This window comes from Rhyacophila brunnea, unplaced genomic scaffold, assembly GCF_057557595.1.
Source record: "Rhyacophila brunnea isolate RB1 unplaced genomic scaffold, BYU_Rbru_1.0 scaffold_13, whole genome shotgun sequence".
NCBI classification, from domain to species: domain Eukaryota; kingdom Metazoa; phylum Arthropoda; class Insecta; order Trichoptera; family Rhyacophilidae; genus Rhyacophila; species Rhyacophila brunnea.
The window spans coordinates 11,779,106-11,845,965 of NW_028232785.1; the positions used below are offsets into that span (position 1 = coordinate 11,779,106).

General features: G+C 34.6%; 2 protein-coding genes and 3 long non-coding RNA genes across 5 annotated transcripts; 3 read left to right on the forward strand and 2 right to left on the reverse strand.

Annotated features, from left to right (window-relative positions):
* Positions 1 to 261: 261 nt before the first annotated feature.
* LOC147076487 (uncharacterized) lies at positions 262 to 2,309 on the reverse strand. Its single transcript, XM_085941154.1, has 2 exons — positions 2,211 to 2,309; positions 262 to 699 (listed from the first exon to the last, which is right to left on the reverse strand). Exons 1-2 carry the CDS (start codon positions 2,247 to 2,249, stop codon positions 442 to 444), a joined length of 297 nt encoding a protein of 98 aa, XP_085797280.1. The 5' UTR covers positions 2,250 to 2,309; the 3' UTR covers positions 262 to 441.
* An 8,936-nt stretch (positions 2,310 to 11,245) lies between these two features.
* LOC147076488 (uncharacterized) lies at positions 11,246 to 13,616 on the forward strand. The gene is made up of 2 exons (XR_015069509.1): positions 11,246 to 11,464; positions 12,379 to 13,616. It is a non-coding gene; the product is annotated as an uncharacterized LOC147076488 (long non-coding RNA).
* A 349-nt stretch (positions 13,617 to 13,965) lies between these two features.
* Positions 13,966 to 17,115, forward strand: LOC147076489 (uncharacterized). The gene is made up of 2 exons (XR_015069510.1): positions 13,966 to 14,038; positions 16,313 to 17,115. It is a non-coding gene; the product is annotated as an uncharacterized LOC147076489 (long non-coding RNA).
* Positions 17,116 to 20,819: 3,704 nt separating this feature from the next.
* rept (RuvB-like helicase 2 rept) lies at positions 20,820 to 33,224 on the reverse strand. The gene is made up of 12 exons (XM_085941155.1): positions 33,180 to 33,224; positions 31,921 to 32,107; positions 30,278 to 30,394; positions 29,927 to 30,008; positions 29,561 to 29,723; positions 28,742 to 28,970; positions 27,826 to 27,938; positions 25,933 to 26,065; positions 24,978 to 25,065; positions 23,495 to 23,633; positions 22,807 to 22,912; positions 20,820 to 22,311 (listed from the first exon to the last, which is right to left on the reverse strand). Exons 1-12 carry the CDS (start codon positions 33,222 to 33,224, stop codon positions 22,271 to 22,273), a joined length of 1,443 nt encoding a protein of 480 aa, XP_085797281.1. The 3' UTR covers positions 20,820 to 22,270.
* A 21,409-nt stretch (positions 33,225 to 54,633) lies between these two features.
* On the forward strand, positions 54,634 to 64,650 carry LOC147076491 (uncharacterized). The gene is made up of 3 exons (XR_015069305.1): positions 54,634 to 54,898; positions 57,596 to 57,733; positions 58,670 to 64,650. It is a non-coding gene; the product is annotated as an uncharacterized LOC147076491 (long non-coding RNA).
* Positions 64,651 to 66,860: the final 2,210 nt, after the last annotated feature.

Consider the following 66,860-nt stretch of genomic DNA (forward strand, 5'->3'; position numbering starts at 1 on the left):
GTGGACAAGGCCTTAAGCGTAAAGTGTTCAACCAATGTGTGCTACTATTGCTCACGTATGCATGTGAAACGTGGAATGGAAAGGTGCATGTTGGGAATGCGGCAGAAAGACCACAAAATAAACCATTGGATAAGAACATGACAATACGGAAATGGGCAAGACAAATTCAGTCATACAGCGGTACCCTAAATGCGTCTAAAATCAGGTGGCACTTCTAGTATTTTTATACAATTTCACAAAAAAAAAAAAAAAACATAAAAATATTTTTGGTTTCCAGTTTCCAAAGTTCTTTATAAAAAAAAATATTTAATTAAAACATTCCCACTTAATTATTAATTATTTTACGAATTACATAAAAAATGTGTATATAGATAAGATTTTCTTAAAATATATAGTATACAGCCGGCGTTATTAGTGATTCAGGGTTTCTACAACAAAGATCTACCACCTCCATGGGCACCTCTTGCCAATGCACGCGCAGAGGTCGTTCTTGACGGTCGCCGTGTGGCATTGTTTGTACCACGCCATGAAACAGCGACATCTGGAGCACTTCGGGCGGTTGACGCAATACTCTACGATTTGCGCGTAGGGATCTTGTTGGCATGGTGGTTTGGGTGTAGGCTTGGTGCATGGTGGTTTAGGTGTGGGCTTGGTGCATGGTGGTTTTGTGGGCTTGGTGTGGCAGGCGGACATGGTCCCCTGAAACAAACAACAAAAAATGTGATACTCGAAAATGTCGAAAAAAATATGATTATATTCCACGTCCACATAACATAACTATTTTGTCGATCTAACAGACTCTATATCTACCCTTCAGATGTTTTCCACCTCTTAGAATAAGTTTTGATTGGAATCTCTCATCAAAGCAGTGCTCTGACATGTATCTATAGTCTATGGCTCTGACCAATTTAAATGATTTTATTCAGGACTCGAAATGGACCGGAATGCACCGGAGCGCCGTTCCGGTTCGTAAAATCACCACAATTATCGCTCCATCTCGTGGACATATTAATTTGACAGTGAGCTAGATTTGCCATTGAAAGTAAAAATCTAAAAGTTTGTCCACACTGTTAACCTCATTAAATTACACGATAATTATCAAAATTTGTTTGACCAAAATTATTTTAATCGAAATTTAATGAGGTTGCTAGCAACTTGTTGCCAATGTGGACACGGCATAACATACTTATTTTTATAAAATACACAAGCAATTAGATAACTATGTTAACATTTTCATAAAAAAATGTGCGCTCCGGTTCGTAAAATATTCCATTTCGAGCACTGATTTTATTAATTCATAGTTTTAGTGTATTTTTCTTTCAGTGCCTCACGATATTACCATGACAGTATCTGACGCAGATGTTTAACGACACACGTTGAATTTTAAAAAAAGCTCTTACTAAAATCGTTGTAATGCCGATAATTTGTGGTTAAGTATTTCATAATTGTTCAAACAGATGTCACTGTGTGTTTAATTTTTTAGATTATGCAAATCAATCGACAGTGGCTAGTAATTTTTCGAAATGGCGAAAGGCGAAATTTGTTGATCACGGTCTCATTGAGAAAATAAAAATATGTAAGTAGGTAAAGCTTTGATTCGAGCTTTGGTATTGTGAACACACAAAAGCTTGATTCGTTTTAAATTAAAAGCATTTCAAGTTTTGTTTTTTTTATTTATTTAAAAAAATACATTAAAACTATGAATGATTTAAAACTCTATATTCGAAAGAACTTATTTAGCTAAATTTTAATGATTATAGCCATAAAATAATAATATATGACATAAGGATAAAATTTGTTCAATAAACGCACACTTCTTGTATTTAACAAGTTTTAAATTGTTTTAAAAGTTATTTTTTTATTTAAAAAGAAATATTTTACTTTCCAGATGTACATTTCAAAGATTAAACAAGAGTCGCGTAAAGATAAAATGCGAAAGAATTGGATGAGAAAATATACAGTTTAAAAACCTTAAATGGAAATAGGCAAGGCACGTGGCTCGAAGAAGGTAAAATCGTCGGTAAAAACTAGTCATCTAGGTATCCAAAATTAATAGACAATGTTGGAAGCTAGAGGCCTCCGGATCGACGAGATATTGGCAACGCGACGCACAATACCAAGAGGAAAGCAATCAGTTTGGAGAGGGCTTCATCTAACAGTGGATTGATCCAGGATGAAGATGATGATGAAGTAATAATAATCAGTCTTACCACCATGAAGAACAACGTGATCAAAAACAGGAATTTCATTTTTGTAATGTTGCCGCCTTGCTTCTATGTAGTTATGTCAACGAACAAATTTAATTTGTTGGCGTTGATCGTTCGATAATTTCTTTTTATATGAAAAATAATCAATTATCTAACAGATGTAACAAGTATGTAAACATAATTTGTTTTTTATTTAATACTTACATTCTACGCAATGCAGTGATGTTTAACCGTTTTGAGATTCTGGCCTCACCAGTGGTTCTTAATCTGGGGTGCGACAGAGAGGAAACAATTTCGCTTACCAGCGCTGTGAGAGTAGCCACGAAACCGAAATGAAGAAATGAATGAATAAAACTAGACGAAAAATCTAAAAGTACCTTACTTCTATATGAAAAGATAATTACATTTTGTTGCATATATTATCATTTCAATGTTTTAAGCCCTGATATTTTAAGTAGGTAAATGTATCTAATGGGTCGATGACATTGAGCTACTTTACAAGCTCCTTGTTGGCGAATTTACAGTGTCATCATCGAACAAGCTAACAAGCAGATTGTAAACAATCTACCGAGAAAAATTGAAAGCCGGTCTACTTTACACGCTACACGCTAGCGTGTAGTACCGATATGCGTCTGCGCAGTAAAGCGATAGTGGCGACCTCCCGATAAAAAAAAACGAACTACGTCCTGTTAAAATAGTCGCTAGCTTGTGGCTTCTGAGCGAGTGGAAAGTTTCGTGTGTCCTCATCATAATCGCAGTAGCTGACTCACCCGCTTTTAAATTCGTCAACAAGTAGCTTGTAAAGTAGCTCAATGTCATCGACGCTTAAGTGGTAGTAATTTTTTTATTTAATTCAAATGAACTTAACAATGCACAACGAAATTTTACAGTTTAACAAATAATCAACCTAGACATTCCCGTTTATAACTGAATTAATGATTAATCCCAGCACATCTATTCTATACGCAAGACTGCTATCAGCCGCTATCGGGAGCTATCTAGGGTAGGTTTGTATCGAAGTATTATACAATAAATTAGTTGTAATTGTTACAATAAGTGCTATGTTTTAACAGCACCACTTTTGGCTCTAGTAAATTTTAGATAGTTGCCGTAGCGGCCGAAAGCAGTCTTGTGTATAGAATAGATGCGCAGTAGGGTCTATTATTATTTGTAATTGCGACAATGTCTCTTGTAATATATTGACTGCATTAATTGTATAAATAGGAAGGACAATCCATAAATCCTCACTATTGTCATGAGTCGTCATTAGTACGTCATCCGTCGAGTAGTCAACCATCATTCCACTCGAGTCCAGTCTCTCGGTTCATCAATATAATCAATATTTCTCGATCACATCGATCTCATCAGTAAATCAGTTTCTTACCTCACGCTGTCATCTTTATTATCGTATTTATTTATTCTTGTAATCAAGGGCGGATCTACCTCAAGGGTTCGTAGGGACCATCCCCACATCCATATCATGTCAAAAATATACTTCAGATATTTTTATTATTCATAATATACGTAATTCATAACATGTATAAAAGAACTACATATTCTTATGTTATCCATTTGAACCTGTCGATATTTTATAGAGTTATTTACTACTATCGTACACATAAATAAAGCAATGGTTGTAAATTATGTAACTCGTAGCATTATGATTATGAAGTATTAAATAATTAATTTAATTAAATACCCACAATTCCGCGGTGGCACCAGCTATGTACAAATTAAAAAAGCTATGGCGTATATTTTACGCTGACTGTGATGACTTAGTTCCATCCCGTCGTCGCGGTACAAATCTCGTTTTACAAAGAATTGCGAAAGCATTAGCGTTAGTATACATAACCGGGGAGCTATTCAAATAACCCCCCCAGTGAGTAAAAAATCATGCTATATGTCGTTGTTCAAAACTGATAATGGTCTATAATCATCATCATCATCATCAGCCTGAATATATCCACTGCTGGATGAAGGCCTCTTCAAGCTGCTTCCACTTATCTCGGTCCTGTGCGTTGCCACTTACTTCCGCAGAACTTTATAATTTCATCGATCCAGCGGCCTCTAGGTCTACCTTGCGGACGTTTTGTACCTCTTAGATACCACTGGATGACTAAATTCGTCCAACGATTGTCTCTTCTTCTAGCTATGTGTCCAGCCCATCTCCATCTTATCCACTCATTCCTCTTTTTGTCCTTTTGCGTTATGCCCAGCATGCACCTCTCCATACCGCGTTGTCCTACTCTACGTTTCTGGATCTCTCTTTTATTTAAGGTCCATTTTTCACACGGTCTATAATAATAATTGGATATTATTAATTTATTCAGTTAATATTTTTAAGCACGCTTATTAGATGTGATTAAGTAAGCACATAATATTAATTAATAATTAATAAAAATTACTCATTTCCCATTAATAAAATATATAATAATATAAATAGCTTGCTTGGTACATAATGACGTATAATACAGAATGTATTTAGGTATGTATATTTGAAGGCGTCTCCGGAAAAGAGGTCTATATGCAAAAACAAAATTGTTCAGAAGAAGAAACTATTTTATTCGATCATACGGACTTTTGGAGTATATCTGTGATAGTAATTAGGTATATTATGTTTATGAAAACACTCTTTATTATTTAACAAAAAAAAAAATATTTTGGATAATAAAATAATCATTATAGACCCCTCTTCTACGGTAAGCACTTCAGTGTTGCTAATATCTCAAAAAGTGTGGCAGTTAAAATAATAAAACTTTCCAATAACGTGAGCAATGCTACATAGACTCGTTTTAGACAATAAAATCACTTTTTGACATGATGTATTATATAGACCCCTTTTCCGGGGACGCCTTCACTTAACCCCACCACCTAAAAAGTCGTCGAGCCGCCACTGCTTGTAATGATAAAAATAAACAGCTCCCTTCACAACATCCAAGCAACAACGACTTCATCCTCCTTCATCAGTCATCTACCGTCAAAAAACCAACACATGAATGGTAATTCCACAGAGAGTAAGGTCATTAAATTAAATAATTACAAGATAAAAAAAACTTTTGAAATACAAAGTATTTAAATTTTCTGTTGAATCATATTATAAACTTGGCTTGACTAGCTTAAACGATCAAAAAAATTTGTACTTGATAGAAATAATACCGAAATGTCATTTTGACATGTCATATTGATTTCCATAGTAACGCACGTATATATTAATAATTTAGTTGCTAGGACCCCAGACTCCTAGCAACCAATAATGGTATCTTTATTTCATCTTTATATCATTTATTTATTTCAAATGTCTAGCTAGTAGGGAAGTTAGTTAAAAATCGATTGCAAGATTTGTACCGGACAAATAATAATACGAGCTAAGAAAAACGTTGTAAAATAAAATAAAATACTCGACCTTGAAAATATTAATATTTTAAACATCTCACAATTTACGAATAATTTAATTATTATCGAAGAATTCTTTGTTCGTCTGAAAATAACAAAAACAAATTTGAAGAGTATATTAGACCAACATTGAGAAAAATAATCGATTTATTATATTTAAACAGTTGGCAAGACGATTTTATTCAACAATCTTTGTTGGCAAGCCTGCTGGAATATTTACTACTCTCCTGCGATCATATTCTCAGCCCTAGTGGAGGATTTAGCCATCACGTGGTGCCTCCAAGAATCTATGTCACTCAGGGGAGAGAGGCTGTTAAGATCCGACATAAATAGTGCACACTAAACTTTGTCAGTCATACTTATTTGTTTTCATAGAACTAAGAATACAATTTGCAGATGGTTTTGGTTAGTTTTAAAATTCAAATAAACCCTGCCTAAATCAAACCATAAGAGTTTAGGGTCTAGGACGATTTAGCGCCGGGACAACTGGACGCCACGCAATTCGAAAATAAATAGAGGTTAGGTACTTATAGGTACTTTAAAATATATTATATATATTAAATATATAAGAATATAAATTATAGATAAATGAATATTTTTGATTATTATGCAATAAAGCTTGAATTAGGTAGAGCCTAGTTGAATTTTAAAAACTAACAAACACTATCTACACATTGTAACTCAGTTCAATGAAAACAAATATTTTGACTGACAAAGTTTAGTGTGCACTATCTATTTCGGATCTTAACAGTCTACACCCACCCCTCGCTACTGATGTCAATACACAGAATCCCTTCGGACTCGCCATACTTTTATTATCAACCTGGATTGATCCAGGATAGAACTAAACGGGGGTGCTGAGTGTGCATAACCCGGGCGGCAGAATTCAACAGGCGTCAAAACACTCGGAAAAAACATCTTTTAAATAATATTTATTATTAAAAATATAAAAGTATGTAATTAAATTAAAATTGATTCTTGTCTTGAAATAGGTAAAGTACCTAGGTACCTATTTTGTTGCATGCCTACAGGGCAAAAAATCGAAGAACATGAACGCAATAATTTAAACATTGGCACTATTAACCCTGTTACGGCTTGGGGTGAATCTAATATCCAACAACTCTGGTGAATAAAATTTTTTTTTTAACAATTTACAATAATTATTCTATAAATTCGGAAAGGGCTTGACTCCCGATTTACCTCATCTGTAATAATTCTCAGGTAATAGCAAGTAACGATACCATTTAATCGTCGACCCGATTGTGGTTTGGTAGGGCCGTTAATTCCAAGGTTTAAAGCGCCGGTGTAACCTTTTGGGAAATGGCTCACTGGCAGAGCATTCATGTACAATATTATGGTTAGTTTTAGATATTTCTAAAGCCATATAAATAAAAATAATATTAATTGTTCTTCAAATCGTAGCCAACTAACTCTTCGTAATAAGACCGGCTGAAGCCGTTTTTGGCCTAATCCCCTAAGAGGGGTCTATTTACTAGATGGTTAGCAGTGTTACTACACAACAATAATCTTAGGAAAAATCAACGGAAAACATAATAAGGAAGATGTTGCAATTTGTGTATTAAAAACCACAACTTTATTATTGACTCGAGTAGGTACATCTAGAGTTGGGTATTTCCCGAGAAAATCTCAATCTCGAGATTCGGGATTTCCAGAAAAGAGTTCTCGAGAATTCTCGAGATATCGGGAAATTTAAAAAATACCCTGTAAAAAATCCTAAGATCAGTGTAAAACAGATAAATTCCAAAAAAATATGTTTTTTTTTTCATTTATGTAAGCAAGAAGACAACCAAATTAATAGAAAAATTTGAAAACAAAAATAATTCAAAACATTACTTATTAAAATAGAATTTCAAAAAACAAACTTTCCACAAAATTCCCTGTTGAAAAAAAGCGTTCACTTTGAGTCGACATTGACTTAATATTGTGTTAAATACCCCGATCAGTCTTTGAACGTTTTGTATTTCCTGTCCACTTTTTTAATATGGAAAAACCGTTTTTTCAATTATATTTCTCGAGATCCGGGATTTCCCGAAATGTTAAAAATTTCCCGAGAATTCCCGAAACTCAACTCTAGGTACATCTTTACTGAACTGTTATAGAGTAGCAAACGATAGAGCAAAAATTGCCATGTCGTGGCCGATTTTCGACAGGGGATGGTTAATAAAAGAGGAGAAGATCGCTAGATGACTGGCTGATTCGATCTGTTTGAATTTATAGTAATTCTTGTTACATGCATTGGTTCAATTCTTATTGCTTACTTCGTGTCGCTTCGGAAGTCAGCAAATGAAACACCATTCTAATCATTGAAAGAGAGATATAATATAATAAAGAAGCTTTGTAATAGAGTCATATTCCTTCTTATTAGTGACGACCAAGTAACAATGAATGTTGGAGTATAAAAAAGATATAAATTCTAAAAAATACTGTAGTGTTTAAATATTAACTAATCTTTACACAGCTTTTTAAAGATTAGCAAGAGCGAATAATCTTGTAAATATGAAGAATCTCCATTATTTTTTTCTTATTATTTGTTTCATAGTGGTGAGTACTTACACCAGTGACGGCAAACCTATGGCACGCGATTGTTTTATGTTGAAGAGAAAAAATAGATACCTACTTAATAATTTAAAAAATATAATAAGTATATATATTTACAAAAAAGTTTTACAAATAAATATATATTTAGGTATTAATTATATAATATTAAAACATAATAATGACAACATCGCTCTGCGTACTTTCTTCGATTTTTAATAATAGTTTTACCCAATCATATTTACCAATCTATGCACAAACGGAAACGACGATATTCATGCTTAAACGACAGATTGCATTGTATAAAAAATAGCAGGCTGATATTATTCAAGAATAAGCATTACGCTTAATTTAAATTGCATAGATCGGTCCTTGGGTTTTATGCGACACACATAATATTATCGCACTGACCTCATCAGGTGGCGGGGGAAGTCGCACCGCGAACCTCTGATTTTGATCGATTTACAATCATTTTACGATCCTTAAGACCAATGTAGTGAGAGAAAGCCTTATCTGATCGGAACAATCCTGGCGTCAATTTGTGGTTAAAGAACCAAACTAATACAGTAATATTAATCCCTATTAAAAACTGTTCGGCATGCCAGACAGTCTGGTGAAATACCGCCATCTGGACAAGGCCTTAACTTGATCTGATTCAAATTCTTAACCTTACACAGTAATAATATTATTATTTTATTTTTCAGATAAAATGTACTGAACACAAGATATGCCTATAGCCCCAGAACGGGTCCCAGATGGAGGTGGCCCAGGCCCAGTTGGTACAGATGGGGCTCCGATTACTCTGAAAGTTCCCGTGCCAACTGAATCTACCACTGCCAATAATTATTGCAACAATAATAATAGAGTAATAAGTTTGCCAGTAACAAAGAAAAATATACCGCGGATGAAGGGGGCGGGGCTGCCATTACGAAAAAGAAATGCTGTAGAATTTAATGTAGGTAGGGAATAGGTAATTTCTATACCTACGCTAACACAGGGTATGTTATGAGAAAAACTGCATTTTTAATGGAAATATTTGCCAAAATTATTTGGTAATTGCTCTGGTTCTAACAATCATTAAAAAACAAAATGTATTTTTTTAATCGGATCGCATGGCTTTGAAAACATGTGGACTACCAAATACTCCACCGTGGGGCACAAATATAATTATGATGATAATATTATTCGAATAATACAGATATTTTTTAAAAATCTGGATCTTGAAAATGGAATAACAATTGTCTAAATAATATTAGGTGTCAATTCTAAATATTTGTTTTACATTATTTCTAAATAAACAATATAGCAATAAATTCACACTTAAGATGCATAATAAAATCGTACGAAATAATATAATGTTGGTTTTATTTATTTTTATATTATAGGCAGTGCTGGACTATGATTAAGGCGATCCGGACGACTTTTTTAGGCGCCGAAATTTAGGTGACGCTAAAATTTTATTTGACATTTCAATTTATTTATTTTTAACATATTGTGGACATTACAAATTATAAGTTTAAGACGTTCACAACATGGCATTAAGAAACACAGAAATATAAAACAGTATTACATAAAAAAATAGATAAATCAGTATTAAGTTATTAAACAGTAGATATGTGTAAATACAAAAAATATAAATTATAATATAGGTACAAGAAAGTACACCGGATAGGTTAAGCAGACACTATTTTAATAATTTATAAAACAACGTCCACCTTATACTCATCCTCACGTAGGTGGAATATATAAACACCCGAAGCAATTTCGTTGAACATAGTTATCGCCTTCCCAATTGGCATTACCAGTGGCAGGTTGGTTCTGCACCTTGGGAGCATAAACAACCGATGCTCTCTATTTATTTTCTAATATAGTTATCAGGGATACACAGGTAAACACTGCCCAGATTGGCAGAGTTCTCATTTATGCCTCGTATAACTCGAAAAAAATACGTAGCTAAATAAAGATTTCTTCTAAATTGCAGACTACAGTAATTATGTAAGCATGCCTAAGAGAAAGTCAGTTGGATAAAGCCACGGATAGTACCCATACAACCTCAAGTAAAGGAGTCTCAAGAATTTCTTCTGAACCCTCTCCACCATAAGGCCATACTTCAACCGATGCGGTGCCCAAACAATAGACCCACTCTCAAATCTGCTTCGAACTAAACATTTAAATAAAAGTTTTAATACCGTAACATCCGAAAAGACCCGGAAAGTACGCATGACGAAGCCCAACATTTTAAGCGCCTTGTTACAAAATGGTAACTATATGGCTAATAAATGTCAGTTAGTTTACTCTCAAACGTAATGCCAACATTAATCTTTCTTAGTTAATAACTGTACAATGCATGGTAATTGAAGACTTGGATAATTATTATCTTCTTCTTCTTAAACCATGTCCGCCTCTTAGTTGGAGCATAATATGGATATCACACGGCGCCTCCAAGAATCCTTGTCACTTTCCAATCTTCTTGCATCTTTTCAGAAAATACCAACATCCCGTAGCTCTGGCATATACACTGTGTATACTATTAATTTATCGGCCTTATACTTTAAAACAAACTAAATCGGATGATTTTAGCAGTGGCGGAAATCGAGTTTTGAGATACCTAATCATAAAAAACCACCAGAGCACTGTTTTTTTGTAATTACATGAAAAGTATTGAACTCCCTTGAATATTAATGAGTGAGTCGATTTACATTATTTTTTAAAATATATATAGCAGACACAGCATATAGAAATATAGCTACCTGATTGGTTAGAATGGCCTTGGTGACGAAGCTCACATTATTATAGTTTTGACACCAACAGTCAACAATTTTCACATGGTTTAAAGTGACTTTTGATACCCAATTAGTTTTCTTTATGTTATATATTATAATACCTTTAGACAAAATTGCAAAAAGTGAGTTATAACTCTATGCGACTCAATTGGTGGTACGCGTAGAGTCCATGACTGCCTGAGTACGCTCCTGATCCACGCTCGGGGATTACCAAAATATCTTTTACCCGGGGCGCCGAAAATTCTAAGCTCGGCTCTGATTAGAAGAGGATATGTCTATATATTAGACGTTACTATAAGAAATTTCATCATTTTGCTGTAATCATAAAATAAAAAAAGGAATAATACATACCAGTTAATAACTGCGTGCTTAAAATCTGTTTGTAGAACTTTTATAGCATAATTTATTCTTGTATAACAGAATTATTAGTCCGTTTCTAATTAATTCTTATACGAAAATTAATAAATTATATTATTCAAGATGAAGTTCCTTGTTACAGTGGTTTTATTTTGTTGTATTTTTTATGTGAGTATTTTCACTTGTAGAATCTTAGTTTAATTACATACTTAGTTAATTCCTCACTCTTCTTCATTATCATTAATCCATTAGTTTAGATGTGTTATGTTCATCATATGTCTGTGAAAGACTGAAAGGAATTCCCAATGAAATCGAACACAAAGACAATGAAGATAACATGCCTGCTATTAGGTTAAACGCTTTAAAACGTCGGATTTAACCGGTGTTATGCCTTCAACGAATTAGGCCGCACATATAAATTTCGCGAGTTATCTCGCCGGACTTTAAACTCAAATTACTAGCCACTGTCGATTGGTTTGGTTTGCATGAGTCCCAGACACTCCGCATCGAGTTGAATGTTGCTCCAGCCATTCCCATTCGGAAAGCGAGCTCTCTCTGCAAAATGCCATCTCCCGAGATGTGTACCCCTAGATATTTGATGCTGTCAACGCTCTCGATGCTTTACCCGTTGCTAATCAGAGGGAAATCTGGATCAGGACAGGTGCTATTACACAAAATGGTGGTTTTCTTCGCGTTTTTTTTCCGCCAAAATAAAATATCGCGCCAAATTGACGCCGATTGTCCTGGATTATTTCGTCAGCTGAATGCAGAACTATTCTAACTTACATTTGAAATTGTTGAGGAGAGAGTTTTTTTAAACAACTTACTGAAATTATGTATTATCTTTATGGATAAGTGGATGCATCAAATTTTAGTAGGATTATTGATGAAAAAAATGGTGCATACACTTATCCATATAAATAATAAATAACTGAAGTAGGCTGTTTCAAAAAACTCTTCTACAAAATATTTCAAATGTGAGTTAGAATAGTTTTGCATTCAGCTGACGATTTGATCAACAGTAGCATCAAATGGCACCCATTGTTTCCAATGGGTTAATTTTACCTACCTTTAATCCTCAGGTAAGACCGTCATCGTCGGCAAGGATTATCGATAGGGAGCCCAGGGAGGATGGCGGAGGCGGTGTCGTCGGTCCGGGGGGCCCAAGGACCACGCAGCCCCCCTTAACCTGGGTGCAACCCCCTACACCACCGACTACACCAAGCACTATCATCACCACCCCTAGTACGGTGACCAGACCACCAATTTCGGATTACTACTATGATTATGATTGGGGGTATATGAAATACTGCAGGCGCAATCCGCGATCGTACTTGTGCAAAGGTGTTGTTAGGCGTTAGAAGATAATCATTAGTCATTTGCTCCAAGGTCGACTACATTCAGGCCGGACACGAAGCTGTGAATTGTAATCATAGTGCTAATTGTTTCTTATTATTCTAATGCAATATGATCAGTGACGTCATGTAAGGTTGGACAGGCCATGCGTTGCATAAGCGGTACATATTGTAAATATTACAAAGCAGTGGCGTTTTTCCATGAAGCAGACGATGCAGTCGCTTTATTAGAAACTATCAACATCCCAGTTTCTCAAACCATAAAAGATCCTGACAACACAACTTTACTATTAATTATCGTATTGTAATGGCCGTTTATCGCACGGGTAACATTTTCAGAAGGGTGCCTCGAAACCAGTCCACACCATAGGACTCCACATACCTAAAGACACTACTGTTGGAGAGTAGGTTTCGTGGAAATTATCTAATTCTCAGTTGAAGTTAAGTATGACAATTTAAAAAATAAATCAGGCAAGTAGTTACCTAACCTAACTTAACCTAACGAATTTACAGATAATTTGAAACTATTAATGAAAAGGGGCGGAATTCTAAGTTTGTTCAAGGGCAGCATTTTCCCTGGATACGTCACTGAATATGGTAAATTATGATTGTTGTAAAATAGTAGATAATATAATAATTCATTTTAACGAACATCTAACTTTACTACGAACATATTACTGCATTGCACTCGAAGATAATTATTAATAGCTAACACTACCATTGTAACTCGTAAGTCAGTGCCCCGGCCTGACTACAGTCGATCTTGTCAATGATCTTGTAATTAATGTAATTGGTGTTGTACGCTTGTCTCCGATCACCATGTGACATTTCTCCTCCATTCCTTCACGTTTCGAGATCATTGCAGAGACCAGGAGCATGCAGAAGGATCCGGAAAAATGAACGATTCGAAAATTCAACAAAAATATTTTCGTTGAAAAATAAAATTGTTTTAATCCCAAAAAAAATGTGTTTTACTCAATGACATGTCATTGGTTTTACTTACTTTTTTACCAATGTTTTCAGACAATATTTCCATCTTTAAAATGTTCCAACTATGTCACAAAACATTCCACTTCAAGAAGTTTTTTTAAGTTGAGGAAAAAACTTGACTAAATAATTATTCAGGGGCAATTAATTATGACTTTAGTTATCTTATTGGTGAATAAACAAATTCACAATTATTAATCTTCACGTAAATGTCAATATGGCTTAATTGCAAATCTTTGTTTAGATTACAACTGTTTTATTATTTTACTTTATGTGGGTAAATTTATTTTTGATTTCTATATAAGAGATAGAAATCTGTGTTTAAAAGAGATTTAAATAATTTACCCATTCAAAAATGACATTTATAAGTTCGTTCGTTTTTATTTGCTGCATTTTGTGTGTAAGTCATTTTAATTTATTTTAACCCACGTAACAACTAAACAGGTAGATACAGATTTTGACAAAAATTACTTTAAAGCTGTGGGTTACATGTAAATTGTACGTAAAACATTTCACCGTGGCACTGTTCGCCATGAGCTTTCTTATCGGAAAGAGATGACCGTATACTATACGGAGATCGGTTGCGTGTTCTGTGTTTCCTGGAGTCAAGTGATTCATCGAGATCCTGTGTATGCAATTGTTATATATATCTACTTTTTTTGGCCTGACATATGCCCTTTCCACCTGTGTGATATATCACTATTTTTTTAATAGATTCTATTAAAAAATTTACATAACATCTACACAATATAAACCTAGGGGCGGCAGGTTATATGAAAGTATGGTGAAGCTGGCAAGTATGGTGAGGCAGGCTGGTAATCATGTGGTGGCAAATTTTCCATGTTAACAATATGTTATATGGGTACGTTATAATGACCAAAGTAAATCCTCCGTGATGCCCTGCATTTTTTTTTATCGCGTCGCTATTTCTCGTAAGATGTCGGCTTTTGTTGGCCTGCTTCATTCAGTTGTATGAGAAAGCCGATTTCTTCCCCCTCTTTTTATTTAATACCTCTATGATATAAGCATACCATAATATAAGCATGAAGTTCGATAGTTTTGACAAAAAATGTGACATAATTAGAGCCGTGTCCGGAAACTTGTACGTATGCAGTACGCCGTATCACACTTTACCGTGAAATGTTGTATCGGAGATATATGGCCATAGATATATTAAAGACCGTCCAACCTCTTTGGGTCGTATAGTGCTGACATAAAATTCATGTCTAAATTTAATAAAACATGGTTCTTGTCGGTTTACACTTTACAGGAAGCCAGCATCAAACAGATATTGAAAATAGCCGCTATTCTGGAATATTTGTTAGGTTAGGTTTTCATTCTTAAATACATGAATTTTGTCAAAATTAGCTATGTAAATTGAATTAATGTTCATATTGAATCTAATTTAATAGAATTGGAGACTGTATAGTATACGGTCAACTCTTTCCGATAAGAAATCTCACGGCAAACTGTACCACGGTAAAATGTTTTACGTACAATTTACTTACATGTAGGTAACTGGTTAGCGTTATGATACACCCCTGTTACAGGCGGGCTTCTCCCGGTGTAAAATAATCATTTAGTAGTCATAAGTCGAAACGTAACCCTGACCTCTAGAAACGGCTTCATAAAACATCTAATCTGATTCCTTGCTCAACTACGTAATTTTTTTTATTCATAAGTAAAGGCCTTCGTCCGGTATGTGAAAATCATAATATACTGGGCGGAGGTGTAATTAAGATAAATTTAATTTGATTTAAAAAGTATAAATGATGATGGATGAAAGAGATAATCTTAAGACTAAATATAATGTATAAAATATAAGTATTTAAATCTAATAAATTTTGCCGGCAACGTTAAAATCTCCGCGCGCCTGCGCCGAGGTGGACCTCGTGATTCCTCAAATCAAAAGGATCACGCGATAAAATTTGGCCAATCACGAGAGTCCTTTTTGCTGGTCGGCGTGGGTACGGGGAATTTAAAAAGAGAAAAAAAAGTCAGTAAGCGTCCCTTTTCCAATATGTACCGACCTGCAACTATAATTGTAAAAAACCCAGATATAAATTTTTGAAACTAAAAATCAAAAAAATATAAGACAAGACCACGTTACGAACACGAAAGACCTTGTTTCATTTCCACTCCAATCGTTTTACTTTTTTTTGTGAATCCGGGGTTCGATCAACGATTGAGCTAGCCGCTGGAACCCTGGATATCTCAGTTAGAGCAACACTAGCCGAGAGAAAACGATGCAATAGACTTTGTGTAAGAGCAGTCGGAAATAATAACAATAACAATAATTAAATTTATCCTGTGTAATTCATGCGCAGTAGACAAAATCACAATCTGTACGATTTCAAGGGTTGTGTTGTTATAAAAAGAAATATAATGAAATTATCATAATTTATTTTACCATGAATTGTTATAAATGTCTTTTTGTGGTAACAATTTCATCTGTATATATTTGTGATTTATTGGGAAGTATGGTCAAGTTGTTGAATGTTACCAACTCCAGTGTGTCCACGACTTTACTCTGTAATATCAATCCGTTCAATTCCATTGCAAAAAGTAAGCGACTTATTCAGGTTGCTTTAAACCATTCATAATTATTTTCTAGACTGTTGTAGTCAACACACTGTGGAAACGATGATTCACCTATGTCAATTACTATTTGCAGGCTTCTACCCTCCCTGCTGGTAAGTCGTTGAGGCCCACGACTCGAAATCCAATGGACTACGGCCGTCTCTTCAAAATCACACCACCACCGACCGGGTGGCCCATCATCCCCATATGGAATCCCAATCCGACACCGGGGACGATCGATTTTGAATACGGCAGCAAAGAGTACATAATCTTCTGCAAGCGTTACCCACACATCTGCGCTCCATACCCTAACGTCTACTTCCCGTAGAGAGATAAAAGCAAGTATATATCTGTGGGGGCATTGCATATGGGCGATATTACAACTTTTGAGAGCAGTATCGATTTTCAACGACAACTTTCATACATTCAGGCTCAGTACATAATATATCAGTAAAATCTATTATGTTATGAAACCAGCGCATTTATTCTAAATACAAGACTGCTATCGGCTGCTATCGAGGGTAGTTTTATATCGAACTATTAGCACTTATTGTAACAATTACAATAAATTAGTTTTAATTGTTACAATAAGTACTATGTTTAGACAGCACCTCTCTTGGGTATGCTAAATTTTAGAGCTTTTTCTTTTATATAAGTTTGACTAGCGTGAGTATAATATACGACGTCAGTCCAAATATAAACAAAATTTTAATTATCAAAGTGTGTCAAATAAATAATTATTGGCAAGTTGCGATTATTATTTGTGTATCGGCCAAGTAATGAAGGAGTGAGTTATAACAACGAACTAAATTATAAATAAAACCATTCAAAAACTGTGAATAATTATTAATTTATTGTAAAAAAAATATATTTAATAAAAACTATATAAATAAGCACTGTCCAGTATTTATAATTAATGGCATTTAAGCCATTTTAAAGGTACAATTGCCATTTTAGTAACTGTCTGCAAACTATTCTTAAATGACAATTGGCCTAAATCTGTTTAAATTACACCTTTGTCTAACTTCTCTGACATCAATTGTTTTTCGCTGCATTGTTCATATTTCTTCTGTCATTGATAACCTGTAGCTATCAATCATCTGTCCACAATAATTATCAGATACATTCACACATAATGGCCGGTAAACATAAACATTATTACCAAACTTTTAAGTATGGAATTATTGTCATCGTCAACCTGCCACCATATGAGTGCACATTATTCTCGTTATTCTGTCCATGATGGATTCACCGTATATTTACACAACAGATAATACTAAATAATATGCTTGGATGTATATATAATTGCACCAATATTTTGTCGTAAACTTATTTCTCTGATTTATTTTTTATTCTCTTTCTTCAGTCATCGATAACCTGCCGCCATACGAGTACAATTATTCATTTACCTGTCCGTAATAAATTCATGGCATATTTACAGATCAGGTAAAAATAATATTTCCGAATGTGTATAGAATTACACCTCAATTTTATCCTAAACCTCTTCTGCCGCTATAGATACAATTATTATTACTCAATCGTCTGTCCACAGAAGATTCCTGGCACATTTACACATAGGATGGTCACTCACTGGATAGCAAAAGTAGAACCAAACGTATATAGAATTGCACCTGTCCTTTGTCGTATATAATAAACACCTTTCTCTGATTTCTTCCATTTCCTTTTCAGTTCTCTTCACTTTATCTACGCAGTCTATTTTTTTATCTTGTATTTTTGTTACGTTTACTACTGTTCGGGTCTTATTTAAGACTGGTACGTGGATTTTATGTGCGTGCTCAAAATTTTCATGATCCTGTTGCAGCCATTCGTTTATTACTGCGTTCTTCGTCTCTCGGATCCCTTCGCTTAGTTTGTGAGATGATGGTATTGCGCGCGTGTCAATTTTGGTTATCTGTAAATGTTTTTTAAAAAAAATATTAACTATTTGATATAATATTTGGTTTTGAAAGATATGGAAAGATGGAACAGAGCTTCTACAAAATTAAAACATGCTTTCAGTGGCATAACACGCACGAGAAGCAGCCTTCCATGCCAAGCACTTGGTCAGATATATAAAAATATGGAAAAGCATTCTCTCAAAGCCTCAATAGAACGTGTCAGTATGCTTACAAACAGGCATAAAACATTTATGAATAAATGCAATTCTTTGTTCGACAAAGGGCACTACTGAACCATAAAGCTATAGGCGAACGGTTAACAACCATTTCTCGTAAAAATGGACCGTTAATAATAACTACTATATGCTAATAATTTAGTAGTGAATTTAATGTAGCTATGAGATTCTCCATCTACCAATACCTCGTCAGCCCTCTACCTTTCCCTTACGTTAAATGGATGTTAGCCACTTGCTCAACCATTACGTCCATGCAGGCGAGCACACAGAAAAATGTTATTAGAGGGGGTCAGTATTTACCCTGCCTACTACGCATTTTTCCGGGTACATTCCCCATACTAGACACTCCGAACTTTGAATCTATAAATGAACACGTGACCTGCTGCCTACAACGAATGGTTATCAAATGCGCGTGGCCTAATGTTCATGATTATAGGATGGTTAGTGTCCGTTTGTATTGTACACGAACATTGAACATTTCACCGATTCACGAGTTCCACTAATACCATTTAGTGTGTCGTAGAATCACGAAATGAGGGAGACCAATCCGTTGAGAAGGATAAATCCATTCACCTAAATTATTTGTATATTTTAGGTTTGCGAGGTTCGCATGCGAAAACCTTCCCCTTGTGTGCACCCCTGCGTCCATGCTCCAGGATTCGAACCTGATACGCACAACTTAATCAGCCGACTGATAATACTATTATTATTAATTTTTTCCAAACTTACCATAATTAAAATCCCAAACAGTTTGCAAAATACACCATTTCGAGAAGTCATCTTGAAAGTTGTTTTTTATATTAGAAGTAATAGTTTATTTATATTCACTTTTAAGATCAGATAATCAATATTATACTTGAATTAAATCAATTGGGTTGATACTATATAATTATTTTTATTTCAATAATCTTAGCAAACTTTTACAGGTTATGTTATCTGTTTATATATTGCGGAAATCCATATAAGTACTGTGGAAATTGAGGAAATATTTTCCATTTTATCCGGAATACAAGAAATGTCAATATTGGTGTTTGATTGTTTGACAAATAATGGTCTATTATTTTTTTTTATGTAGTAATAATTAAAAAAATCAATAAAACTTAATACAGAATCGTTGCTTACAATAATATTATTTTTAATTCAATTGTTAGCTGTAAAAAAAACAACGCAATTTGTAATGAATTTTATTATAACAATATCTACTAACTGTCAAGTATTAAAATTTTATCGAACAAAGCTAAAAACTATATAATTTATTTAAAAAAATATTGAAAACTAAGTAAAACTATGTTACTTTACGAGCAGAATTTATTATTGTATACATTGAATATAATACATTTTTATTTTTTTATCTTTTTTAATATAAAAAACATAGTTTTTGACCAATCTAAAAAAAAATTAACATCATACACATACGAGGTATTTCAATGTTGATTATACAACGATTTACCATCTGTTACATAGAATGAAATCAATAGTTTATAATGTCAAAGAATACGTATTGATTTTTTTATTATGAAGAAAGAACAGGTTATTTTTTTTAACTTTCAAACAATATAACAAAGGAACAAAAAAATGGCAGTAGGGTTATAATTGAGTATTTTAAAATGACAATCGTTTATTGATCTATGTATTTAGAAACAAATTATTTAAAGAACTGTGTACAGAAAAAATAACTGGACATAATTAGGGGGCCGTCAATAAAAAGAGTTAGGTACTCAATTTCGTTTATTGTTCGACCCCTCACCCCAATCATTATAAAAATTTTCGCCCCCATAAGCCGGCTCGCACATCACAACTCACCTTGTGTGCCTGACGGCCATAAATCAAAACTTCCTAGACCCGCCGGTCAGTGTTGCATGATATAACCTCGCACAGCTCTAGCGACATCGACATTCGCGCGTAATCTCCCGAAACGTCACAATATACTCTAGCTAGATGACACCATTGCGCAAATATGTCATCAGACGTGGAAACAGCAATTATTATGTATTGGTACCGGAGACATTTAAGGAGAAGTCTCTCGTCTGCCATTTTTATTGTGTTGATTGTATGAACAAACGTCAAACGCGGTGACCACCGATGAGCGAGCAATGACAGTTTAGACAGAGACAGAAATGGCCGATTGTGCAGCTGTGCGCATGCGTCGTAAGACGCATGCGGCGAGTTCTGATGTGCGAGCCCTCTAATAGCCTGTTTAGTTAGGTAGGCCACCAATTTTTACTAGGTAGACACTTGTAGGCCAGCTATTTTTTATCCGTTTACAAAATATGAAATACGAACAGAATGATAAATATTTGTGAAAACTTACAAAATCAACATGTTTCTAGAGTCCATCATGAATATTTTGAGGTTAACTCGTTCATGTCCTGACGCGACATACATACATGCTTTGACGAGTTAACACAGCTCTTGCAGTGGTCAGGTTAACAACTCAACAGTATGAAATTGGTGAAAATAAAAAAGATTTTTTTATACAAAAACTTTTATTTCTAAAACATAATAACTAAGTAGGTACACAAATTTTATTTATATTAACATAAGTGAAATAATTAAATTCGGCAAAGCATTGTGAGACAATTTGGAGATAGGTGCTTTTGTTTTGACAAAATAAAATTAAAGAAATTTAAATACTGCAATACCTGCTATCTCACAAATTATGTCAAATTGGGTGGTCCTGACTTTTTTCCACCTGTTCCTACCCACTATCCACTCTCATATACGACAACTACGCAGTCACCAACATCTCTTACACTTCTAAGCCCTACACGACACCAATCTATAATGGATTTGGTCAATAGGATCATAGGAATTGAGTCGTGAAAAAGAGCATATATGTTCAATTATAACACAATACGATTTCAGTGTAATTTTGAAGGGAAAACTTTATTTTATCAAAAATCGATCGCATTAGAATGAATTTGTACTCAATACATTTATTTAAGTTGCAAAATGACAATGGAAGGAGAGTGCGTCAGTTTTGATACTGGATAGAAAAGAGACAATCGACAGGCTGCATGACAATTCGTCCCGAGTTGGTTTAAAAATCAACGCACTCTGATTAGCGACGGGCAAAACATCGAGAGCATTGACAACTTCAAATACCTGGGGATACACATCGAGATCGTATTTTGCAAAGACAGCTCGCTATCCGAATGCGAACGGCTGAAGCACCATTCAACTCGATGCGGAGTGTCTGAGACTTACGACTGTACTCGTCAAAACGAAATGCCGCCTATTCGACGCTTGCATTCTGACAATGCTGCTTTACGGTAGTTATTCATGGCACCTTACGAAGACTCAAAGCAATCGTATACTAAGCTTCGAGAACAGATGTTTGCAACGGACACTGTGTATGCAGTGGTATAACTTTAGGAGTAATAGGGAGATAAAAAAAAGAACCGAGCAGCCTCTTATCATACTGAGAGTGAAAAGGCGGCATTGGACCTGAAGAGAATCTCAACCTGGTTTGCCTGTTCTTCAAGACAACCGGATTACGGCGTCCTGGAAGGCCGCTAAATACTATCCTCATCAACAATCCATGACGCTTGCCATGGATTGTTAGAGGTGCCGTGTGTTGTCCATGTGCTCTCCAGCAAAGGGGCAGACATGGCCGAAGAAGAAGAAAGAAGATCACAACCCTTTGAACTTGAACAAGCCTAATAACGATTTTTAGAAAAGAAAAATTCACCGGAATGGGGATATTGATTACTGTTGTATTCATGAGATAGGTACCTATCCAATTGGAAAGCTGCTATTCTGGGTAGGAACACATGGAAAGTAGTCGGAAAAAACCAGGACTAGTTACGGGTTTCTTACACTTCCGATGACGATGATGAATAGACGCTGTACTTAAATAAATTGCGTAATATAATAATTAGAACTAAAAATAACATTAATATTTATTTCTATTGTGTTTTAATTGGCAACATCCATGGCGGCCGCTTCCATTTTTTCATCTGAAAAGAGATGAAAACAAAAGAATTAGTGATTAAAAATACATATATATATGAGCGGCAACATTTTAGCATATATAGTCATGGATCAAATCCCGGGTCTAGAAAATTTACACGTTGTTTTTCCGTGTGTTTTTTCATAGGTTGAACACTGTGGCTAACATCCATTTCACGTGAAAATAGAATTGTGTAGCCGATTATATCATCATCATTATCATCAGCCAGGGTCGAATCACTGCTGGATGAAGACCTCCCCTAACTCTTTCCTATCTTCTCGGTCCCTAGTTCTTTACTGCCACGTACATCCACCAAACTTTATGAAAGGCGAAACTCTGGTGCCTCAAAAAGAGACACTCAGCTATGGAAAAGAAAACCCAGACAGAAAACCCAACCAAATGATGGTAAAGAGATGATTATACACTTTATATTATCTATAAGGTTACAGAAATTATACCAAATAACTACACTATCTGAGGTGCATAGATGTGCATTCATTACCCATATCATTGAACATGAATTCGTCCTGGTACTCTTTGAGGAATTGCGATGACCGGTGTTCGTCTAAGAAGAGGGAGTACACTTTCTTCACGTCCTCCATTGCCACCTGGAAAGGAAGAAGACCAAAATGAGGGTCTGACGATACAAAGGATCCAAAGGATGGTCTTCCAAGTTAAATTTGAAATGACGTCGCATTATCAAAAACCGTTATTAAAATACAACGAGAAAACATTGACCGTCTGATCTACATAATGTTATTATTTAGTGTTCTTAGCAGAGACGTTGAAAAAATATTTGTTCCATAGACTAATTTTGACATTGAAGATTCATTTGTAGCAAACTTCACACTGCATCTGACGAAAACCGCAAGCATTTCAATACAATTTTAGATTTGCTCAATCTTTCAATTCCAAAAATTATTAAATAATATGCAATCACGTAGAGCCATTTTAAACCTTAAAATTTTGTTTATTATGAATGGATGGATGGTGGTTTTATTAAATACAAGAACTCGCACAGATAGTCGTGCATCATTAGCTATGTTTGATGTAAAGTATTCTTCAGCATTTATGAGTTGTATGTAGTATTACACCATAATCTTTGATCTCAAATACAAACAAATGATCTCACACATCCTAAATGTGTTATCATCATAGATGGGTACTAATCTAATTAGGCAAGCACTTACCTCATTCGCCTTTCGTCGCCTGGCCACGAGCGACGCCGTGGTGATTAGTTGGATCGCGTAACGCAGTGAAGTTTCGGTGGCGATGCGAGTCAAGACTGTCAGCGCGTCAGATGACATTTGACAGTCCTCTTCCTCGCACCTATGTTAAAAGAAACACAACAATAAAATCATAAATAGTTTTTTTTTGTGCAGTTCACTGTCCAAGAACCAACAAACACGACGCCTTTTCCTCGTATTCGTAACACGTATTGTTTTAAATCGTATTTTTACCATGTCTTTATTTTGTAAGCTAGGAGAAATATGTAACCATTCTCCTAGTCTACTTTTTGGTGAGATCCGAACTGTGTAAGAATTTGTTATCATTTACCACTCCTAACCCACTCTCGACATGTCTCTATCATCTATTGAAAGGTAACCGATGGTCGAAAAGAATTGAAAATCCCTCGGATTTACAGAGTGACTAATTTCAAACGTATGGGTAATATACGAAAGTACAAAGTACAAGAATAATGGTACATATATAATTAAAGATATTGCTATATGTAGTAGCACATTAACTAACCTTCTGGTATACTGATTTGGTTAGGTTAGGTGACTTCATATAGTAGGGCTCTGAAGAGAACTTCACACATATACTATGACATTTATATGCAAGCAGCCAATAATACAAGCATTATTTAGTTAAAACATCCGGTAAAACAGTACACAGTACGTAGAAATTGGAAATGCAAACCAACTTAGCAATGTTGTGTATCGGTGCCATTTAAGAACTTAACCATGCTTCATTTGTTCGGTAAATGCGTTTGAATGTCGTACATATCGTCACCGTTCAGGCAAAAGTCACCAACCCTGAAAATGGCAGTTTTGAGTTGAGTATGTCACACGAAGCGTAAAATTATGTTCTTTAAGATGCAAAAGTCACCACAGTACATTAGTTAGTAAAATGTTGCTTAAATCCGAATTATTTGTTTTCCACTAAATGACTTTCGATAAAATCTTAACAAGCAAAAGTCATTATAGGTGAATAGACATTAATGACTCTAAAAAAATAAATCCTTCGTTATAAATATACAAGCAAAAGTCACTATACTATGGATGGTGAGTTTTACTGATTTGTCATTTGAAAACTTCTAACACTTGTCTGACATACGCAAAAATAACCAAACAGGAATAGTTTACCTTATGTTGTTATAATAAGATCGCTTTGGTCAGATTATTAACAAGCAAAAGTCACCAAACCATAATTGAGCTACCTTACCTCCTTCAAAACCTTCTAGATGTTTTAATTAGCATCAAAAAGTAAAAGTACCTTAAAGAAATTATTAAGAACACATGAGAAAATAATGTAATGTAGATAAAACTTTAAAAACATTTAAATCTGATTTTTCCTGCATTTTCAAACTTTCAAATTGCGATATCTCAAAACTATGTTTTTAGTGTTGGTGACTTTTGCCTGAACGGTGACGATATGCAGTATACCAACCTTATATTAAGAATTTCTTTGAGTTCTGCCTGTGAATACGGCGAGGTCGGCACAATGATCATTCTGTCCAGCAAGTCAAGTGGTATCCCTGAAAAATTAACAATTACTTGTATTAAACATACATATTGAATAAAAAAATTACATGCGAATTAGACATATAACAATATACGATATGCCGATGATACTGTGCTGATTGCTGATAGTTTAAAGAGTTTACATCAACTGGTAGAAAAGGTTAATGAGGTCAGTAATTTTTATGGTTTAAAAATGAGCCTCAAGAAAACAAAACTATTACTAGTATCAAAAACAGCGACACCAGACACCAACACAAATTTTGTCATTAACAGCGAACCAATTGAACGTGTGACCCATTATAAATATTTAGGTACATGGGTCAATGAGAAATGGGACCAGTCTCAGGAAATAAAAACTAGAATTGAGATCGCAAGGAGCGCCTTTCTCAAAATGAGACGCCTCCTTAGCAATCGAGATCTTAACCTAGGTCTGAGACTGCGTATGGTACGTTGTTATGTGCTCTCAATTCTTTTCTATGGTATGGAAGTATGGACGCTAAACCAAGAGATGTCACGGCGACTTGAAGCTTTCGAGATGTGGCTGTATAGACGCATCCTCAAAATTCCTTGGACTGACCGAGAAGTTCTACGTAGTATCAAAACCAGGAAACTACAATACCTCGGTCTCATTGTGAGAGGACAACAATACAGCATTCCCCAACTTGTCATTCAAGGAAAGATCAATGGGAAGCGTAGCAGAGGACGGCGCCGTATTTCGTGGCTTAAGAACCTTCATGATTGGTACGAGTGCAGCTCCACCGAACTGTACCGGGTAGCAGACGACAAAGATAAGATCGCCTTGATGGTAGCCGACCTCTGCTAGGGTATGGCACAATAAGAAGAATAGTATTAAAATGAATACAATTTACTGAAAGACTCACCGTGCGGGCTTTTATAGTTGGTGCCCCGAATTCTGGTGATGCCTCTGTTGGTGGCCATCATCACCACGGGGGCCATGTCGCTCTCCAGGGCTCTGTTCAGGAAAGAGAAGCACTCGATGTCCAGCATGTGAGCCTGAAATAACAATAAGACCAAATCTATGATGACTTGTCAGGCGCACGAGATTTGGTTGGACACAATCCATTAATTGTCAAATTATTCAAACCAGATAAACACATGCGGACAAGAGTACGCGATGTGTAAGAGGTCACCAAGCAGAGGAAATGGAAATGGACTAGAATGTCACACAGTGAGTTAACAACTGTTCGATAAATGCTGTCATACAGTGGTACCCAACGGGCACTGAACGACCGCAGGGATGCCTTAAAACATGCAGGATCTATAAACTTATAAATTTCGGTGGATTTATGTGGCAGCAAAGAACTAGGTGTGGAAGAACCGAGACCAAAAAGAGTGGAAAGATGTATGGAGAGGCCTTCATCTAGCAATGGATCGACCCCAGCTGATAATGACATCAATAAAACAATGAGTTTGTTTAAGAGCATACATCAGTGAAACGGCAAATAAACAATAGGTGGAACGAAATTTCGCACTCGTTGCCAATCAGAGAGAGGTAGCGAGATGTGAGCACGTCAATTTGTTTTGTGATGGCGTCGGAGGAATATATTCTAAAATCGTGTAAAAATGACTAAAAAACGTCACGCATGTACTCGAAACAGAAAACATGTCAATGAATATATTATTATTATTATTACTAATATAACAATAAACATAACATTAAATGGACGCATGTAGAATTTTTATGACAAATTATGTTTTGTTCCGTACGTGTCGTTTGCACAATCTGCGCGTCGCGTAGTCAAAATCTTTTTAGACCATGCCTCAGCTGAGGTATAGCCTTAAGTCAGTTGGAAACGTACGTATTGTGTAATAGCATTTTGACACGTGTTTTTTCATCTTCATCTCACTATTGTCGAAGAAACAATCATGTAATCTAGTCATGTATCATGAAAACTTGCTTATGACGTAATAAAAGTGTATGTTGCATTCACATAAAAAGTGGGGACTGTTTCACATGCAGTCTCTGACTCGTGTAGTTTTAATTAGTCATACATGAACGTTGAACGTCTAATTCAAACCACAAAAGCCAGTTGCCAATAATAATGAATTTCGAGAAGTGCTTCAGTTGCATGACTATAAGCTGTTAATTTCGTCGTAATTATATGAAATTAGTAAAGCACATTGGCCGGAATCCGATGTAATCAAGTCATGTACATATCATGAAAACTTTCTTTTGACGTAATTAAACTGTATGTTGCATTCAAATAAAAACTAGTGACTGTTTCACAGGCAGCCTCTGACTCCGACTATGGAAACGTAGCTTTTTATTAGCAATGATATCATGAGTCAATCATGACGCATTCACGTAGAAGATGGTTTTAATCAGAAGTACATGAACATCGCACGTCTACAATGCAGGATTTCAATTGTCGGAAGGATATTTCTTAAACTAAAATGCCATTTTATGATGATCACTGTCATTTTTGTGCTCTTTCAGTGTGATCTGACAGGCTGGCGAGACGGTCGCTTGAACTAGCTTAAAAAGCGACTCAAGCGCTATGAATAGTATGGATTCTGCGTGTAGTGGGGATAACTTTTTGAACTACATACTCAAACATTCATGGTGATTACTTCCAACTATATTACATATTCCGATCAACACTGTGTGCTACGGTATATATTAAGCTACATGTGTTTTGTGACTGGTTGCTGTCATATCGAGTTTGTATGTGCGACCCACTTCACTTCGACCATTCTGAGATTATCAGTAACTGGGTCTCCGTGGGTGCAAAAAAAATCAACAGTAATGTTACCTCATCGATAAATAGAACTCCTGGAATGATCTCCGCCTTCCCTTCCTCTCTCCATTCGCCAACTTTGCCGTTTATCTGCTCTCTCACCTCGGATTTTATTTCACCAGTGTCACCTATAACAAAATTAAATATTGATTGTCACAACCAAAGAGCTTGAAGGGGCATATGAACATTTATTTTAACATTTGACAATGTTTTTAGAGTGGTTAAATTGGTAGCCATTGAAAAATCAATATAATACATTAAGGCTATACCTCAGTTGAGGCATGGTCTAAAAAGGTCGTGGCTAGGCGATGCGCAGATTGCGGGTCGCGGGTGCAAATGACGCATGCCGAACGAAATATAATTTGTCATATAAATCCAAGATGCGTCCATTTAATGTTCTGTTTATTGTTCTATCTGTAACAATAATATATTCATTGACATGTTTTCTTTTTCAAGTAAATGGATAACGTTTTTAGTCATCTTTACACGATTTAGAATTAATACCCCCGTCGCCATCACGAAAAAAATCGACGTGTTCTCAGCTCGACATTCTCTCTCCGAATGGCAGCGAGTCCAAAATTTCGTCGCGCCTATAGTTGAAAATTAGTTGCTGTTTCACTGATGTATCGTCTTAACGCATTGAAATATTACAGCTATAAACAAGATGGTGGCCTATTTTGTTAACATAGATGTATGAAATATGTCCAAATTTTGTTTCCCATTTATTGTGATTGTTTATCTAAACATTAAATGCAGGATCTGGCAAATAAGTGCGATGTTTTCTATAAATAAATCTGTCATATAAAATGACTTGCAAGTATTTTATTCATTAGATTAGTAATCTTTCTTCCTCTACACTTTAATAATATTTTTAGCCACTGTCTGTGTTTAGAAGGTTTCTTCCACATCTTTGAACGTGTTTGTCAATTACCAGAGAATAATGCAAGGAATCCATGCGTCCTGGAGTTTATGACGTCCACCTCGTGAAGCGTGACAGTGTGCACAACCTCCTTTCGCTTCTGAAGCTCTCCCTCGGGGCATTGGACGAAACGGGACTGCGCCCCGGTGGCGTCGTAGTCTCTGGCCCTCGTAAAACTTCTCCCTAACTTCGTGATCTTCCCCGTCGCCTTGTCTATGGTAATAACATCACCAGATTGGACCTATCAGAAGAACAAAATGTGACTGTGAATAAAGTAACTGATGAACTGCGAGCACATGTCATGCACTCACTATAAGCTTGTGCCGTGGGCAAAAAGTATGCAACACTGTTTTATTTGATATTTAATATGTTATCAGACGGATGGTCCTATCCCGTACCAGATTTTAAATGGAAAACGAATATTATCACTTAGCAAAATCTGTCAAAGTGTTTCAGAACCACACTGAGGTCACCTCACACGTAATAAAACATTTTCTGTTTTATTTTCTGCAAATTTACACATTGTCATGTTACGTGATCTCATGTTTCTTTGATTTTGGTGGCTTGGAAGGGAGTTACGAAAGACAGGTTATTGATACAGTGTTTGTGCAGGTTGTCAGTTTTCATTATTCACCGTATGAGCTCACATGACATGATGGTATATCGCACATTAGTATATCAGGTCCATGCTCTGGATTCAAATGCACATTAAAAAACAACATATTGTGAATTTATCAAATCTACTATTCGAACCTGACACTCTCGATTTCACACACACATTATCACTCATCCATCACCAAGTAACAAACAAAAAAAAAATAATTAGAATACCTTTTCTTTGACGAAACTGTCGATCATCTTTCCACCCATGTCGTAGTTGGTCTCCATGTCTGTGGTCTTCAAGGTGAGCTTGCCGAGCTTTGCGCCGGCGCCCCCCGCTGGCCTTTCCACCTGCACTTCCACCACTTCACCTTCCACCATTTCCGTTTCTTCCCTAGAGATCAAAGACACATAATTAATTGACTAAGACAACTAGTCAGACATTACAGTGATTAAAATAAGACCATCGTTTGACGTTAAACATGTGACGTGATAGGGCGCCATTACATCAGGCATATTTAAGGAAGACATAACGTTGAAGCCTTATAATAGTCTCTTGGCAAAAACCGTTGCGATGAAGACTGAATAGTAACTCACTTGATTCTGACTCCGATGGACTTCCTGATGGCCTGCGTCAGTGCTTCCGTCTTACTCATCTCCAGGGAGTAGATCTCGGAACCTGTAAACATCATGGCATTGTACACGAATCTAGTTTGTTACTTCATCATCGTCATCGTACACCAACGATAGTTGAAATAAATCTCACACTTATCATAAAAAATCTCTATAAATCTATAATAGATGAGGCACCCTTCATTTAATATTTGTGAAGTTTACTAACTTTATCATGTTTCATGCATTTGCAAAATAATTTCAACAATAATATGTATGTATGAATAATACAGGTTTTACTGTCAACTGAAAAAAGTAAATTTGGGATTTTTTTACCCGCCATGCTGGTGAAGGGAGTGTCTGGGCCAAGCGCTTGGGCTAGAGCCATGGCAATGGCGGTCTTTCCGGTGCCCGGTTGACCGGCAAGCAATATAGCTCTTCCGGCAATTTTCCCTGAAAAATTACATTAAAACAATTGGCAGTCCATTTCAATTAATTACACAATTTTGAAAAACATTATAAAGATTAAAGGGCCTATGGCATTATGTCCAACTCCAAGTATGCTGTGATCTTACTATCCACACTGAGAATACTGAGCTGGTACAAATTAAACAACACATTCACCTTCACAAAGAAATACGCAATTTCCCATTCGTCGTGACTATTTTTGGTCCTCATCGTCAAAACTATTCTCCTACTGTGCAAAGGGAATGCCTCAGTTTACTGCAGAGTGTTGGACCGGACCCATTTTTGAGTTGCTCCGCTCCAGGACCTAATACTTGCTCTGGCTTCGCTCCGGGTAAAACATTTTAATAAGTATTATAATATGTACTTATACAAATGTTAAAAAAATTAAAAATTTAGTAGTTTTAAAATAATCGTCATTGTCATTATTAATTCTATTAAAAAAAATTTCCGACAGCAAATCGTCTCTCATTATTTGCCTCTTCTATCAAAAAAGTAAAGTTGTTTATTACTCGGCAGTGTTGCCATATTTCAAATAATTCCAGTGTTGCAAAGTGTCAAAATATACTATTTTATTGGATTTTAGGACAAAAATTTAATAATTAAAAAAAAACATCCGGAGCAGTGGAGCATTACAAATTTTAGGTGCTCCAGGTAAAATCCCATTGCTCCAGTGCTCCGGGCTCCTCTTCCAAGCTACGCTCCAACGCTCTGGTTTAAAGTGTAAGGATTTACATCTTTTTTCTGTCTTTCATTTCAGGAAAACGTATTCTCTTTATTTACGTTTGTTTAGTCAGTCCCTTCAACAGTGTAAAATTGGGGTTTCACTGTAATGACAGTGGCAACTATCTTATCTCAACGGAATCTGGATTTAAATTATTTTGTTGGTACAAGTCGGTTATGGGGAAGCCAGGCGGGAACCGCGCTAATTGTCATGGCCGATTTTGACAAAATTCATGAATTCAAGAATGAAAACCTAACCTAAACTAACCCAAACTAACAAATAATCGAGTATATCGGCTATTTCCAAAATGTGTTTGCCACTGGCTTCCCCACAACCGACTTGTACCATTTTGTATTTTTACCACGTTCCATCCTAAGATCATAATATGGGCCTCTGAGGTTGTATTAACAGATTTTTGTTTTTACCAGAAATAGATGTTAGCCACTTGCTCAACCTATTCGGTCCATCCTCTGGGTCCAAAGTGATATTAAAAAACAACGTGAATTTGCCAGACCCTGGATTCGAACCCACGACATCATAAACAATGCGGTAACCGCTGACCCATTGTGGTCGTTTTGATTACCCATCGATTACCTCCTTCCGACAACCAATTTTTTCCATTAAATTGTTAAATAGGTATATTCTATTGTGAACAGCTTATATTAATAATCCACAGTAAGAGGCACAGCATCCTTCAACTTAAAACAGTAGACTTGAGCCTGTAATATTGGAAAAAAAAGAGGCAAGAAAACAAAATACCTTGATTGGGTGTATGAATACAAATACGTACCATCTTTTATCATCTGTAATACAATTCCAGCAGCTCTCCTGGCCGGTTTTTGTCCGACCATGCCCTGAGAAACGGACCGCGGCTCCAGGGAGTCATCTAATCCGAGACCTCGGATGTGTGAGTGGGCACCGATACGCTCAATGCGCGTGATAGAACGCACCTCTTGAACCTGGGAAGCAGCGATGGACTGGAAAAATGACAATAACATGAAACGGTGCCTTATACCCCAATAGTACTGATCTACGAGTTGTCGATTATACAAAACCTACTAGGTATCATAAATCGTATTATTCACCATCCCTTTCTCCTTCATCTACCGCCCCCAAGCAACGCCTGACATTCAAACCATACGAGATGTTACTTACCTTCATTGCTATTAGACCTTGACTCTATGAGAACTTCTACATTTTATTACTCTATATTATTTTATTATAAGTATTTTTAAAGCCAGTTGCTAAGGTGAGATAGGTGCTGTTCAAAAACGTGAATGTTTTATGTTGTGAAAGAAGCATTGAAGGTCACAGATTGATGCAATAATGGGATCTACGTATCGTTGTGACGTGTGTCTAAGATTATCTGGAATTATTATTTGTTCAAACAGCATTCGGCGCCTGAGAATTTGAGTACACAGTTTGAATACCGCTGTGTTAGGTGACCTATATGGCTGATACAAATTGAAATAGTTCAATATAATATTTAGGTCTTAAAATTGGGACTACTAGACAAAATACATCACGTAATATTTTACCAAAATATGTGTCGTTTTCTATGTTATGTTTTTTTCCAATATGCCGGTAAATTGTTACTTTGTACAATAAATAATGAATCAATACATCGCTAGAGAATAAATTAATAACATGTACCTACTTATATTAAAAATATCCATAGTTACATAGTAAAAACAATGACTGTTTTGTTTTGATTCAAGCATTAATTTCACCCATCAATAATTACATAATACTGGAAAATTGTATATTAATGGGAAAAAGATGTAATTTAATACAATTTGTCGCTTTAATTCAGAGCAATAAGTTCATTTTGAGGTGATGAATACGAAAACAAATTCGTTCGTTACGTTCGTTGGTATACATAACCTCATTTTGCCGAATGACATTTTTAACGAAATACGATGAATGTATGCAAAAATAGTGACAACTATTTATCTGTCTGCCATAATAAAACAATAATGGCTTGTTATAATATAATTTTAAATCAATTAAACGTAATAATTAATAAAAACAATGTGATTTTTCGCTTACCGCCATGTTCGTATAGGGATAGGGAATATTATTTTGTTTTACCATAAACAATTTTTTTTAAACTGTTGTCAAGACATTAAATGATTGCCAGAATGTTAAATTGTAATATTGTTTGTGATATGACATGATCACATTGGCTCTATTAAAAGTTACATCAGTAATGAAAACTCTATAAGCTCCGAAGTTTACAGCTAAGAGTTTAAATGATTATTTGACTACTTTTATTTTAAATAGCTTTATCTTAGATAACATCCAAATAAAACAATAAATAATGTATAAAAAATAAATTGATTATGTTTTTATAACTAAAATAACTGTGTTTCCTTACTAAATTACAAGATTGCTTTTAACCTAGGAGCGCTTAACAATGGTATACATATATCCACATATTTTTTTGTGAATCATTAGGTAATTAAATACAATCAATTTTAAATGTCAAACAATATGAATAATGCAATGTGTTAAATAAATTAATAAAATATGTATTTAAACTTTTGAAATGTGTTTTATAATTATATTATTGCGATAATGCTTTGGACCTACATCTTTTACGATTTATTATACTATTTTCTGTATACGTTGCAAGAGACAGCTGATAAATCATTTGTTTTTTATTATTGTTAATTACAGGATTCAAAACATTGTTTTTTGTTAATTTAATTGCATGTTTTTTAATTTTAATGTAAGATATCTTTTGCCAGCTGCTGGCAACATAATATAATCTATATTTTGAAAATATTGTCTATGAAACTTAGTTTCGTGCCCGCCAAGAAACCCAAACCTAGAAATAATTATTTATACATACTAGGTACTTCATCGAGTTCGATTATAAGATCGTATTGACCTCCATAGAGTGGATGTTGTATTCAGGAACGGTTCTAGCAAGTGCGAGGCCCGATTTGAGATCTGCGCAGGGTCCCTCTCCCTCGGATTACTATCAGTGTGTTAAGTTTACTCAAAAACCGAATTTTTTCATCAACAAAAATTACCAATTACATAACAATTTACAGTACACTTTTACAAAACCTATGAGAAATTACTTACATAATCATTTATCAGCAAATTAGTCATAACTATTCAAAATCTCTAGCTTTTCAAGTACCTACCTAGCAGAAAAATAATTGAAAAACAAGAAAATACCGGCAGATTTTATTCTTTTAACAATATTGTTTCGTACTGCATCTTCCATGATGCTGATAAGATTATTTTGGATGTGTTTTCAGAAACTTTTTTTCAATTCTATTTTAGTTTATAGCTATATTAGAAACACATTGATTTTTTCGAAAATTACATGATTATACTGTATAAGGATTTCGCGTTTTAAATGTATATTTAAATATTTAATAGCAATTAAAAAATGAAGTTATATATCGTTATTATTTTGTTCGACGTCATTTAAGTAGTTACTTAGGGCGCTAGGTCCCTCCTGAGTACGTGGCTCTAGCCTAGGGGCCCGGCGTGACGGATTACCCATGAGATGAACAGAAGACAAAAAGTGACTTTTGTCTTTAATTTACATTTACAGATTTGTTCCATCAAAAGTGATTTTTCAGACTAACCAGCACCATCTGCAATTTATTTGTATGTTTAGTTCAATGAAAATACACAAGTATGATCGACAATGTTTAGTGTGCGCTATTTATTTCCGATTATATAACTGCCTTCCTCCATCTCTCGCTACTGAGCTAATAATCACTTAGAATATATAAAAATCGTCCTACAACGTGTTTCGTTCACACGGTGAGCTTCATATGTTATCAATTTGTGATCATTTCCAATTATTAATAATATCTACACATTTTATATTATTTAAGTCAAAATACCTGCATAATAAATACAATCCATATTTCTTCATAATGTTACTAGGTAGGTATTTTATATTCAAGGCAAGTATAGTAAAAAAAAAACTGTATTATTATATCCAAATAATATTTATTTAACGAAACATTTTAAAATTACAGAGCATTGTTCAATTACTTTGTGATGTCAATACCAATAGGGAAACATTATTCATAACTTAATGGACATAGGTAACTATAAAAATATACAAATTCATATAAAAACATAGATCAAGGAGCTCCCATTTATTATCTAATTATCATGTATACTTATAACTAATATTTTTTATTTCTAAATATTTTTGTTTTTGGTTGGGTCAATATTCCTTCATCCTAGATTTACTCTTTTTGGGTCAATCTAGATTCAAGATTGCATTCAGACGCGGACACAAGAAAGTGGTTTGGGGGGGGATATTTTTTCTGTGTACTCGTCTAGATAGAAATATCAATATTTTTGGTATAAACAGTGGGCATTGTAGAACACTGTAGGTAGATAACCAACGACACAATTTGGGATAGGTAAATCATTTTAAGAAATCAGAACAAAATTAACCACTTAAATATAGGTATAATAATATACTATAACACACCTCGCTCATGAATGTAAATCTTTGGAGCATTAATACAAATTTGGCATTTTTCTTTGGAAATATTGTAGGATTTATTATCCATTAGATTACCTACTTTGGTATTTAATTGATAATACTTACTATAATAATATAACGTAATAATATGTATTTCAGTGGCGAAGAGTGGATAAAATAGCCAATGAAATTATTGTCATTAAAAATAGCACATTCCTTAACACGTGTTTAAGTTTATCCCATATTTTCCACACTCGAGATCTCTAGTCTGTTAGGTATACCAAACCCAGTAGGGTAAGCCAGTTTCCTTAATATTGTGTTTCCTAGTTATTTTAAATTCAATTAAACCCTGCGTAAACCAAGACATAGATACTATATAATTGCAATTATGAAAAAGTATTCGTCTATCTATAAAATATCTTAAATTATGCCATTAAATAATAATTTTAGATATTTTATAGATACCTAGATGAATATTTTTTTAAATTATCACGGTTTTGTGAACCAACACAATCTGCAATTTGTACTCGTAATTCAATATTAAAACAAATAAGTATGACTGACATAGTGTACCTACACTATTTTTGTCAGACCTCCACCCTTCGCCACTGATGTATAATATGTAGATTATTTATAGACAATAACACAAATTTGGCAAACATTATTTTAAGAGAGCTGTAAATATAAAATCTATAGAATGTATAGAAATAATTAAGTACTTACTACTACCATAAAAATATTATAACCTATCTTATGAACGTAAATCTTTGGACCATTGATTATTACAAATTTAGCATATCTTTGGAAATATTTTAGGATACAATATCTATTACTTTGGTACCTATCTAATTTACTTTTTTATATAAAACTACAACAAGTATTTAGTAAGAATGAGAAAATTCTAAAAGAAATTGCCATGGTAACTATTAAACAATAATCAAAAACGAATTGTCTTTAATTGGTTATAAAGCAATTATTTACCTACATAAGTTTATGAGTGCCTAATACGTTTTTTCCAGTGCATCGATAATATTTGAAAAATAGAACATTATGATAATTTTATATTTCTTCACAAACAATCTACCTTGTCTATGAGCTTTATATTATGAGACCCTAATACATTTTTTTTAAAATATGGAATATCAATATTATTTTTAGCGTAGTAATAAATATGTGAAAATTGTAGAAGACATTGTCATGCCTTCATAAACAATCTACCTGCAGGGTTCTATACGAGCCTGATACATTTTTTTTTAAATATGCGATATGAATATTATTTCAAGCTAGGTGAAAATTCTAGAAGACAATGACATTTTTTTAAAACAATCTACCTGCAGGGTTCTATACGAGCCTGATACATTTTTTTTTAAATATGCGATATGAATATTATTTTAAGCTAGGTGAAAATTCTAGAAGACAATGACATTTTTTTAAAACAATCTACCTGCAGGGTTCTATACGAGCCTGATACATTTTTTTTTAAATATGCGATATGAATATTATTTTAAGCTAGGTGAAAATTCTAGAAGACAATGACATTTTTTTAAAACAATCTACCTGCAGGGTTCTATACGAGCCTGATACATTTTTTTTTAAATATGCGATATGAATATTATTTTAAGCTAGGTGAAAATTCTAGAAGACAATGACATTTTTTTAAAACAATCTACCTGCAGGGTTCTATACGAGCCTGATACATTTTTTTCAAAATATGCGATATGAATATTATTTTAAGCTAGGTGAAAATTCTAGAAGACAATGACATTTTTTTAAAACAATCTACCTGCAGGGTTCTATACGAGCCTGATACATTTTTTTCAAAATATGCGATATGAATATTATTTTAATCTCGGTGAAAATTCTAGAAGACATTGCCATTTTTTTAAAACAATCTACCTGCAGGGTTCTATACGAGCCTGATACATTTTTTTCAAAATATGCGATATCAATATTATTTTAAGCTAGGTGAAAATTCTAGAAGACAATGACATTTTTTCAAAAATAATCTACCTGCAGGGTTCTATGACGGCCTAATAACTTTTTTTTAAAGTAGGCAAATCAAAAATAGATGAAAAATGTAGAAAGCATTGTCATTTTTTCATACACAATCTACCTGCAGGGTCTTATGATAGCCTAATGCATTTTTTTCAAAATATGCGATATGAATATTATTTTAAGCTAGGTGAAAATTCTAGAAGACAATGACATTTTTTTAAAACAATCTACCTGCAGGGTTCTATACGAGCCTGATACATTTTTTTCAAAATATGCGATATGAATATTATTTTAATCTCGGTGAAAATTCTAGAAGACAATGACATTTTTTTAAAACAATCTACCTGCAGGGTTCTATACGAGCCTGATACATTTTTTTCAAAATATGCGATATCAATATTATTTTAAGCTAGGTGAAAATTCTAGAAGACAATGACATTTTTTCAAAAATAATCTACCTGCAGGGTTCTATGACGGCCTAATAACTTTTTTTTAAAGTAGGCAAATCAAAAATAGATGAAAAATGTAGAAAGCATTGTCATTTTTTCATACACAATCTACCTGCAGGGTCTTATGATAGCCTAATGCATTTTTTTCAAAATATGCGATATGAATATTATTTTAAGCTAGGTGAAAATTCTAGAAGACATTGCCATTTTTTCATACACAATCTACCTGCAGGGTTCTATGCGAGCCTGATACATTTTTTTCAAAATATGCAATATCAATATTATTTTATGCTAGGTGAAAATTTTAGAAGGCATTGCCATTTTTTATAGCCGGCTTAGGTATAGCAGTTTATGAAATATACAAAAAAATAACGATAATAAAAAAATAATAATAGGAAGTCGGTTTAGGTCTACGACGCCAGGCGGGAACCGCGTCAATTTCATGGCCAATTTTGGCAAAATTCATGAAATTAAGAATGAAAACCTAACTTAACCTATACCGAACAAATGATACAGTATATTGGCTATTTTCAAAATTTGTTTGCCGCTGGCTTCCCTCAATCTTCAACCGACAAGAACCAAAATATCAACATAGTGTAATATCAATTAAATTATTTTGTAATAGTTTTAGGGAATCATTAGCCATACAAAAATATTTCTCAGATAAAATAAACTCGTAGGTACCTACTTAATTAAATTACAATTTTGACAGCTTTTCAAATCGTTATAGATATAATAAAATCAAAACAAGACTGAAAATAGAAACAATAATCATTTACAAGTAATAATAATTATAAATTCTTAATAATGTACCTACCTACATGGAAACCTCTAAAATATACAACAATACCCATTTTAAGGAAAATGAAAGAAAATATTAAGTATTTTGATTATATTCTCTTACTTTTTAAAGAAAATCTTTGTGGATATAACCAGTTTTTGTATACAACGACTTTGGTAAATATGCTGGAGAGTATTGCATACCTAAATTTTGTTATTGTAGAAACAGTTTAACCGAAAATGTAAACCCACCAGTGGAGGGTTGAGGTAGGCTGTTAAGATACGACATAAATGCTGCACATTAACGGCCCACGTGCTCGGCGTAGGTCAAAATTGAGTTTTTATTGTATTTTCAAACCATGATCCTGGACACTCCTTAAACGTTGTAGATAATCTATTTATATAATTTTGAAGCCTTATTATCCTTTATATTTATTTTAAACATTTGATGTATTTCTGTTACATAAAATTGTATTCTTTTAAACCTCTCGCTCTAATGTTTTAGAAAATAGTCATATTTCGGTACACGAATGTGCAGTGGTGTTAAGATTTTTTTACATTTATTAATTTTTAAACGTATTTACAAAACCATTAGTATAATTTATGACGAGATAATTTTAGTAAAATATTTACGATAAAAAATTATATTGATAATCTCTGTGATCCCAAATTTGACAAGAATTAGGCATTTTATTATTCAAAAAATCGGCAAGATTAACACATTTAAAGATGATTCTAAAGATATTTATTATAAGCTATGTCTTTGACCATTCAAGTGTGATAAACATCTTACGAATAATGATTGCTTTATAATAATTATTGACCTAAGAATAAGGAAGTGTTTTTTTGAAATACGCCATTTCTTTTGTCATTCCCCGCGTGTTTGAACATGTACCGTTTAAAAAAAATAAAAAAAAAATTGGTTTGGTACATGTTCAAACACGCGCGTTAACATAATTTTACTCCCTACTTTAATTATAGTTTGTCAATTTATGGCTACGGCCGTATGTTGTAGCTTAACCACTGGGGAATGCCAAAAGAAATGGCGTATTTCAAAAAAACACTACCTTATTCTTAGGTCAATAATTATTATAAAGCAATCAATATTCGTAGGATGTTTATCAAACTTGAATGGTCAAAGACATAGCTTATAATTAGTATCTTTAGAATTATCTTCAAATGTATTAATCTTGCTGATTTTTTAAATAATAAAATGCCTAATTCTTGTCAAATTTGGGATCACAGAGATTATCAATATACTTTTTAATCGTGAATATTTTACTAAAATTATCTCGTCATAAATTATACTAATGGTTTTATAAATGCGTTTAAAAATTAATAAATGTAAAAAATCTTAACACCACTGCACATTCGTGTACCGAAATATGACTATATTCTAACACATTAGAGCGAGAGGTTTAAAAGAATACTATTTTATGTAACAAAAATACTTTATGCAGTCATCAAATGTTTAAAATAAATATAAAGGATAATAAGGCTTCAAAATTATATAAATGGATTATCTACAACGTTTAAGGAGTGTCCAGGATCATGGTTTGAAAATACAATAAAAACTCAATTTTGACCTACGCCGAGCATGTCCCCCCTTACACTTTGTCAGCCATACGTATTTTGTTATTATTGAACTAATACTGCAATAAAATTTACAAATAATGGTGTTAGTTTTTAAAAATCAACTAAACCATGCTTAAACCAAACCAAAATAGTTTTGGTATGTTATGGGCGACGCGACAAAATAGTGCACACTTTTCATTCATACTTAAGTATTTTTGTTTTCATTGAATTAGGAATACAAAATGTTGTTGGATAGTTTTTTTAAATTCACTAAGCCCTACCTAACCAAACCATAATACCTATATAAAAAATATTATTCTATCTATAAAATTTCCAAAATTGTGTATGATTTAATGGCATAATTTTATGTATTTTACAGATAGACAAATATTTTTTGACTATTATCTATTATGGCTTGGGTTTTGCAGGGTTAAATTGGATTTTAAAACTAACCAGCACCATTTATCTGTAAATTGTAGCTTAGTTCAATGTAAACAAAGAATAGGTACGTATGACTGACTAAGTTTAGGCAGTATTTATGTCGTATCTTAGCAGCCTACCTCCACTCTTCGCCATCGATACCTACATCATGTTATTAATTAATGGAACTGGCGTTAGCATAAATGCAGTAGATCTCCACTATAATGGTTTGGAAATTCTAGTTTATCTGAATTATTAAAAATGTTGACAGCTGTTCCGAAGATAGGTTTGTAGCTGTCAACACAAATGACGGAGATAAAATAGAATTAACAAAAAGAAACTTTGTTTCAAAACCATTAAGTGCTTACTATAATGTCAGTGGCGAAGGGTAAAGGTAGGATGTGAAGATCCGACATAAATAGCGCACAATAAACCTTGTCAGTTATCCTACTAATTAATTGATTTCATTGAAATAAGACTGGCGAGGTATACATTGCAGACAGTGTTGGTTAGGTTTTAAAATTCAATTAAGCCTGCGTAACCAAGCCATAACAAATAGTCAAAAAAAAATGTTCGTCTATCTATAAATTATCTAAAATCACGCCATTAAATCACACATATTTTTAGATATTTTTTTATCGATTATGTTTGGTTAGGCAGGATTTAATTAATTTAAAAAAAACTAACACCATGCGTAATAACATGTATGACTGAAAAAACTGTGCACTATTTTTGTAGGATCATCCATGAGCATACTTAAATTGTTATGGTTTGGTTAGGCAGGGTTTAATTTAATTTTAAAAACTAACCAGCATCATTTGCAATAATTTGCACCTATTATTCTTAGTTCAATGAAAACAAATAAGCATGACTGACAAAGTTTAGTGTGCACTACTTATGTCGGATCTTAATAGCCTACCTCCACCCTTCGCCAATGCCATAAATGTTTACTGAACAGCGTAATAAGATTGAATAAGATATACGTACAAAATGGAATGTCCTTAAATAAACAATATTGAATACGCGTTTCGGTTATGTACATGACAAGCTTTAATCACATTAATTATTTACACGTGTCTAAGTTTAGGTACTTATCTACCTAGGTCAGTGACGTCCCGTGGGGGTAGTCAGATTGAGCGTCGCTTGGGGGCGGCAGTTACTCGATAGGCGGCAAATCGAGGAGAATCATTTGGATTATATAGAAATATGATACTTTTATATAAATAGGTAAAATTATTTTGTTTACATGTTGTACAATAATAGCATAGTAAAAATGGTATGAAAAAAACAACTCTGTGTTTTGCTAAATGGTACCAACCAAATGTCAGAAATATCAACCAAATAAAACCTCAGACTCTGGTGATTTGGGTGTCTAACTTAATTACCAATATTATATTTATTCGCTTTTTATACGTATCCAAATTAAATTTTGAATATGTTAGTAGTATATAAATAACAAAATATTATTTTGTTGGTAATGTATCCATACAACACATTTATTAGATATTGGAGCCATGAAAGGATGATAAAAAATATTATATAAAAAATGGGGCGGCATTTTGTCTAGGGACGTCACGGACCTAGGTATCCCGTATTTCTTCATACTCGGGAATTATTAAAAGTTGTTACTATCACATTAAGAAGGCAATGCACTTCCCATTATTTCATTGTTCCCTGAGTTGTCGCAATTAAAAATGTACCTACTTAAGTATGCAATGCGGTACCCTCCAGTATTTTGTCAAAAACGTTACATTATTATACTTAATATTGATTCGATTCAAAATCCGGTTAAATCGACTTTAGTCGCACATCCCTATTGTTCACTGTTGGTGTGCTTGTTCACTGTTCCACTTATCTTTCATTCTCCACATAGAGAATTTAAAATTAAGCCTCTCACGAGCAACATAAGGAAACTCATGATCTTCCTCGTCAAACTCAGCATCAGACAAAACTTGGTACAAGAAGTCAATGTAACGAGAGGCCAATTTTAGGGTTTGTATTTTGGATAATTTATCACTGGGGAGGGTCGGTATGGCCTTCCGTAGAGCGGAGAAGGCCTCGTTCAGGCTGTGTGTCCTCTGACGTTCCCTCACATTCGCTGATACTCTCTGTGTCTGCAAATCGTCGAAGGACTGCAGAGTTTTCCGTCGACTCTTGCTGGGGCCTTGCGGCATGACGTTAATCCTCTGCATTGATGCATCTCCGATATCTACATCCATGAACGTATTCCTCTTTCGTTTCCTCGTTATACCAATATGTTCTGCTCGAGTTGTTAAATTATCATTTTCGAAGTAAGTTATGTGCTGCGGTAGAATGTGTTCGTCTCTATTGTCTGCGTAATGATTGGGAGAAATCGTCAGAGGATCGCGTGGAGACAAGTAATCCTCTTGGCGATCTACGTATGATACATTGGCGTAGTAATCGTCAACTTCCTCGGTTTTGATCCTATCAACAACGTAACTGGAGTCCAGACCCTCGTTATTAAATGAATTTACAGTTTCAGGAATATTAGAATACGCACCACCTTCCAAATATCTATTTGGATTGTCATTGACCACGGAATTACTTAGGTCCATCAGATCAGACGGAGAGCTTCCTCGCGGAGATTGAACAGAATCGACGTCAGCAGGCTCGAATTTCATTTTCTTTTATAAAAACAATAAACCGTCTTTAAAATTAAACACCGCAATATTTTAAAAGAATTGTCACTGTTTTAAATACTTAATTGTCACAGTTTTTAAACATCCACGTGCATTATCGCTGTTGCCAATATGTAGAAATAATATTGTCCCGACGTTTGGCGAAATAACAAAGTTTCTTCTTCGAAACTAGGTACGTCGTAACAGAAAGCACAGAGCTGATGAAAGTTCAATCAGCTTGAAGATGCATTCATCCACCAATGGATTGGTTATTCACGATTTATTATAATTAATACACAACAAAATCGTCGACACAGTCGTTTTATGGCGTCATTTCGACACGGCATAAACAATACCAAATAATATTTTATAAACTAATCACAAATAGAGTCATAGAAGATCTAATACGCGACACACTGGGGGAGTATATTATAATATTATTTAAATTGATTTAGGTATTTTTTTGCTTTCGCAGGAAACATTATTGTACTTGAAACAAAATCAAATCCGTTCTTGAATGAAATTAAAAACTCAGCCACAAACACAAACAAAACTGAAGTCTGAAACAAACTGAAAAAAATACTTGGGCGTCCAAAAATTGTATTACTCAATGTTGTCAGATGCTGGAAATAGAATTACCATAATTCCGAAAATATCTTTTAAAGTAGAGTTGGTAGTTAATCTAAATTAGGTACTGTGTAAATTGTAAACAGAGAAAAACGAAATACTTACCAGTTAATTTACTACATATATACACAATTCTAATGATTTTTAAAAATGAATATATCTATATTAATATATATATATTATATAATATTAGATCTACAACTGTAGAAGACTGAAGAGCTGAAGTTGTAGATCTAATAGACCAATAGACTTACCTATTAGGTACTTATATTCAACCAATCGTCTGTATGATCCGAAATCCGAAATACGAAATGAAAACGTAGACAAATATACCTAAATAAAAAATAATATACTGTCTTGATTCGAGTTACGTGTACCTAGTATTAATTTGTCGTACCTAGTTAGAACGAGAGAAAACGATGCAATAGGCTTCACGTGAGAGCAGTCGGAAATATTAAAGGTAACAATACTTAAATAATTTACCCTACGTAATTTGTGCGTAGTAGAATAAATCGTAATCTGCGCAGTTTAGTTATGTGGTTCCACTTTAGTATTATTTAGATCAATGAAAAAGACAACGGTTCACTCTAGGCGCGATCCTCTATTCAGTCAGTGCCTTTAGGCACGTAACTCACTATCACATCGAGTGAGCCCTGCGACTGATAACGGTTGGATATAGACGCAAGCTCCTCTGACGGCACCTCACCAATCTACCTCTGATATCTGATCACTTTACATATTGCGTTAATTTCGATTAAAAGGCATAAACAATACTATGGTCTATAAAGTGAAGGTTTTATCAAAATTGATCCAGTAATTTTCTGTTATAACTAAAAAAAGACATAGTACCTACCTGACGCAAATATTTTGATATAGGTTCTTACCTATGTTATATAGGTATGTATTTGTAGAGCCGTTATCCACTCGACGAGCAACATATCAGCCTCCTTATCCATCGCTTTATATGTTGTGAACCTTTGACGTTACAGTCCAGCTTTCCGAGTCATCATTCGAGAGATCACCATCTACCTAGTAACAACCAATTGTTATTAATATATTATTGTTTACTTACCTACATACCTATTTATTTCGGCTATCTTACACAGACAAGTGCAACAAAATATTTTCAAAAAAGTGACGGCGGTGTTTTTAAGTACCTACCTACCTACATGGATATTTGAGGATCTGATAGGTGTGGAGATCTCCTTATGAAAATTTTGCATGTGTGCCTAATTAAAAAACAATTAATATACCATAGTTCTCAAGGATTATTAATTTATGCTTCCATTATTTTTAAACTTAGTTGTCGTCACTTTCTAACGTAGCGAAATGGAAAACCATCACTTCTCTAAAAAAATGGTGTAGTATTTGTATGCGTTCCTTCATTTGACGTTCCTTAACAACACATGACCTGCCTACCCTCACGTGACTTCACTGGGCGTTTATCTGGCAGTGTATTGAGGTGGCTAAAATAACCTTCTTTTCTTTCTCTTTCGACCATATCCGATCCTAATAGGATCATATGGGCCTCCACAGAGTGGAGGTTTGTATTAACAGATTTTTTTTACGAGAAATGGATGTCAGCCACTTGCTCAACCTATTAGGTCCATACTCTGACTCATACACAAATTGAAAAACAATATGCGTACTTGCCAGACCCAGGATTCGAACCTGGGACTCTCGAGTCTGTATGCCAGCGTTTAAGCCACGCGGCCATCGTGGGTGTAAATAACCATAAGGTTAAAAAAAGCAAATTTTTGGGAATATTTTACGAATCTGGCAACTCCAAGGAATTAAAATCGGCGCGGAATGGCGCTCGATGTCAAACGCAAAGCTCATCTTGAAACCGTTCGGAGACAGGATGCGTAAAGTCATATTTCCCAGCGTCCTTTCCAAGAATCAAGCTCGTAATATGACACGTGTGTACCTACCTACCCAAATGTGATAGTAACCAGCGATGCTGAACATTTTATTTTGGTTAATGTGAATTTGCTATTATAAACAATATTTTTCAGTTACCTATCAATGTATTTATTTATAAACGGCGATGTATCTTCAAATGAAAAAGAGTAGGTATTACATACAATACTCATTGAAATTAAAATTGGAAAACAATGCACACAGAAAAAATATAATGCAATCAACCACGTAAAATTAATATAATATAGGTCTGAGTCCCGGCTTATAATATCGTGGATCCCGGGTTCGAGCCCCGGTACTGATGTATTCACGTGCGATCTACGGTTTGGACATAATAGGTTAAACATGTGGCAAACATCAATTTCTCGTAAAAAAAACAAAAATCTGTTGAGACTCATATTATGATCCTTTGAGGATCGAACATGGTGATGTCATGTAAAAATACAATATAAAAATAATCATTAAATTACCTACCGAATAAAAATATAATACCTATTAATTCACCATGTCCGATCCTAATAAGATAATGGAGGAATGGAGGTTGTTTTAACAGATTTTTTACGAGAAAAGGAAGTCAGCCACTTGCTTAACCTATTGGGCCATACTCTGGCTCCAAACATAAGTTGAAAATATAATATGACGTGTGGGGTGATGCTTCTACCTACCAGAGGCACCTAGCGGAATAATAAGAAGCTTGCAATTTGAGACATTTTTTTGATAATTTACAATTTCAACTGTATTAATTAATAAATATGTATTTGAAATCATTAAAAAGAAAAATATTTTTTATTTTATGTCAAAGATAAACTTGTATAAACTTGTGATAATAATTAGTAGATAGATAAAATTTAGTTTATTCTTTTTTCATTTTTTCCTCGTAAAGATTTTTGACAAATTCATTCAGTTTTAATATTTTTTATATTTATTTAAAAAAAAAACATCGATTTTTATAAAAATATAAATGTGTATAACTTGAAATCCATTTCAAATCATTTGAAATCCATTCTAGGGTTAATAAAATCCATTCCATCTGATAGCTTATTTTGATACTACCTGAACTATTCAGAATTTACTCAAAAACAATTAATTCATAATTTAACTTAGGATATCAATATTATTATTAATATTGTTTTTACAACACGTTTTTTCCCACATGGTGGATTTTACCGTGGCTTTATAGACGTTTTTGTCTACATTCAACAATGCAAACATTCTACAGATTGAATTGCAAAACTTTTAACGAATATTTTTTATTAATTATTTTTAACAGAACAGATTAATAAATATAATTCAGATATGTTATAGGTACGCCAATGGGTTTTGAATATGTGCGTGTTCTAGAATAATGAAACACACATTATAGATTAAAAAACAAATTACCTATTATGAAATTAAAACATAACAATTCGTGGTAAAGTTGGTACCTTAGTCTCGAAATCATGTTACCTATGGAGTAATAATTGCAATCTGAAGTTTGACTTACGCTCTGAAATCAGGCATAATGCTAATTTCACAGAACAACATATAAATAAATAAGAATTCCGATAGACTATACTCCAATACACTACGTTTTAAAGCAAGGTTTTAATGTGAGTGTCTCACAAGAATTAAACACACAAATTATAGACGTGCAATAGTGTGTGTTGTAACGTTCAAATACACCAATATTGAATAAGCGTCAGTGGATAAACCGAGAACAGTTATCAGAAAGAAAGGAATGACGTAGATATTCTTGAAACGTGTTTAAGTTTATCCCATATTCTTTCACACTCGATATCGGTTGCCTGTTACTCCGCACCTGTTAGCAGTGACGTCCCTATACAAAATGCCGCTCCTAGGCAGCGCCAAAATGCCGCCCCTTTTTTATACAGTATTTTTTATCATCCTGTTATGACTCCAATACCTAAGAAATGTGTTGTATGGATACGATACGTACTAACAAAATATTTACCACTGAAAACAAAATTAAGGAGCGGTAGATGGGACGCTCTGTAAGAGAGGGGTGCATGCTCAGTTTCGACGGCTAACGCAATTTCCGAGCGTACTGGTTACTTTAACGGCATACTGTAATAATTATTCGTAAATCTGCACGTGTCGTTTCTGGTTACCAAGGATGCCGAAGGGCAACAGAAGTAAACTAGACATCGCGAACACCGTAAAAAAATACAGACATGTTAAAACTTTTATATTAATTAATTCATTTTGTTCAATGATTTTTTTTAATGGAAAAACATTTTTCTTATTACTCAATTTAGGTAGCTAACGTTCCAAATGATTCTCTAGATTTGCCGCCCTTCGAGTAACTGCCGCCCCCAAGCGACGCTCAATCTGCCTACCCCCACGGGACGTCACTGCCTGTTAGGTATTTCTGGGCTCCCTGGTTTTTTCAAACATGGTGAGTTTTACCGTTGCTTCGTTGACGTTTTTTGTCTGCGTTCAATAATGGACTATTTTGAAGTGTTAGATACAGAGTTTCTGGAATATATTAATTATTGTTGATAAGTACCCTGGTAAGTTTAGTCAATGGTTGACAACCAATGATTGTCAGCTAGAAAAAAAGTATTTCAAAAAGATTCCAAACTCCGCAGATGCTAGCTAATCCATTGGAAAATCAATATGGTGGGTTTTAACTGTTTTACCTATTATAATAATCTGTTCATAATTTGGATTTCAATCAATATAATTATACGTGGGTAAATAATTATTATTTGAATTGTTTAACAATTAAATTTGTAGGTAGTAGGTAGGTAATCTGGTTGTATTGTTTTGTTTCTGCACAAAAATTATAGATTTATTAAATATTATCTAGGTACCTACTTACTATGAATTAGGTACTTAAATATTTCATAATCATTAATTATAAATCAATGATTATGAAATATTTAAAATAATTGTGCAGACTTTACACATTAATTTTACTGCGTACACCATTTGGAAAACGGCTACTGTAGAGCATCACAGTGCTTTTTATCCTTAGCGATAGGTAGGGGGCCCCGCCAAAGATCCTAGCCTGGGGCCCGCTTCAGGATGTGGGGGCCATGGGTAGGTACCTAGTACCTACACATATTGTTGGTTCATTTTTTAAATTCATTAGTCCTGTCCATAGATTTAATATAAAATGTCCTTTCTAAATCATACTATAATAGATAACAACAGTTAAGTGCGATTTAAATGCATGATTTTACATATTTTATAGATAAGTAAGTAGGTATTAACGTCCCACGGTGGCCGCGCGGCTTAAGCGTTCGACTATCACGCCGTGGGTCCCAGATTCGAATCCTGGGTCTGGCAAGTACACATAATTATTGTTTTTCAATTTGTGTGTGAGTCAGGGTATGGACCTAATAGGTTGAGCAAGTGGTTGAGATCCATTTCTCGTAAAAAACAAAATCTGTTAATACAAACCTCTACTCTGTGGAGGCCCATATGATCCTATTAGGATAGGACATGGTCGAAAAAAAAGTAGGTACTTATACGAATATTTTTTTACTATTCTTTTTTATGTTTTGGTTTCGTAGGGTTTAATTGCATTTAAAAAACTAACCAATATTATCTGTAAATTATTGTAGTCTTAGTTAATTCAAAACAAATAAGTATGACTGACAAAGTTTAGTGTGCACTAATTCGAGGGCTTAGTGTCAAACAACACTATCTACAAAAGTGCAACTTTACAGGAGAGCCAAAAATCGTTATTTTAGATTCTTGTAACTCAACAAGGGAAATGTTTATTTAAAACCTAATGTTAATATGTTATAATTTATTATGTATTGTACATTTATCTCGCTTATGATGATGTTAAAAATTATAGGGATAGTTTTAAAAAAATATGAAAACAAGGGTAACTTATGTAGTTAGCGTTAAACTTTACTGATGATTTAATAAGAAATTAGAAAAGATTGACATAACGTTGTTTGACTATCATGTAGCCGTAAATGTAAAATAACGTTATCTAAAAAAAAAAAACACTTTTTTGTAGATAACGTTGTCTGACTTTAAGCATTCGAATTATGGCGGATCTTAACAGCCTACCTTCACCCTTCGCCACTGCTAGATACAATAATAATATACCAACCTATGTATGGATATTGTTTTTATAATCAATAATTGACATTGACGTCGCAACTATACCAGTCAATTCAACATAATGGTACCTACTATATACTTAGTAGGTACCTCTAGTTAGTATATTAAAATTTACCTAGGTACCTACGTACCTCATTTTTAATCTACTTGGTAGGCATACTTTAGAATGCTGCCCCTTTCATTTTAGTGCCCAAATTGTATGCAAATGTGTTAGGTACAGTGACGTCCCGTGTATGTGCAAGTCATGCGTCGCTCAGGGGCGGCAAATTATAAAGGGCGGCATTCAACTGCGAACTTAATTTTTGAAATCATTGGCTGTTATCCATGAAGCGGACGATATGGTCGCTTCGTAAGAAACTACAGATCGTGTCCGGAAACTTTCAATTATTTTTTTTTTTTTTTTTTTTTAACATATTGTGGACATTACAAATTATAAGTTTAAGACGTTCACAACATGACATTTAGAAACCAAGATATATAAATATAACAGTATTTCATAAAAAAAGAGATATATCAGTAGATAAATTAGATAGGTACAAGGAAGTACACCGGATGAGTTAAGCAGACCCTATTTTAAGAATTTATAAAACAACGTCCACCTAAACTCATTCTCACGTAGGTGGAATAATATATCAACACCCGAAGCAATTTCGTTGAACATAGTTATCGCTCTCCCAATTTGCATTACCAGTGGCAGGTTGGATCTGCACCTTGGGAGAATAAGCAACTGATGGTCTCTATTTCTAAGATAGTTATCAGGGACACACAGGTCAACACTGCCCAGAATGGCAGAGTTCTCATTTATACCTCGTATAAGTCGAAAAAAATAGTAGCTAAATAAAGATTTATTCTATATTGCAGACTGCAGTATGTAAGCATGCCTAAGAGAAAGTCAGTTGGATAAAGCCACGGATAGTATCCATACAACCTCAAGTAAAGGAGTCTCAAGAATTTCTTCTGTACCCTCTCCACCATAAGGCCATACTTCAACTGATGCGGTGCCCAAACAATAGACACACTCTCAAGTCTGCTTCGAACTAAAGAATTAAATAAAAGTTTTAATTTTAACTTGTACGTATGCAGTTCGCCGTATCACTATTCACCGTAAAATGTTGATCTGAAATATATGGCCGTATAAAACTGTCCAACCTCTTTGGGTCGTATAGCACTAACATAAAATTCATGTCTAAATAAAATACTGTTCTTGTCGGTTTACACTTTGTAGGATGCCAGCAGCAAATAAATATTGAACATAGCCGAAATACTGGATTATTTGTTAGGTTAGGTATTCATTCTTGAATTCATGATTTTTTCCAAAATCAGCTATGAAAATTGAATTATTGTTCATATTGAATCTAATAAAACTGAAGACTATAATATTATTCATATCTTTCTGATAAGAAAGTTCAGGGCAAACTGTGCCACGGTGGAATGTTGTACGTACAATTTACATGTAACCACTACATATATCTTACTTTAACTAATCATAAGGGGGCTCCAAGCTTGTTAGCGCTTTAGACCTCCACGTACCTAAAACCGCCGTTGTTTGAGAGTTGGTTTCGTAGAAATGCTTTAATCCTCAGTAAATTATATGTAGGTATATGTACCTATGTGATTTGTGTTGCATTATAAAATAATAAAATAGGTGCGAGTATGTCCCTAATCTTTAGATTGACTAACACACAATCTATCTTCTTCAATCTTGATAAAACCTTGTCTCAAACAGTGGTGGTTTTAGGTACGTGGAGGTCTGCGGCGCTGATAGGTTTGGAGTCATCCTTATGAAAATGTTCCCTGTGCAATAGACCGCCATTACAGTGGATATTACAACCCAACAATATAATATAGTATGCAGTTGTCTAATATCAGGAATTTTAATGCCTCGATTATTTTTAATCTAAGGTTTAAGGACGAAGCGATCGCATCATCTGCGTCATGGAAAACCGCCACTGCTCTCAAAAGTTGCATAATATTTTGTATTCGATCCAGTGACGTCCCTAGATAAAATGCCGCCCCTAAGCAGCGCAAAATGCCGCCCCATTTCTATACAGTATTTTTTATCATCCTTTCATGAATCCAATATCTAAGAAATGTGTTGTATGCATGGCCCCCACAAGGGGGGGCTGACAAGGCTCTAGCCTGGGAGCCCGGGCTCAGGAAGGGCCCGGCGTGACGAGCCGACCAGATGAGTGAGATAAACACAGAACACAAATTTGCTCTAATAGTAAGAAAAGTCGCCTGTTTTGCTTGATAATATTAATAATTAAAACTATTTGGTTGTACGATGCAATTTTTTACTATGTGCCGATACTCGACAACTCCATAATTCAAATGGATGTACTCGTAGGTACATATTAAAAATAATATAAAAAAATCGCTAAAAATACACCATATGGATAACGCTACTGCAGCGCGTCATACTGACTTTACCCTTAGCGATAGGTAGGGGGGCCCGCCAAACATCCTAGCCTGGGGGCCCGCTTCATGATATGGGGGCCATGGTTGTATGGATACATTACTAACACAATATATTCCACTAAATCTAATTTAAATGCCATACCTACGTGAATAGACAATATTGCGTGTCCACGGTTTCAGATACATTTAAATATACACCTGACAACTTTCAACACTCGCGAATGACTGGCAAAAATATTTGGATAAATTAATTAGGTAGGTCAGTATGTACCTACCTATAATTCAAATATAATTCGCAAAAATACACGTGTCATTGCTAGTCGTCAAGGATGTGACGTCCAAATACAACGGAAGTAAACTAGAGATCGCGAACCCGACGAAAAAAATCAGGCCTGTTACACCTTTTATGTTAGGTAATACATTTTGTTTCCAACCAGTGAGCTCAATCTTTTAATGGAAAGATATTTCCGTTATTACTAAGTTTAGATACCTACCGATTTCTATATACACCTACTGATTCTCCTCGATTTGCCGCCTTTCGAGTCACTACCGCCCCCAAGCGACGCTTAATCTGCCTACCCCCACGGGACATCACTGATTCGTTCCTTCATTCGCCTTTATAATGTGCCGCCCATATTCAACACATAACCTGCCTAGTGCCTACCACCATGGGATGTAGGTTTTTTACATCATAATATTATGCGGCATACCTATGTACCTATCTAAAAAACATGTTTTTTGTTGTTAAATGAAAATGAAAAACACAGAAACCTTTGCGTAGAAATGATTTTATGATTGAGACACAAAACCATAGAAACATTAATGCATTAACAAACCCCCCAAACATGAAAATTATCAGCATGATTTTTACCATTGAAATTGAAAGCCAATAAACCTTTGGGCTTAGACAAATAAAAACACTGGCAAAAAAATGATTTGTAATTCTCCAGCACCCTTTTTAGAACAATTTCTTAGATTTTAATTTCTAACACAAAAATTTCGAAACACTAATGTCAGGTTTTTTTAGAAACCCAATCCCTAATGGAACTATCAAAAAATTCTCGGTGTCCACCCGAATTCCGGAGTGGTGTAGGTCATGGCTGGGGAGGGCTGACAGGGCTCTAGCCTGGGGGCCCGGGCTGTGGGGGACCCGGCGTGTCGGGTTGACGAAATAAGTGAGATAAACACACATCATAAATTAGCTTTAATAGTAAAAAAAGTCACCTGTGGCGCTATTATATTTCATGGCCATGAACATTTTCAATTAGGTACTTATATAATTGTGCAATATATTTTTTGATTATTATGTGTCGATACTCAACAGCTCCATTATTAAAGTGGATGTATTGAAAATCGCCAATAATTCACTGTATAAGTACCCTTAATTTGAACTAAAACATAATTTGAAAAACGTTAATGTAGTGTTTCACACTGCCTTTAATGTTAGCGGTAGGTAGGGGGCCCACCAAATATCCTAGCCTGAGGGCCCGTTTCAGGATGTGGAGGCCATGGTGTAGGTACACCGAGTGCAATAGACAACGAGAAATTAGACTGTGAAGAAGAAAAAGAGCCTATGGGACTAATTTACATTCTCCTCCTTGCCCCCCCCCCAATATTAAATCCTGGGTGCGCCACTGACTGTAGGTAGTTAAGGCGATACTTCAGTGAAACGGCAAATAATTTTCAACTGTAGGCGTGACGAAAGTTTGGACTCGCTGGCAGTCTGAAAATACTGCTGATGCTTCACACCCAAACCCCTTGATGCTCAATAATGACTAAGTATGATTAGTTTGAAGGGGTTAATGTTTGTATTGTTCTAAGATTTTAATAGTATTATCTTAATCTCAATTTTTTCTAGAAAATAAAAGTGGAAAATGCTTACAACCGAAGTATTTGAATTTGCAGCAGAACAATTTTTTTTTTTTTTTTTTTTTTTAAATTTTTAACTTCAATTAATTATTTTAATTTTTAATTTATTTTTTTAATTAAAAATAATAATATAAATCTATAGACAACAATATCATTGTTGTCTTTTACTACATGATTATTTTCTCTATCTGGCAAGACTTTATCGACCTAAATAATATTATTGTCTATTCCGTAAAACGTTTGACGTTTGACGAAAAGATAAACACTAAGCAGGGTTTCAGCTGTCAAAACAATTGCAGTGCGCTTATACATTTAAAACAAATTAGAGAATTTGTTATAATCATAGATTGATTATAACAACTTAACATATTGAAGATGGCATCTCTAGACGGGTCATCAAAAGACCCGTTGGCAATAGACGCAAGTCCTGGCGATGATTCTACCAATAATAATTCCTCGGATGAAGATTCTGACAGCTCAGAAACTGTTGAATCCATGTCTAGCGTTACAGAAGTTAACCACGTTAGTATACTATTCGATTATTTAATCTCTGTTTGCAATGACACAATTAGGTAAAGATACTTAGAATAGAAGAGGATGGAAACCATTAGTTTCGGAACTTAAAAACAAACATAAACCTTACACAACCTATGTATTTTTCGTCTCTGGAAATTTGTACCTACGCAGTTCACCGTGTGTTGTATCAGAAATAGATGACCGTACAGTAGGTACTTATTGAATCAAATTCATATCCATAAAATATCCAAAGTTATGTATGATTTAATTGCATAATTTTAGATATTTTATAGATAGATAAGTATTTTTTTACTATTACAGTACTCTTTCAGTAATCCGCCACCCCTAAAACCAAACAAGTGTCCAATTAGTGAAAGCAGCGGATTATAGTGCATAGGTACATACAAAATATGGTAAAAATTAAAACAGGTACTTATTTCGTAAAAATAGTTTTTTTTTTTTTGAGAAATTTGTACTAGCAAATTACGGTTTTATTTATAATCAAAATCAAGTATTTTTTATTAAATTATACATATTTATAAACTAAATATTAAGCAGCAATCACAACCAGTTATTCTGACCATGTCCGATCCTAATAGGATCATATGGGCCTCTACAGAGTAGAGGTTTGTTTTAACAGATTTTTGTTTTTTACGAGAAATGGATGTCAGCCACTTGCTCAACCTATTAGGTCCATACCCTGACTCACACACAAATTGAAAAACAATATGTGCACTTGCCACAACCAGGATTCGAACCTGGGACCCACGGAGTGATAGTCCAACGCTTAAGTCGCGCGGCCACCATGGGTGTCGAACCAGTTGTTCAGTGAGGCAGATATTGTTGAATGGCTTAGGATTCCTGGCTTTCCCTATGACCAAAAGCTTCAGCTTGTGTGTCCTGCATTGGAGCATGGCATAATTGTGATGCGGTCCATGGGTAGAGTTGGGTTTCTGGAATTTCCCGACGGGAATTCTCGAGAAATTATCGAGATTTCCCATCCCGAATCTCGAGAATTGAAATTTTTAACATTTCTGGAAATCCCGAATCTCAGGAATCTTTTCTTGGGATTCGGGATTTCTTTATTATCAAATATTAATTGAAAAACGATTTTCTATATGTAAAAACTGGACATAAACCACAAAACGTTCAAAGACTGATCAGGGTATTGAAAACAATTAAGCCAATGTCGACCCATAATGAGAGCAATTTTTGCAATATCAGGGAATTTTGTGTCTCAAAAGCGTACGCGATTGTCAGACGCAACGATTGAAAGTCTGTATTTTTTGTAATTATATTATTTTAATAAGTAAAGTTTTGAATTATTTTTGTTTTCCTACTTCTATTTTGTTTGTCATCTTACATAAATAAAAAAATCGTATTTTTTTGGAATTTGTCTGTTTTTATACTGATTTTAGGATTATTAGTTTTTTTTTAAATTGCCCGATATCTCGAGAATTCTTTTCTGGAAATCCCGAATCTCGAGATTGAGATTTTCTCGGGAAATACTCAACTCTATCCATGGGCACTTTCCTCCCTGGTACATTATTTTCTTCGCGATGAACGTACGTTTTACGAAGGAGAAGTTTCCAAAATAAACCCGTCTCATCTGCGTTGTATACTTGTACGCGGCGGACTACTGAATTTGACAATCAAATACCGGCGAATTATAGAGCTTGATTTTGTGCTTTCAACTAAGTAGTAAAAACAACGGCGGATAATTGAGAATGTATTGTATGTATTATGACTTGGTTTTCGCAAGGTTTCATTGATTTTTAAAAACTAACCAACACCATCTATAAATTGTAGTCTTATTTCAATGAAAGCAAATGACCGTATGACCGACCCAAGTTAGTGTGCACTATTTATGGCGGATCTTAACAGGGTACCTCCACCCTTCGCCACTGCATTCTCTTTACCTAAGTGGTTACCGAATGCACGTGGAATCATAATTGTTAGGATCCCTAGTGTGTATTTGGCTTTTCGACAATATCAAAATAAACATCAGATGCCTCAGATGGTTTCATCAATTCATTAGTGCAACGGGTCTTTGACTGATACAGGCCTTACATAGAATGTTGTCATCAGAGAGCCAATCCGTAGAGAAGGCTCTACGATAACCAAATCATCCGGGTCACGATCCTCAGGAATGAGGTCCTAGTGAAGATGAAGTAACCTAGTAGACCTGAAAACCTTCCTCTTTGTGCGTCCGCCTGCAATCTAGCAATGGTTTTTCCCAACTTTCTAATTTTTTAATCCCGTCGCATATTTTTATAGTCACATTAAAAAAACAACATGTGTTTGTTAATCAAACCTGCCACCCATGGCTTTAGAGAGGGGCGCTTTATTGACTTAACTACCGTTTTAAATAATTTATCTCAGTCGTTTTGAACGTGTGTGCAATTTTCAAGGGTGCTGCGGACGGAAAAAATTATAATTCCAGACAACCATATTAATTTCTGACATGTTTAATTGGCAATCATTACATACACTCGATTACGTTCCCATCACAGTGTACGGGTAAAAGTAAACTTGCCATTTAAAATGAACACATAATGTGCAATTATCTTATTCTTTTCTTCTTCTCAGGATCCATTTGGTAGAAGTTTTATACAACGCCTTTAGAAAATTTCATTAGAGTGTTGAAAGCATGTTATTGTTATTTTGAATTTAAATGATTATCATTGCAATTCTTTATTGCAGATCGGAGCACCGATCGTGATCGATGATTCGGACACTGACAGTGCTGCCAGCAGCTGCGATGAGGAAACGCCACCAGGACAAAATGTAATCACCGAGTTCGTCGAATGTAAAACCACACCATACGTTATCGACCGACTGGTAATATTTTTTTTATTACAGTTTTTTTAATGTTTGAAGGGGTACAAGTTAAGCAAAAACATTCAACGTTGCTGTGTAATTTATAACATCATTTCATACACAGGATTTCGTGGAGTGTAATCTAATTGCATGAATACATAAATGTATTCTTAGTTCAATGATAACAACTACGTATGTCTGACAAAGTTTAGTGTGCACCATTTATGTCGAATCTCCACAGCCCACCTCCGCTCTTCGCTACTGCTCCATATAATGATCTTAAAAAATTTCAATAATTACTTTTTCATTGACGGTTCTTAGATAGAAATGTAAAAAACATGGGTGTTGTCGATTCTCTTTTTGAGATAATGGACCTTGAGCATTATAGCTCGTTTACACGTGCATCGATTTACTGCTGACAGTAAATATTATCGTAGACATGACAAGAAAATGGACGTGTAAACACGTATTTATCGTGCAATTTGCAAGACTACATGCATGGATCAAAAAAATTTATTCTGAATTTTCACGCGTTAGTTGTGAATTACATGACGTATGTGCATTCGCAGTAAAATGATAGTGGAGAATCTGCCGGAAAAATATACAACCTATACCATGCAGAGCATTTTGACGTTTACCAATTTCCGCAACCTGTCAAAAAGCACCATACAAAGAAAACAAAACGTCTCCCTTACGCATGAAGAATGAGATTGGAGAGACAGTTAGCACTTTTGCATTATGAACAGTTATTATAGCAATAATTTAATTTAGTGGCAGTAAATCCATGCACGTGTACAAGCGCTTTTACATTACTGCACATTGTTGTTTTGCGCGTGTTAGTGAGTAGTGGATAAGGTCTCTAGTGGCAGGTTGGTGGAGGGCAGTGGAGATCCACTAGTGCAAACATATATTCCATACGATTTAAATACGTGTATGTATATTTGATTGTTTTTACAGGATGATTGTCCGAGAGAAGAAGACATACCAAACCCTGAGAAGAATATAAAATGTGAAATACAGCCCGTCAATACAAACCGACAGTCTGATGATGCATCATATCTACCTGGAATCCAAGTTAAGGAGTTGCAAATAAGAACGGATGAATCCATCGATATAAGCACAGTGGTAATTAAGGAAGAATCTTTGAATTGCGTAACAATCGATGAGGACCAAATAAAAAACGACATATTAAGCGCAGTGAAAGTGTTGCGCGTAACATTACCGGTGATGTCATTACATTTGCGTAATTTCATCTGCAAGTTTTGCTACAAGATCTTCACGACAGCGTCTTCCTTCCGCATCCACAGAAGTAATGTCCACGGAAAGGATACAAGGTTACATTGCAGGCTCTGTCCGTTCACGTGTTATTCTGCGGACACCATGGCGAATCATAAAACTACGGTGAACCACAATGACGAAGAAATAAAAAGTGATCTGACATTATTCGACACTATAAACAATACGTATAAATGTAGTATTTGTTCGTACGTTTGTGATTCGTTACGTAAAGCAAGCGAACATAATACAATTCACTCGGATAAATACAAATTTAAATGTCAGATTTGTTCGTATGTTTGTAAAGAATCGAGTGAATTGTCGCTACATAACAGCTCCGTTCACTCAGATGTGTATATGTACAAATGTGAATATTGTTCGTACACAGCTAAAACGTTACATCACTTTGTAATTCACAAACGTAAACACAAAAATGAATTACGTTTAAAATGTAAATCTTGTTCATTCGTTTGTAAAGATTTGAACGAGTTTAACGCGCACAGGTTAGTTCACAACGGAAGGAATGGACAGTACAATTGTTATTTGTGTCCGTACCGATGCAAACACTTAAGTGGTCTCACACGTCATATCAAAAATCATAAGTCACGCAAAGATCACATGTGCCCTGTGTGTCCATACGAATGTGTGACACTAGAAAGCTTAGAATCGCATATATTGACGCATAATTTTATTACGCGTTATAGGTGTATCATATGCCGTTTCGAATGCGAAACATCTGAAGAAATAATTCAACATAAGTCTTTTCACAATGTTAAAATACTTACATGTCGAAAGTGTCCATATAAAACGATGAATCTTGGCGTAATGGAATGTCACAGTTTAATTCATACTGGTTTTAAACCCTTTAAATATGAAAACACCGAAATAGATGGTATCGGTAGCGTTAATAATGAAGATATCCTCAGATGTGACTTGTGTCCTTTCGTTACATCGGGCTTAAGTCAGTTAACTTTGCACCGATTGGCTCATTGTTACGTTAGACTGTTTAAACACGATGATGGTTTAATGACCGACGATAACGAAACGAATTGTTATGACATTTCTTTTGACAACGATAATGAACAATTGATATATACAAAAGTTGTTATGTTACTTTGTAAGATATGCCCGTACGAATGTAATCATTTGACAGATATGATAGAGCACGAATCACTGCATGGTATCAATTCAAAAGATACTGACGAATTGTTCAAATGTCACTTGTGCCCTTATTTTAATAAATCGTTTTACATGGTAAAAAAGCATTCGGAGATTCATATGGATTCAAATCGTGATGAAAGTAACATTAATTATATATTTTCTTTGATTGAAAAGGGGCGTATGTCCGATGAAAGCGGTGACGTATTGTTTAAATGTGACTTATGTCGTTTTTCTTGTAAGTTTTTGTATGATTTAAAACAACACAAACTGACGCATCCTGGAGTATTGGAGGTCAGTGACGAGTCTTCATCGGATTGCGAAAAATTAGATGATTCGAACGGGCGTAAGTCCGGTGAGAGATGGTTTCATTGTAACTTGTGCCGTTATAAAACTTCAAGATATCCGCTTTTAAAAATACATAGAATTTTGCATAGAGACGTTAAATTATTTAAATGTGATAATTGCAGTTATAAAACTGTCATAAAAAGTAGATTTAAATTACATAAAATTATTCATGTGACGGGTAAAATGGTTAAGTGCAGATTTTTCAAATCAAATGATATTTCGCGAAAGTATTTTGTATGTAAATTGTGTGATTTTAAAACGTGGCATTCTAAGTTACTGAAATCACATAAAAAAAAACATTTAAATCCTACTGTTGCTAATGTTATGACGCTACATAGCTGTGACATGTGCTCTATGCAATATAAAATGTTGATAAATTTAGAAAAGCATCGTTTGACTCATGAAAGCAATTTAAAAAAACAAAATGAATCAATCGATACGAATGAACTAGTCATTGTTAGTAGTGAGTCAATTGAGTCAGAAAAATCTGTTGAAAAAAGTAACGAATCAGTTTGTAATGATATTACAGATAAAAATTTTGATTTCACGAGTTCTGTAGTTCAAAATGACAATGATTCAATTGGTATTATTAGCAGAGATAACTCAGTTAGGCCCGAAGGGACGGTGAATGAAAATAGTCGCAACAGTGACACGCAATATTCATGTGACTTGTGCCATTTTCACTGCGAAACGTTGGTTCATCTCGACAAACATAGATTGTTATCACATAAGGAAACAGAAGTAGTTAATGACAAAATCAACTTCAAATCAAATTTTTCGGGTCACATAAATGAAGGGGAAAAGCAGGATGATGTTACCATTCAAAAAATGAACCAGTCCATCGGTGATATTAAACAAAGTGTTTTGACAAAAACTTGCACCGTGTGCTTGCATAAATTTACAAATTTGCGGACACTTATAGCACATTACAAATCTGAACACCCTGGAAAAGGGTACTTAAAATGTGACATGTGTCCGTATGAGTGTATGTTCGGTAGCCGGTTAGCGAGGCACAAGTCGACGCACATCACCGAAAAGCTGTTCAAATGTTTAGTATGCGATTTCAGGTGCAAGACCAAATATCTTCTCGAGAAACACGAGCGTATTCACAGTGACGATAAGCCCTATAAATGCGATGTGTGCCCCTACGCAGCCGTGTCCGTCGCCCTGTTGAACGTCCACAGAGCGATTCACTTTCCCGACAAACGGCACAAATGCCCGCTTTGTGATTACAGCACGGTACAAAAATACAAATTGACCGTACATAATTTGACGCATACAAAAATAAAATCGCACAAATGTGACTTGTGCCCTTATAGTAGTACTATGGCTGGTAATTTGAAGCTGCATAAGTCAAACAGGCACTACATCGAGAGGACGGCAAATAAAATAAGCTGTGACTTGTGCCCTTATAAGACGAATCTGCCGGTTTTGTTGAAACGACACAAACGCAGACATCACAGTGAGTCGTGTGATAAAAACAAGAAAGTGTTTCAATGCGACATGTGCCCTTATAAATCTATTGTGAAAACGAATTTAATAAATCATATAACGTTTGTTCATAATCCTAATAATAAATTTTACAAATGCGAAGCATGCAATTATTCATGCAAACGATTGAAGTCATTAGAGATACATAAAAAATGTCATACTAACGAGCGAGCGTTTAAATGTGACTTGTGCCCTTATGCGAGCACGACTAAACTTGGGTTAAACAAACACCGATTGATCCACGACCCGGTGAAGCCGTACAAATGCGACCTCTGCGATTATTGCACGGTACACAAACCAAAGCTGAAAACGCACAGAATGGTACATTTCAATGATAAGCCGCTGAAATGTGACTTGTGCCCTTTCCGATGCAAACAGCCGACTAATCTTAAGGATCATAAGAAAAGACATACTGGAGAAAAACCGTTCATGTGTGACGTCTGTGGATATACGAGTAGTGGCAGGGGGCAGTTGAATAAACATATTCTTGCTAATCATACTGAAAAATCGGTTTAAACAAGAACAATGAAGAAAACTTCTCTCTTCCTTGCAACTTTATTCCATGTATTCACTGCGAGTGCAATATACCGTGATGTGATTCGCGAGTGGTTATCACCTTGGTTACTCTAAGCAAGTCATGTCGAACGTGTCGATCTGGGGGTGGATTTTGGTCGATCACACTATAGAAGTTGAGACATGAAAATGTAAGAAGCGTGTATATATTCGATTTTAGCATCCTGTGATTTAATTGATATTTTCAAGTTATTAATTCCTAATGTAGGTAGCTATACTTTTAAAACTGTAGAGCAGTGATTCTCAACCGGGCCGAAACAAAGAAAAAACTAGAAATATGTATTTATAATTTAACGAAAACAAATGAATCTGAAAAACGGTGCAGTATTATTGTTGGATCGCCCATAGCATACTTAAAGTATTAGAGTTTAGTTTAGGCAGGTTTTAATTGACTATTAACAACTGCACCATCTACTAATTATTGCAGTAGCGATGGGTGGAGGTAGGCTATTAAGATCCGTCATAAATAGTGCACATTAAACTTTGTTAGTTATAAGAATTTGTTTTTATTGAACTAATACTTCAATTTATATATGAGGCGTCTAATTACAAAAAGTGACAAGTGCACAATTCAATATTTTCGGGAAACAACGTTTTTATGTTTCAAGCTTCAATTATTTATTTTAACGTGAGATTATTTTTTCCGTTGTATTCTATGTCGAAATTAGAACCAAATGGCAATTTGTTTCAGCCGATAAACTCTTAAATGTAATAAATATTTAGTAGCTATTTTAGCTATTTGTAGCTCACTTTTTAATTTACTCCGCATAAGGCACATATTTCCGTGGCACTGTCATGAGTTTACCAGATGCTAGAGCATGGGAGACGCCCTTTTCAATATTGAACGTTCCCTTATTGGATGACTTAAACCCGCGCTAAATCAACCAAGTTTTAAATAATATGAAACACGGACTTGGCGCTTTTTCTGATAAATCGAGACTTAAAATATTATTTTTCGTAGAGTTATGTCGCGTTTTGGAATTTATAGATCAATACATATTGTGTAAAATTATGCAAAGAATACGTGCGTATTTTTTTCTCGGTTTTGACCAAATGTGGACTTATCGCTTTTTGGAATTAGCGCCTCATATGGTATTTGTTAGTTTTTAAAAATCAATTAAACCCTACCTAAACCAAACCATAATGGTTTTGGCATATTTTGGGCGATACGACAAAATTGTGCACACTTTTTCACTCATACTTATTTGTTTTCGTTGAATTAAGAATACATATTAGACCTTTTGTTGGTTCGTTCAAACCAAACTATAACAGATAAAAAATATTATTCTATCTATGAAATATTCAAAGTTATGTATGATATAATATTAGATATTTTATAGATAGACAAATACTTTTTGACTATTATCTATTATGGCTTGGTTTCGCAGGGTTTAATTGAATTTTAAAAACTAACCAACATCATCTGTAAATTGTAGTCTTATTTAAATGAAAACAAATACATAAGACTGACTAAGCTTAGTGTGCACTATTTATGGTGGATCTTAACAACCTACATCCACCCTTCGCCACTGGTGTGCACTATTTATGTCGAATCTTAACAGCTTACCTCCACCCCTCGCGACTGATGTATGTAGACTTGCCATTAAGGTGCACGGCTCTTGCTCGGGGGTCTGGGGACGGCAGTTGGGAATATTTGAATATCGCCGGTTCCAGATCTTGAATCCGATGGGCTTGTACGCTACTATAACTCTTTGAGTCTCAAAATGCAATGATGAGTGTGAACTTGCCACAAATTATTCCAGAATGCTAAACACTGATATATTTAAGTTCTGTCGCCATAGATGAGAGGTTTCTTCAACGGATTAGGGTAATTCAGTTATTTACCAAAACAGTAAAACCTTGGATTGCAAGTAATTTAGTTTGTGAGTGTTTTGCAAGACGAACAAATTTTTGTAAAAAAAGATGATCTGAATAAGACTGTAGCAGTGCAAATGACAACAATTTGATTTACAAGTGCTTTGGATTACAAACCCGTATTGGAAATGATTTACGAATTACAAATCCAAGGTTTTACAGTACAGATTAATCAATTAGTATATTTATATAAATACAGATTTATTAAATTATATTCATTAAACCATGTATATATTGTACATATTAATATATAATAATATAATATATCAAACTAAATAAATTTGGCATTTAAATTTTACTTTCTTCCTTTGCCCGTGGTCACTTTGGAGGTGAAGCATACAGGCACCACACGGTGTGTCCAAGTGTACCTGTCCCTCATCAGTCTTCCCAGGTCTTTGATACATTACCGATAGCAAGCATCGATACTTGCACATAGTGTCTAATAAATTAATAAATCTTCAACTATATCCGGCCTCAAGTATTTCTGTGTGGCCTGCGAGCTTTAATTGTATTTCTTATCAATAAATAAAAATTCTTTACGATCAAGCATCACCGATGAACATTCAGTACCTGTCCCTCAACACTCTTCCCAGGTTATGCTTCTTCGATACATTACCAATAGCAACTGCGACGTTCCTAGTCAAAGTGCCACCTTTAAGCAGACCCCTTGAATTTTTGATTTAAATCTTTATCTGCAAGTTCATTAGTTATTGACTCACGTATTTCATTATTTATTTTCAGCTAATTTAAATAGACATACACACCATTTATTGAAAATTGGAGCATTTCCACGTATTCTACGCTCAAACAATGGTGGTTTTAGACCAACACTATCTGCAATTTGTAGTCCCACTTCAATGAACACAACATCCTACGTCCACGCTTCACCACAGCTAGGTGAGGTATAACTAATGTGACCAGACGTCCCGTTTTCAAGCGGTGTGTCCCGGTGTCCCCGAACACAGCTTCGGGACGCCAAAATGTCCCGTTTTCGAAAAGAAAGAAACTTGTGTATAAGTATTCACTTTTTTCTAATTACATTACACCGCAAAAAGTGTCTGCATGGAACACTGGGAATGTTTCAACCAAAAGTCGTTCAAACACTTTCGCGCCAATAATTTGGATCACACAAATTATTGAACATATTTTATGTCTGCCCGGCACTAATGCACGAGCAGAAAGGGACTTCTCTCTTATAAATAAGTTGTAGACGAGTGAAAAAACACAGTTGAAAGTAAATGTCCTTAAAGCAATGTTATTTATAAAAGTAAATTCGAAAAAATCCTGCCAAGAATTTCATTCGTTTTTGAAATCAACACCATAATATATACTAAATTTGTTCTTCGGAAAAATATAACATCAGATAAATTTTCATGTATTTATTACCTGTATGTACTTTTCATTAATAAATTAAATAATATGTACTATTAAAAATATGTAGGAACTCAAGCTTTGTACCTATGCGCCTACTCAAACATACCTACCGATAATCTTCAAATAAATAAATAAAATAGGTAACCTTATATGACATGAAAAAACATTACTATCTTGTCAATTGTATTGTATGAAAGTGTGAGGTGCCTAAAATGAATAAGTACCTACCTTTTTTTAGGTGTCCCGGTTTGGGGGGAAAAATAAATGGTCACGTTAGGTATAACAGGCTACGGATCTCGTGTGGAAAAATACGGGATAAGTTATTATCAATACTTATGTCTGTATCGTAATAATATGCATCACAGTTTGTCATGTAAATGTAACGTGCTTTCAATATTTTGGGGACAGTTGTCGTGCTTTGTTTTTACTTGGGTTTTATGGCTTGACCGTCAAGTACCCTGCTTTAAAATCTTAGTCAATGGCGATGGCTTTTACATTATTTATATTATATTTATCTGTTCAGTGACATCGATCAAGACGTTGGAATGTTTCAATCACAATATTGAATTTGTTACAATTAAACTTTTGCTAAGAAATGTCTGGAAATTTTTACATAATATTCAGTTTGCTGTATCACACTTCACCATGAAATGTTGTATGGGAAATATATGGTCGTATATTAAAGACCGTCCAAACTCTTTGGATCGTATAGTACTGAGATAAATTCATGTTTAACTAAAATACAGTTCTTGTCGGTTTACAGGAAGCCAGCGGCAAACAAATTTTGAAAATAGCCGATATACTGGATTATTTGTTAGGTTAGGTTTCCATTCTTGAATTTTGCCAAAATCAGTTATGAAAACTGAATTAATGATCATATTAAATCTAATAAAATTGGAAACCGTATAGTATACGGTCATCTCTTTCCAATAAGAAAGCTCACGGCGAACTGTGCTACAACATACAATTTACATGTAACCCAGAAAATACGGTAACCGGACAAAACAGAACAGAACAGCCAGGGGAAAAAGGAAAAATGAAACATTAATTTTTG

Coding starts and splice junctions, on each gene's coding strand:
- LOC147076487 (XM_085941154.1), bottom strand. CDS start 2,249: ATGAAATTCCTGTTTTTGATCACGTTGTTCTTCATGGTG. Junction 700..2,210: donor TCACGTTGTTCTTCATGGTG/GTAAGACTGATT, acceptor TGTTTGTTTCAG/GGGACCATGTCCGCCTGCCA.
- rept (XM_085941155.1), bottom strand. CDS start 33,224: ATGGTAAAACAAAATAATATTCCCTATCCCTATACGAACATGGCG. Junction 28,971..29,560: donor ACAGTTTCGTCAAAGAAAAG/GTATTCTAATTA, acceptor TTCTTCTGATAG/GTCCAATCTGGTGATGTTAT. Junction 22,312..22,806: donor ATTCATGTTCAATGATATGG/GTAATGAATGCA, acceptor ATCTCTTTTCAG/ATGAAAAAATGGAAGCGGCC.